General features: G+C 38.3%; 1 protein-coding gene across 1 annotated transcript; it reads right to left on the bottom strand.

Moving 5' to 3' along the window:
* Positions 1 to 10,488: 10,488 nt before the first annotated feature.
* ort (glycine receptor ora transientless) lies at positions 10,489 to 40,186 on the bottom strand. Its single transcript, XM_090369063.1, has 8 exons — positions 40,058 to 40,186; positions 36,063 to 36,154; positions 24,824 to 24,891; positions 22,947 to 23,173; positions 22,718 to 22,800; positions 21,487 to 21,621; positions 16,642 to 17,009; positions 10,489 to 10,733 (listed from the first exon to the last, which is right to left on the bottom strand). Exons 1-8 carry the CDS (start codon positions 40,138 to 40,140, stop codon positions 10,566 to 10,568), a joined length of 1,224 nt encoding a protein of 407 aa, XP_090225189.1. The 5' UTR covers positions 40,141 to 40,186; the 3' UTR covers positions 10,489 to 10,565.
* Between the last annotated feature and the right edge of the window lie 25,284 nt (positions 40,187 to 65,470).

Raw genomic sequence — 65,470 nt, 5'->3', positions numbered from 1 at the left:
ATGGAACGAAGGGTTGCTCTTACGAAGAAAGGCTTAAGTTTTGCAAATTACAGTGTCTGGAGACTAGGCACCTGCGAGGTGATCTGATAGAGGTGTATAAAGCCTTGAATGGTTTGAGCATGCTCAATGCTGATGGGATTCTTCCTCTTGCTCAGAATAATCACCTGAGAGGGCATAAATTCAAATTGAGGAAAGACAGACGTAGGATAAATGTGCGGAAGTTTTCCTTTATCCAGTGGGTGGTTGGAACATATTTCCATCTTTTGTTGTGGAAGTTGATAGCCTAAATAAATCTAAGGCTGAGCTGGACAGGTATTTGGAACACACGGAGGGGTGAAATGGGAGCGTTTTTTTTTTTTTTTTTTTGCTGATGATGCATAAGCTTGCTTTCTTGCATCATATGCCTCTGCTAATAAATTAAAAAAAAATAGAAATCTCACTGTATCTTTATGCAAGCTGACATTTTACTAAAGCCCATTTCTGGAGGTCACCGCCATTAAAAAAAAAAAAAAAAAATTTGCCCTTTCCGGATTACTGGGATTTTCTGTTAGTGCAATTAATTATAAACGGGTAGTGTCTCAGTGTTGAAAGAGTACAATATTAAGCCATTTCGCTACGAAACATTCCGAATATGGTGCCAGTTTAACTCCGGATGCGAGAAAGTAAACTGCTGATGGATTGATTCAAAATTTATCTAGACAACAAAATGTGTTTACGTGGCTAACTAAGGAACAGGAAGCTATTGTAGAGGCAAGTTTTGTTATTTCTCATATAATTTCAAAAAGCAACGAGCCTTTTTGTGATGGAGACTATATTAAAGAATGTGACCGAAGCTTGTGGAATTATGTCCTGACATTAAACACAAATTTGAGAATAAGTTTATCTCAGAGAACCGTAGTAAGAAGAATTGAATGTATCGATACAAATTTGAATGAGCAATTATCAGTATTAGAATCCATAACATGGTACTCGACAGCTCTCGACGAATAACGACCACGTATTAATTTTCATACGTGGATGTACCTCTAATTTTGAAATTATTGAAGAGCTTCTTTCAATGGAATCTCTTAAAGACCAAACAACGGGAGCTGATATATTTGAAAAAGTTGAAAAATGCTTGACAAGATATAATTTACAATGGAACAAAATAGTAAGCGTAACAACTGACGGAACACAAAGTTTGACGTAAAAATGTTGGAGCGTTAAAGAAAATTCAGGATAAAATTTGTGAAAATTATCCCAATTATAATTTAGTTACAATTCATTGTATTATACATCAACAAGTATTGTGTTAAAAGTTGAACACATCACATCTTGTATTATTAAACTAGTAAATTTAATACGATCGAGGGGGTCTGAAACACAGACAATTTGTTAATTTTCTTCAAGATATTGAATCCGAGTACACAGATATTCCTTATCATAGCCAAATTCGATGGCTTAGCTTAGGAAAGTTCTTCGGCGAGTATGGGATCTTAAAGATGACATCGTTCTATTTTTAAAACTGAAAAATATGAGGGACTGATAAATTAACTGATAACTGGATTTGTGATTTTGCGTTTACCCTGGACATCGTGACACACTTAAATACTTTCAACACCATGTTACAAGGGAAAAATTTATACGCCCATGATATGGTAAAAAGTTTGAATGGATTTCAATTAAAACTCCAGTTGTTCCTTCGACATTTATTGATTAACAAGGTAGCCCACTTTCCAACCATGAAGTTGCTGAAGATTTCAGAAAGTAAATTTGAAAAATATTGTGAAATTATCAATGTTTTGAATGACCACTTTTCACGAAGATTTGGCGACTTCCGAAAAATTGAGACAAGTTTGGCAATAGTGCGCGACCCATTTTCGATAGAAATTGATAGTGCATCGAGTGAACTACAGCTTCAGAATATAGATCTGCAGTGTGATACCGATTTAAGCGAATTGCACCGTCGTGAGGAAATCTGTAAATTTTACAATACTCTTAATTCGGACAAATTCGACGAACTTAAAGATTTTGCCCAAAAAATGTTGGTTATTTTTGGATCAACCTACATATTTGAACAAACATTTTCCATCATGAATCTAAATAAAGATTCTTTATGATCAAGCATCACCGATGAACATTTACAAGCAGTTTTAAGTATCTCAACTACAAAATTAACACCCGAAATTAAAAGATGTAAAACAGTTCCATTCATCTAATTAAATTCTTAGTTGTTAGAGAATTTTATGTTATATTTCTTCTTCATGATAACAAATAATATATATCTCAAAATAGTATTTAACGTGCGGTCCGTCTTCTTTTTGAATTCCTATTGTGTCCCGGTAAATCGAGACTCTGCTGTACTTCTAAGCAATGAAAATGATTGTATTTCACTTAATGACAACAATTTGGCCAAATGCCAATGCATGCCCTTATACAATTGGAAAATAGCGAACTATACTTAATCTTAACGTGTTACCTACATATTCTTTTGTCATTTTTCTGTTCCTGGTATCAACTGAGATTTCAGTGGATGGGTCCTTGATTTAATTGTGCTAATAAGAACTACACTGAAGCACTACTTTATCGGAGTTGAAAAACATCTATTTTATATCAATCCATGCAAGGCTCATCAAATGTGCAGCAGCTGTTGACTTGATGGCAAGATGAATTGCATAAAGTGACAGCTCTTCATCTGTCAGATTAGTTATTAGACTCAGAATTGATGACAGTAGGACCATGTGTTGCCTTGGCATAAAATTTGTGATGTTGATGCACCCCCCCCCCAAGTAGCTGTGAATTAATGTCATTGTCAGCTTCCTTGTAGGAAGTGGTTGTGATGCATTTTGTGTCTTCAAAATGCACCATTAAACACCTGATTCTAAAAATATTTCTATTCATGTCATGGAGGACCTGAGTGGATATATATTTTTTTTAACTGAGTTGCTACTTTGTTCTGCTTTTACTCTCTACATCAACTTCCAAATGTGTACAGATCCCAAGTAGAAACTTATATGGATTTATGGGTAGTTTTTTTTTTGTTAGTTGTTGGCGCATCGGCTTCTGTGGCCATAATGCACCACCCAAAGTTTTTGCATTTTACTCTGGTCCAAGCCCGAGGCTAGATTCGAACACGCGACCTTTGCGTTGCCAGTCAGGCACTTTACCCACCTGGCTAGCCCGGTCAGCATTTATGGGTGTGAATATTCCCTAATAGTAGTTTTATCTGCGAAACCAAGACATTTCAAAAATTGGGTTGGTGAATGACTGCCATAAGGAAGGCCCATTATCAAAGGTTTGGCAGTGGCCACTCATTTCTTAATGGCAGGAGGTACACCAGTTCAATCCAGTGATGGCTGCGTTATTGATAATGCACAAATGTGAATGATGATGTTTGGAGATGCTTCAGTGCTGTTCAAAGTGCGATGAGCCTGCCCCATTTAAAAGACATCTTAAATGTTACTCATATTGTAAACACAACAGCTTGTCATTGATAAGTTTGGACCACATGAATTTATTCCCCCTATCTTAATTTGGCAAAATGTACTTCTTCATAAGTAGTCAATACTTGAGTTTACAAAATTTATAAGTCACTACAAAATTAATGCCTGCTTTTTTATTTTTAATACGCAGCTATTCTTATTGTACAGTAAAATGTATAAGTATATCCTTTCTATTTATATCAGTGCATCGCTTTCTCACAGGTGTTATTGCTAGCCTATAGAAGTCATCAAATGCATGCCTTCATGAATGTCGAATGTACCAACGAACAGTCGTGGAAGTAGTCATGTTAGATGAATGCTGGCAGGAAGGACTTGGAAAAAATTACAAGACGTTACTTTTGGAGTCGCCATTTTATGAGTTCATGAAACCGTTAGGTGACGTAAGCAATATTTTGTCACTGCTGTGTGTTGTCTTACGCAAGGCGGCCCCTAAATGTTAGTTTATCTCCGCCATGGTTCTCTGTGATGATACACAAGACTATACAATGGCCAGAAATTAGTGTAGTGTTATGTTTGCGTAGTATGCGTGTTGTTAGCTGTTTTTGCTACCAGGAAGGCTGCTTCCCAGTATCCGTCCACGTCACGAGGAGGCGGGCCCAACTATACACGTACTAAACTAAATGTAATATTTCAAGCACCCATAGGAGTAAGCGCGAGTCTTATGGGTGCAGCAGTCTCCTATAATCACGTACAGTGGTGATTACCACAAAGAATCCTGCATCTGCTGCAGAAAGTGTAACAGCAATGGATGCCAGCAGTTCCCTTGCCCAAATCTGGGTACAAGCAGTTTAAAATCCCGTCTCTAATAAACTGGAGACCAGCGAATCCTGCCCCCTAAGGGGCTAGCAAAAAAAAAAAAAAATATATATATATAGATTTATTTATTTATTTTGTCACTGCTATTTATGCTTTAAACTTATTATTGTTAACAGCTACAAAACAGCAAACAACGTGCCTGAGGGTGCAGCTACAAAGCATTATTACACAGCTTCAAAGCAGAAGCTTGGAGTATACATTTCCCAAAGTAAAGAGAAAAGTAAATGTACATAAGAAGACTAGTGAATTCAAATGTACAGATAAAATAAAACTAAATAAAAGTAGGCCTCATCCGTCCTATTTAAGTGAACAGGCAGGAGTAAGGCAGAGCACTGGTATTTCTTCACACACATTACAGAGTCTTAGAACTTGCAAGAAGAATCCATTTTAAGTCAGGTAACGGATGAGGTTAGCAATTTCAGTTGCATCTTGAAGTGTCCGGGGTTGTCAAATATCTCCATATTTGCTTTGTTCATTGATCTTGCAGTCCTGTTGTAGAAGTTGTAGTGTCCATAATTTGTTCTCGCATAGGATGGTTTTAGCAGTGGATGGTTTCTTAACACTGTTGTCGGAGCGTTGAAATTTATTTGTGAGACGAGATGAGGGCAATTTAACAGCTGGTTAAGGAGTAAGTCGGCTTTATCTCTTTTTTCCAGCGTTTCGAGTCCAAAGAATACACACCACTCTTGGTAGGATTTCTCATTTTATTCAAGGCTGCTTTTAAAGCAGACGTACTGGATTGCTCTCTTTTGAATATTTTCAATTTCTAATTTTTGGTAAGCAACATGTGGGGACCAGACCTGTGAGGCAAATTCTAGGGCTGGCCTAACATAGATTTTGTAAAGAAAGATGAAAAGTGCCAACTGATTGAAGTCTCGGTTAATTCTTTTCAGGAAACCTAGTTGTTTGCTAGCTGCCTTCACAATGTTAGAGACATGGATATCAAAGGAAAATAATTCTTTAATAAAGATACCTAAATTTTTAGCTCTACTAACTTTTTTGATTGCCTTGTTGTTGATACAATAAGAAAAATTAAGTTTGTTTTTCTTGTGTGCATTAGCAAAGCTCATCAGCTCACACTTGTTTTCATTGACTGCCATTTTGTTCTCCTTCAGCCACTGAATAACTCGTTGAAGAGCTTCGTTTAGGATGATGCAGTCATTGGTACTGCGAATTGCTTTATAGATTTTTATGTCGCTGCAAATATTTTGATTTGGCAGTCTCCAAGGGTGCTTGGCAGGTCGTTGATGTAGATAAGAAATAATAGCGGGCCTAAGGATGAACCCTGTGGGATACCGATTTCAGGACTGAAACGATATGAGGTTTTACCTTCCAAGTAGTTTTCACGTAAAATTTTGTATGAGCAGTAACTGCTTTGTTTTGTGTCCTTGTGCCAGTGTAGTGATTTCGCCACTCATTTAGAAAAGTCTCGGTTCAATCCTGTCGTGGACTAGAAGAATTTATGAAGGCTGAAGGAGTAGGGATTTTCCTGTAAATTATTGAGTTTTTTAGATCGCACAGCATGCAAATAGGCCCTTGGAGAAGCACTTCTACGCCTATGATAGACAATGGTACAGTATTTGAGGAAGGAATAAACATTTTATTTTATGAAAATAGTAGGAAGAAGACTGCTCATTGGAACATACACGATTCTCTCTTAATTAATGAAAACACGTGTGCAGTGTGTTGGGAGCTTAAAAAAAAAAAAAGGACACAGTAACATAAAAATTAAATATCTAAATTTATTTTCTAAAGTATTCACAGATATTTACATATTTCATGGTTAAGATGAAGTTTTTAACAGGCAGATGAATTATTTCTTTTCTCTCAATTCAATAATTAGATTTAATTACGATATTATAAAGGTGCAGATGACAGAAACCTTACTTTTGAAAGCTAATTATGCTAATAAAGCGACCTGGGAACTTGGATATCAATAAATCCTAAAATTTTCAGTAAAATAGTGAATATTAAAATTTTAAGTGCTATTCCTAAAATTAATTGTACCAACCCAGATATTTTCCGTTTGATAATTAACCAAATCTTTCCAATTACATCAAATCCTAGAAAAACAATAGATCATGCCATGGTTACCCAAGTGTCTCCCAGCTGCTAATCGTTTTCTGATACAAGTGATAGTCAAAAATAAATAACAAGATCACACACTTATGAATATAATTTGTGAGTCACATTAAAAGTACACAGTACTCTGTAAATCTTATTTCTGGAAAGTAGCTTAGTTTAAAAGTTGGCTTAAGCCCGCTATGATCTTTTCTTAGATATCATTTGGAATGCAATCAATTTTGCCCAAGTTTGATCATTTTAGAGCGCTTTATGTACACGACGTGAGTAAGCACTAAATCCGTTGCTTCTTCCACACCAGTATCCATTGGTGACAAACAATTTAAAACAGAGATTCATTAGACATGTTTATTATTTCACTAACCACTGTTGCAGCACACAATACCATTAAAATAGATAACCCACATTCTGTACATATATAAAATACTTCTAGAATTCAATACACAGCTTCCATTGTCCATCAGTCTTACATCCACAGCTAAACGATGGTGATCAACGTGGTCCCTTGCTGTTTGGAATTGAAGGCATTTATGATTTTATACTGTGTCGTACTGGTTTTTTGATTTTTGCTTTTTTTTTGTGTGCGCGCGAAATTTATATATTATATATAGTAGGCCCAATGGAGTACTTTCTTTTAGCTTGCATTATTATTGTTGTTTCTGCAGTAGATGATGTACGAAGGCCAGGATTTGAAAATAGGTACAACAGGCATAATATACCGAAATGTTGGGACAATCTAGTTTTTAAAATAATATTTACTTGTAGGTCTGCCATTATATTTATACATTTAACTATTTTTTCGATGCCCGTTTGGCAGAAATCATATTTATGAGGTATATTTCTAAGTATAATAATAACAAAATATGTATGTTAAAGTTTTTTTGATGATTCTTGAATCAAGGAACTTGCCACTCATTTAGAGAGGTCTGTGTACGAGTCCCATCAGACTGGAGGTCACTTCAATCGGGGTTATAATTAATCGATCTCAGGTGCAGGGAATAGGATTTTCCCCTGTGATTTGATCCTCGTTTTTCAGCCCGCACAACACACCCGACAGTAAATCGTCTGGTCATCTGCAGAGGAACTCTGGTTTCTACATTGAATAAAAGAATCCCTGAGCTCGAAATTTATGATTCTTTTTTAGTTTTTTTGAAGGACTTTTGCTACAGTTTGCCATATCAGTGGTTCTATCATTCAAACGCTACAATTAATTATGAATTAGCAGCATCTTCGAAAATATAAAAAGTTAAGCCTTTATTCGAAAATTACCATCTTAACTTTTTTTTTAAATTTTACAAACGGCATTCTTCGAGCTTTATCTTGCGATGTAAATCTCAATTCAGAACTGCTTATTGGCCCAATTCCTTTAGTGGTTCACCAACAGAACAGAAATCTTTTCTTTTTATTCAATACTATCTATCCCACATTAATAAAACATCTCGTGTCTTTAAAAAATTCGGGTCCTCGCTTTGATTACAGTTAGTTTGACCATCGGTGCCATAAGCTCTTAAAAATTATTATCACAGTCCTAAATGTAAATATTACAAACAAGATGCAGTACATCACTCGTATTAAAATATGTCTAATTGAAAGAAAATTATTTAGAAGACTAAATTGAAATCTTCAGTCACATCATACATAATTGACTAGTTGAATTCTGCTTACTACAATGCCAATAATTATTAAATAGCATTAATATAATTTATTTTGTATTAGTGAAAGAGAGCACCGGTAACGTGAGCCGGGGCAATAACTACACAGTATAATTAGCTGAGAATATTGAGATTTTTGTATTGTGATGGAGAGTTTTCACCTGGAAACGGAGTTACAGGTGACTTCACGTTCGATCTAAATCCATCTTAAAAAATATATATTTTTCCTTCTCTCTCTTCTCTATAAGTTCACTTTTAGACCATCCTGCGATTGTATTTAAGAAAACTGGAATGTTTCATGGTATTTTATGATCATTCGCTTCTTTCGATGCAACTTCGAATAATCTGTATTCGTTGTTTACTTGGAATGTCATGTAATAACGAATTCAAGTGGTGGCCCCTGGGTCAAAAACCCATGTGCACTAACACAATCATCAAATTTTTATAGTCTTATTAATTTTGAAGACAAAATTAACTCAATACAAATTATATAAAAATTGAACTCAATTGGTTAATTAGGTTCATCGAAATGAAATACAAAATTTGGTCTTTAGACTCTCGCCAGTGAATGACCACTCCTGTCATCCACTGGCTCGAGTTTCTGTCCCTCCCTACCAATCTTGTTTACTTGAATACAGGATTTCTATCGATAAAAGAATGCCGGTATTTTAAAATTTAAGTATATATCAGTATTATTAAGGACACAGTTTTCTCCGTACACGTAATATAGACTCCAGTGAGAGAACCTAGCTCCAAATTTGACCATTCTTCCATCAGGATGTTTGTCAATTGCTGTATTCGAAAATAGGCAGCCAGGGTAGATGTTGGAAATCTTGGGAATGTGCCTCGAACCACTCGGATGGAATTTTTACACGTTGGATCATTGCAGAGAAAAGATTGGCCGATAACCAAGATATTCACTGGAGGTAACACGACCTAATGGTGCAGATCCAGTCCCAGAATACCTCATACAATGATACCACCTCCAGCCGGTTGAGTGGTGTATACTAGGTCCACGCTACACTTTCACCCTACCGTCGGTGCAAAAGAGTATAAATCGAGAATCGTCAGACCACATGATCTTTTCCCACTGTTTTACGGTCGAATCTTGATTTTGTAAAGAAAGAATTGGCTTTCATATGAGCATCAGGTAATCCATGTAGGATTAAATCCGAGATTCTTCAACTCCTGACGTATACTTCAATTGGAATGGATCTTTATTTACCTAAATTGAATTTGCAGTCAATTCGCTGCACTTTCTATTCTGATGCATAAATGCTTTAAATTCATGGGATGGTTGTTTTCGACACGCTAGCTCCTGGTAATACTTCAACGATAACACCCTTCTGAAACTAAAAGATCACCTGGCTTTCACATGATAGGATCGAACAAGAAGCCTAGGAAAGCGTATTTATCAGATCAGATCATGGTATGTGATGATGGATGAAAAGTAGGTACGTCACTATGACCGAAACAGATGAGCAAACGAAAACATTACTCTTCACCAATCCCGGCAAAATTGCCGAGGTTCATTTGTCTGCCAACGAAGTTATATTTCCTCTAAAGGTATCATCCGATGTTCCAGTACTATAGAAACCTTGTGAAAGTTAGAGGCTATCCAAAGGTCCTAGCCAACAAAGCTGCCTTCATAGTGGATTTTGCAATTAGGTGTGACTTTGAATATCTTATAGCATCCAACTTATTCTTTCGACCTAAAACTTTTCCCCAAGAAGTCCCTAAACTTTTTCCATCTGCCCTAAAATGACAAAACAATTACGGGGACACTTATTTCAGCCCGATGAAAATAAGTCATCAGTGAAGTGGAAGCCTGGTTTTCTGTTCAAAGTGGAGTTTTATTCAAGAGGTCTGAAAAAACTTATCCGCAGATGGGAAAAATATGTAACTCTAGAAGGTAACTACATAGAGAAGGATGAAATTGCCAGCCAAGTTTCAAATCCCTAATTCAAATATTTGTAGGCAAGGGAAAGTACTACCACCCCTCGTCAGTCTCAATTTTTTTGTCTGTCAGTTTTGTAGCGTTCAGTGAATACTCTATTTAAATTTGTAATACCAACATTCTTTCATGAAACCCTATATTTAGGACCTAAACCACCAATATGTCTGAATAAAAAAAACTTTTAGATTTCCATGAAGCTAAATACATAAACCTTTCGTGATTATTAATATTAATTCACGAATTATAAGATGTTCGTAAGAGAAGCAAATGTTACAAAATGTTTTAAATCGTGAACAGTACAACATTAAAGCACCATGAAAAAAGACTTTTTCTAATTTAGCATTAAAAAATGGAAATAATTAATAAAAGTAAAAAAATATATAAATTTCAATTGATGATTACCCACTTAGATGATTCTGCAATTCTATTCAAACAATCAAATATGATACAAAAAAGAAAATTCTAAGAATTTATCCTTCATATCCGGTGATTCCTTCTTTCTGTTTTCCACAAGACTTGATTCGTATTTGTTTCCAGTTGTTTACCTCGAGGGTTTCATGCCTAAGCTGTGTGCTGTCACACATAAAGAACGTAATACACCCAGTACGAGATGTTTAAAATCACAAAACTAACTGGAAAAAGGATGCGGGAGACACGATCAATCATGGTTGCCCTTCGACGTCTCTTTTGTGCTGGAGATAATCCCGGGAGTTTCGCATGAAGGTTAAATATTGTGACACTTTCCTACGGTCCAGAAAAAGAAACAGAAAGAAAAACAGTTCTGGTTTAAAAGTAGATTACAAAATAAGACAGATGTCAGATATAAATTAAAGAAAAAATATGCAACAGATGTTACCATGGGAATTGAATTGCTCAGATTTTCTGGTCTTTTCTTGTTTTATAGAATGCAGGATACTTGATTTGAAATAAACTTCAGTCAAAACAAAAATTGTAATATGTAATGGCTGCTTTTTGTATTCACTTTTTTCTTTAATTGAATGCATCTAATTAAAACACAATACCTTGCAAACAAATGAATAAAATCCTTCTATACAATGTTATACACAGGGTGGTTATAAAGATCGAAGCTATTTAAAAAAAAAAACTGTAAAAGGAAGGATCGTAGAAAAAAATTTTACAGTGAGGCATAAAATTTAATGGATTTTTTCCTTTGGAAAATCAAAAAAAAAATTATGTCCAGTGTTCACCACCAGAGCGCTAAGATTTACCTTTTAAGACCCAACAGCTTTTGTATGAAAAGGGGAAGTATCCTTTGACATTATTGTGCTGTACTGTTGAAAAGGTTAAACCCAACAGATGTGACAGCAAGACAGTTTTCAATAAGCCCTTTTTATGAAATTAACCCCAGGGTTATTACCGTTTTCAGCCATTTTCAAGCGCTCAAGCATCTAGCATAACTTTTGGCGAGAAGTGCTATGAGTGCCTTTGGCACTCATAGCAATCTTGAACATTTTCTTGTGAACAGTGTGGTCGAAGGCGAACATTTGATATAATAAGTATCCTGGCATGCAAATTCCGATTATCCAATAGAAATCGATCTACCACCTTACAGAGCGCACATTATGCAAACTATTCATGCGTATAAAAACACGGGTTGCGACCACATCACTTCCATTCTCGTGTTTTGGCTTGCTCAGTGTGATAGCCACATCTGCAGTACTCAGGATGGCACGCTATCATCATTTAGATCATTCTTTGAGACGACGGGCCGTTGGACGACTTGAAGCCGGGAAAGCAAAGGTGGCACATTGACTTAATGTGTCACGCAGTATCGTCTCGGAATTATTGGAGCAGTTTCAAGCGACAGGAACCATTACAAGACGAGTTGGCCAAGGTTGCTCGAGGGCTACGTCAACCAGAACAGACCGCTATCTGTCTCTTGAGGTGGCTGAGACACAGGTGAAAACATTTTCAACCGAACTGTGTTAAGAAGTCTCAATTTAAGTGGACTCTACCCAAGGAAGACAATAGTTTGTGTTCCATTAACTACACACAAATACAGAGCTCGTCGAAACTAGTGCCATGAACATGTGACTTGGAGCGCTGACAAATGGGGTACAGTTATGTTCTCTGATGCATCCCGTTTTAGCCTACAAAAGATTCTAGATTTTATTTCATCTGGAGACAACAAGGAATGCGATACCATCCCTCCAAAATCAGAGAAAGGGAGACTTATGGTGGAGGCGGTGTTCTCGTGTGGGATGAAATAATGTTCAACTGTCTCACCTCTCTTCATGTTTTTGATAAGAGCACCGTAACTACGCAGAGATACCGAGAACAAATCTTCGAACCCTATGTGCAACTTTTTAGGGGCGGTCGGCCCAGATTTTCTTTTCATGCACGACACATCACTGCACATTGGTTGATTGGTTTGAAATTTTACTGCCGCATTAGCAGCAGTGGCTATCATGCGCCAAGAAAAAGGTACCACTGCACGTAGGGCTCAAGTGGTGGAGGAATATCTTGAAACTGAAGATATCCAATGCTTGAAGTGGCCAGCACAATGGTCTTGTTTATACTCCGGCACGACCACCAGGTCAGTAGAGTTTACAATAAATCAATCAATACAAATGTTAATCGTATTTAGCAGTCACGGACTCGAACCCCGGTCCACTCAAAGAGCTTGTGCTACCGCACTCGCGTTCATGCCCACTCGGCTACGTCAGGCCCCACGGACTTAAATCGAACATGAGTGGGACGCCTTTGGGCGTCGCATTGCACACCGACAGCCAACTCCTCGGTCACTTGGTGAGCTAAGGTCTGCCCTGGTGGAAGAACGGGATTTTTGGCAGAGAATCTTATGGACATCCTTATATCGAGCATTATTCACCGCTGTCAGGCCTGTGTAGCCGTTGGAGGGGATCATACGCCGTACTGATGTCATGTGACTATATTTTTGAGCACTTGTATCGACTTCTGTAATGTGACTTTTTGGTAATTCTTATACATCTCCTGTAAATGTCCTTTATACCCGTCTGAAGTTTCTCGCTGTCTCTACATTCCATCGTTATTCAATGGTACACCACCATACCAAATTTTGTCCCGCTTCATCGCAAGCTGCACGAGTTACACTACTTGTTCTGTTAATTTTGTTGATCAGTGTAGTATGCATATGGCTTCTGGAACCTTTGATTGTGCCTTGGAGCAATGCCAGGAAAGCTCTTTGTGTTTACAAACGCAGACATTCCTATGAATTCACGTGGATGCATTAAATTCTTATTGGCAGATAAGCGCAGACGCGTTTATTTTTTTTCCAATGGGTGCTTAATAAAGTGGAAACAGAACCATCTTGGTTGACAACTCTGAACCATCTTGGATTTTTCATTAAATCGGGTAGAGAACACTCACAGGATGTCATATTTGGCTCTCAAGTCATCCACATCACTTTCAGAAGACCCTCTCTATTCTCCAAACACTTTCGAAGCGGTTTAAATAGTGTCATTCCTTCTCTGGAAATTGGGTGAAATAATGAGCAAAATTAACGAATTACAGGTTACTCTCAGACTTTTTGTGGTTCTTCCTGTGCCACTTTTTCCCTGAACTCATTTAATACTATCCACTGGAGAAGTGGTACAATAAGCACCACGAAGCATCTGAGAATAATCTCTAATTTTTTAAAGAAATTAAAAGCAGATTTCACTCCAAGCAGATTTAAAACAGTAATGGAATTTTCTATAGATTTTTGATGATGGAAATTTCTGTAACCGTGCTTTATATTAAAAAGGTATATCACATTTAAATAGTGTATATATATAATATAAAACTGTAATTTAAAATATTGATCAGATATTGATCAGAAATATTTAATCAGTTGCTTTAGATTTTTCCTTTTAGAGGTTTATTGTTTCTTTTTCATCCACACTGTGTGCAAGGTGTTGTATAAGCTGGTGGTGGGTCAATAATGTTTTGGGGATGTTTTACTTGAAAACCAACCAGATTAAGTCAGGCTGACTATACAAATATTCTGGATGATGAAATTGTATCTTTTGAACACTTGGGGAGCACTTATGGTTTCGATACTCCTGTATTCCAGGATAACTCTTTGGTTAAGAGGACCTTTAAGGTGCGAGGATCACGAAGGAATGGTAGTGCTTTTAAGTCATCGGATTTAAATCCTATAGAGAACGTATGGAATTATCTTTAATGGAAAATGAAAATACCACAGTAGGTCATTTTGAAATTGTTTTCAGAATGACCTAATACTGATATAAACTATTTAAACGGTCTAGTTGAATCTCCACCAAGGACAATTCGTGAAGTGATCCTTCTAAAGAAGAGGGATTATACATTATTGATTGAAAAATTACACAGGTGGCTAATTTAACGATCAATATGTCGTTATGTTGGCCCACATGATGTAATTTTTTAGTGCATTTTTAAATCAATTCATATCCATCTCAGGGTATAATTTATCGTCGCATTTTATATGAAAATTTTTAGCGTTCTAACGATCGGTTTGTCTGCTTTGTGTTGCAAAAAGCTGCAATTTTACTGATGGAAATTGTGCAATGTCTGTCTAAACTGTTTAAATCAGCACCTGGTGAAAAACCCACGCAATAAACGTAAAAAAAAATCCAATCCTCTAAATCTTACCACTGGCACGTGGTAGTTGTATTAGGGTTTCCGGAGCATCAGAGATTAAGTCCATATTGCTCCGTATATATTGTCTGTAAATTGCATATGTTCTGTGGTCGATTTTCTGGATGAAAAACCCGATTTCCGGACGCAAAACCATGCTACACTTTCCCCAAGACCAACTAACTCAGCCACGTTGTGAAAAAAGGCCCATAAAAATTCTTCACATCATCAACACGACTCGAACTCGGGTCTTTCCCACCCGGTGTGGAAAGGCCTGCGATTCTACCAACTGTACTATCCACGAGGGCCGTGTAACTCTCCTATTGCAAACTAAACAGTGGTGCGCTGTTGTACAGCAAAATCTTCAATGCGAAGTTCGCTTACAGAAGTGGAGGCAGAGTAAACTTAAAACAATTTATACCTTTACGAAATTCTTAGATTTTATTACAAAAAATTGTCATATTATGGCCACCTGAGAATTAGCTCATCTACCAGTGTGTATTATGCCATAAATTGCGGGTGTTCTCTAGTCGGTTTGCCTCAGACCGACTAACGTAAGCAGAGAGTGAAAAAGTCTATAAAATTCCCTCAGGTTATTAACAGGATTCGAACCCGAGCCTTTTCCATCCAGTATGGATAGGACGGTGGTTATAACCACTGCGCTACACGCGAAGATCAGATTTAAATGTTTTGTATGCTGCAGACTTTCTTTTTGTGAAATAAATTGAAGAGAATGTACAATCCTAGAATTTGAAAACGATTTGAAGTACAGTAGGACAGAAATTAATGTCAAAACACATAAAGATTTGACCTCTGTAACGGGCATTTATTATTCGTCTAGCCCAAATGTGCGTGGCAGCTGATTTACCAGATTATAAACAAATAATGCACAGTAGTACGTTCTTCTAATGCTAGGAAAGGTCTAAAACGTTTACAGAGCGTGGTGTAATCATCTACAATGATTGATAATACGATTTCGGAAGAACGTAAAGCAGATAAATTTAATTTGAACACGCTCTTACTGATCAGAAAGATAAGTGTGCACAGGAAATCGGGTGGAATTACAGCAGTCAACGATGGGCAGAAGTAACTGCTGCGAAGGATGATCGAATTTACTATTAAGATGAGGAATATTTGATCAAACCGAAGAGTTAAAGAGGCACGAAAATGGGAGTGGAATTTTTATGAAAAGAAGAATACAAGTCATTACGAACTGAACCACCGACTCTTAATAATATTAATGCTTTTTTAAAAAATGTTCTTCGAAGGATTTAAGAACACGATGCTTTTACACATAGTTGGGTTCTGTGAGGCAATAAATTTCAGAGGATTGTACAAGAAATTACAATTAATTTAACTGGGCATAGACGCTTCTCATGCGTCTATGCCCAGCTACTCCTCTTGTTTAAAGATCTCATAATTCCAAAAAGAATAGGTAGATGTGTATTCATGTATAGTATCTTATGTAGGATGGCACCTGAACTTCAGTTCAACTCTGCCTTGGTACGCTGTAATGAACACAGAACTCTGTGAAAGGACAGAAATTTGTAATTTTATGTTTGTGCAGTGTGTGTTGTCAGCATTAGCATTAGTAGTGTGGCATATGATGCAAGAAAGGAAGCTTATACAGTATCAGCCAAAACCTAATAGTATTACATGATGCAGGATGTTAAAGTAATAAGATCCACAGAGAAAACTAGAAAATCACAGTCTGAGGAATTGGGTAAGCAAACGAGAGAGAGAGATAAGAGGATTTATGGAGTCCGCGTTTTTTCCTTTTCTTTTTTACTAAATAAAGAACACTCAGTAGGTTTGATAAAAGATCTATGGAATGGAATGTATTTTGAGAGATGGAAGACAGGAGAGAAGAAAAGAAAAACATACAAACGCATACGATTTAAACTTACGTATGGTACAAACAGACGATAAGATAAACGGGCAATATTTCTTTAACTCTAAAACTGTTCACAATTTATTTTCGAATTTTTAAGATTATTAAATTGTTTTTGAACAACATCCAGTCCCTGTTAGGGGCTGATTACCTCGAGCTCACCTTGATGGAGAATGCGGACACTTTGTCGTTCTTTTTATCCGGATTGTCTGGCTCTTCCAGGACTACGTTGACGACGGCATACTCCATGAGAGACAGAAAGACAAAAACAGTACAAGAAGACATGAAAATGTCGATTGCTTTGATGTACGACACTGGAGGAAGGGATGCTTGACTCTTAGCGTGTTGTGTAGACAGGGTCAGAAGACTGGTGACTCCGAGAGTTACTCTAGCGGGAACAGCCTCGGGTTTGATCCAGAACGACACCCAGGACATGATCACTATGAGGCAGGTTGGGATGTACGTGTGGAACAGGTAGTATCCTAGTCGGCGTTTTAGCGTGAATATCACTTGCAGACAGGTGAAGTTACCTGAAAGACAGAAAGAGGGTGCTCAGAATCGAAGTTATTGTGCAGAAATTCTAAGTTGTGGTAAGTTGTTTAACATACATTGAGCTCAATCTAATTAGACTAACAGTCTAATCGCGATTTCCACAGTAAAAAATCTAACGATGTTTGGAAAATTTAATAATGATTCCATTTACATTTCTATGGTTCTTCTTAAATAAATCTCCCTCTGGCTCTTTGCCACAGGAAATTTTATTTGCAGTTTAGCATATAAATATTTGCAATAGATATTCGAACTACAAACTTGTAATTTTTTATAAGTGTTCGTTATTCCGTCTAAGAAAAAGATTAACCTCTCAAGTTTGTATTTTTAATATTTTCAAATTATTTTGTGATGTTGTCTTTCAAATGATAAGCAGCCTGAGGGCAAAAAGAGCTTTTGCTAAGTCCGAAGTTAAATCTGCCAGCATAGAATCTGTGTGGTGTCAGTTAGCTGTGGTGTCTTTGCTGGAAGCAAAGGAACAATGAGAATTGGAGTAATCTACAAACCAGAAGGTTGTTAAGAATACGACGAGAGTCTATACATGCAGATGGAATGGGCAAGCAAGCGTAAATGTCTTATTATGGGTGACTTTAATTTTCTCCAGATTGATTGGAATAAGTGCGTGAGAAACTTACCATGGAGAAAAACTTTTAAAGTGCTGGATTCAGCGAAAAATTTCAACATAGTCTGTTTATATTTTACCGAAGCATTTGAATCGGTCCCTCATGAGAGGCTCAGTTTGGTGTAACATCAGTAGTGGGGGTTCCTCAAGGATCGCTTTTTGGACCACTGTTGTTTCTCATTGTCATAAATGAGATCGACGAAAGGATAGAAGGCATGATATCAACATTTGCATATGACGTAAAGATTGGCAGAGTCGTTAATGATCAGTGCCAAGCAGTGCTCCTTCAGGATGACTTGAACAGGCTTCAAAGATGGTCACAGAAGTGGTAGCTATGTTTTAATGCTGCTAAATGCAAGGTCTTGGGCAATAGCAACTCCCAAATAAATTATGCACTAGGTGGGGTTGGATTAAAAACAGTGGAGGAAAGGGATCTGGGAGTTACAATACGATTAGATATGAAGTTTTCTGAACAGTGTAAACAGGCAGCCAGGAAAGTCTATGGTGTTCTATCGATTATTTATCGAACATTGTCCTGTAGAAATAGGGAGGTCATAATCCCACTGTATAAGGCAAGTGTAAGACTACATTTGGAATACTGTGTTCAAGTATGGAGACCTCATCTGAAAAAAAAAGACATTGAACTTCTTGAAAGGCTTCAAAGACGTGCATCTAGCATTGTGATATCAGTAAAAGAGAAACCATACGAGGAAAGACTCCGAGCATGTCAGCTGCAGAGCTTGGCAACCAGGCACCTCAGAGATGACCTTATTGAGGTTTACAAGGCCCTGAGAGGGATTATTGAAATGAATGAAAGTGAAATTCTCACTGATATAAACAATTCCCAGACTAGGAATCTTAAATTCAAATCATAAGAGTTGAGGTTTAGATTAGATCGTAGGAAGCTTTCTTTTATCCAGCGATTCGTTGATTACTGGAACAAGTTGCCCTCGCAGGTAGTTGAGACTGTCATTTTGAATAAATTTAAAGAACAACTGGATAGTTACCTGTGTGAATTTATATTTTCTTATCTACTTGTTTTTTTTTTGCTAGTGCAACCAAAGCTTCCTTGCAATATATGGTGATACTATTACTTTGTTTATTGGAGGCTTGAATTGGTGAAAACTATGTTTGGTGTACAGAGCAAAGTTCCAGGGACTCCCAATTCACTTGGATTGTAAGCAACCTTTTTATGAACAGGACACAGATCATTTAAGGAAAAACTCAACTCTAGGGATATCGAGTTACATCCCTTCTGCCATTGTGGAGATGAGGAATCCTGGGCCCATGTTATGTATGAGTGCCCTTTCTATGAAAATCACCGGTCACAACTGTTTACAGAAATGTGAGGAACTCCCCGCAACAGGAGAAAGATCTACTGAATGACGAGGATGCATACGAAGGGGTATCAAAAAGTTCGTACCCTGACCTAGATAAAAGATCAGTAGGAGGGTGCCGTTTTTAATATAAGTTGTCTACATATTCAATAGCTAACATATGAAATTTAATTCTCGTAGGTGATCGTACACCAGAGGTGGAGCCGGGAATATGAGGAAGGACGCGATGATTGACAAAGTGGAGTATCGAGCAGTGATCAAGTTCCTGCATTTGCAGGGCGAGAAAGCTCAGGAAATTGATGATGAAATGAAAGCTGTGTATGGGCAGAATTGTCCATCCTATGACACTGTAAAAAAGTGGAAACGGGAGTTCCAGTGCGGTCGTACAAGTGTCTTTGACAAGCCAAGAGAAGGAAGGCCATCAACATCTACAGACAGTGTGACGGTTGCAAAGGTTCAGTAGCTGGTGCTGAGTGACAGACGTGTGACAATTCATTTCATCGCAAATGCAGTGAGAATTGGTTATGGGTCTGCCCACAGCATTTTACATGACCATCTGCACATATCTAAGGTCTCCGCACGATGGGTTCCAAGATTGCTGACGCCTTTGCATGTCGAATGCAATGTTCTCTCCAACTGTTGGATTTGTGTAATGCGGATGTTGAGAACTTTTTTGATCGGTTGATGACAAATGACGAATGCTGGGGGTACTAGTATAATCTGGAGACTAAAGTCATATCAAAGCAGTGGAAGCACAAGTTATCAATGAAGTGGAATCGTGGTTTCAGGCAAAAAATGCTGACTTCTATAATCAAGGCATTAAACAACTGATCCACAGATGGGAGAAATGTGTTACAATACATGGAGAGTACATAGAAAAGGATTAAAGTTCCTGTGAAGTTTCACCTTTCTAGGACTATTATTTATAGGTAAGGTTACGAACATTTTGATACCCCCTCGTATATTGCATTCACTCGATTTGTCCAGGCTGTCTTCACCACAAGGCGTGCCAAACTCACCGCTGCTAGAACAGTCCAGAATACTTCCAACTCCCTGCTAACCCCTTCGGGGGAAGTATAAATGAAAATCCCTGCTAAGGATACTATGCTGGGAACCCTTCATGGGTAGAATGCATGCTGGCACCCACTTTAGGGTGCGGAATCAACATACAGAGTGCTTGGCAAATGGCGTTCGCACTGGGGCACCTGCTCCTAGGACTTTTAATCTCTTTTCCTACCCCACACTTCGCCTAAATCCATGGTGGACTGTCATCACTATTAGTCCACCTTTCTTTCACCCCAGAGTCTGACCTCCTCCTCTCTTATTCCCCGTGAACTCTCTTCAACAAAAAGTTTTTTTTATATTGTGACCTCTGCCAGGAAGCTCAGGCGATCCTGGTGATTCTCTTTTAGCCCTCGTGGGTAGCACAGTTGGTAGAATCGCTGTATTCCCCACAGTGGGTGAAAAAGACCTGGGTTCGAGCACATTCGATGACGGAGGAACTTTTTTCACAACGTGGCTGGGTTGTCAGTCTCAAGAGAGGGTAGCGTGGTGTGGTTTTTTCTCCCAGAAACTCGGGTTTTTCGTCCAGCAAACAGAAATTCGACCACAGAACATACACAATTTACAGACCGTACGCACAGAGCAATATGGCCTTAGTCCCTGATGCTCCTACTATAACAATATTCTCTTTTAAATTGGATTGTAAATGAATTTCAGTTTTAACTAAGCTAATTATACTTTTCGGAAGTCATTTTGTGTATCATGTTGAGCAGCTTAAAAGTTTTGTAATAACCTGTGCTGAGCCACGGGCTGAACCATAAAATTTCCCAGGCGTAAAAAACTTAGGGGTTCCGAGGATTTGATTATAGGCTCGAGCTACCAAAATCTCAGCTGAATGAACATTGCGGAAGTTACATTAAAATTTTATGCACACTTTCACTTTCTGCTTCAAATAACATAATTTACATTCTGCATTTATATGTATTTATTAATGTATGCACTTGCATTTAAAGTTGAGTAGTTCGATAATTATAGTTTATTTAAAAATTTAAGTTCACAGTGCTTTAAGTTTCACGCGTAATTGATTTCTTTAATTAAAATTTTCGTTTTCAGTAGTTAATAGAAGTGGAAAGTAAATAACTAATTGACTTATTGCTAGTTATTCACTCAATGTTTGGTAATACCTGTTTACCTCCTGGATTTTTAATAAAATTTAAAATACGCGAATTTCACAGATTTTTTATGATTTAATAAAATGAACAAGTACCTCAAATCATAGTACGCGGTCAGTACTTTCGTAATATACTTTACTAATTAATTTCTTCTGGAGTTTTAATAACAGCTGAAATACAATTGCATATTTCACATTTCTGCTCTTATTTATATAATATTTAGAATTTACGATTTCTATATTTAGTAAACTGACAACAAAAAAGCGACCTCCTCAAAAAGCAACGACTTCTATGTGCAAACTCTGCACACGAAACTCAAACTTACCTGTGGAATATACTTGAGTGCAGTCACCCCTTTCGGTCTTTACTAAGTCCAATTGAGGAAGTTCGATGTTGTCAGCTACTGCTAGTGGAACTTCGTCTTCCCAGTCGAATATCAAATCATCGGTTGTATGAGACACTATTGAAGAAATGGAAGATCATGTTAGTTGGTTTTATATTATCTTTTGATAAGGAAAACTTCATTAGGGGACTAAAGATTGAGTTATTGATGAAGTATGAGGTAATATGAGTACATTACACTAGGTGGTTACTTTGGTATGACCACTCAACTAATAATATGTCTGACTTTGCCTGCTGGTGAAATTGCTAACAGTAGCTCAGGCCAGCTAACGTTAAGAATGATAATTAATACTTATACCTCTTAACAGTCTGATTCGAAACCTAAAGATGGCTGATGGAGACAAATTTTATTTAAACACGTTTTATAGTGGCGAAATTAGCTGAAGCTAACGTACACTGCCCTACCATTAATATCTGGACTTCCTCATCGTTGATAATTGGTCACGTCCTACTCAAGCACCAGGTGTCAGACACAACTATAAATATGCTCGTAGGCCTTCGAAGAGGCCTTCGAAGAGACCTTCGTATGGGCCTTCCCCAATGTGCTGCATTGGAGAAGGCCCATACCTGTATCAGCAGGACAGCGTTGCATGGGCCAGCAGAGATCCCTGACCTGAATGCTATAGAGAACCTCTGGGATGAATTGGACCGTCGGGTTCATGTGAGTAGAGACTGCCCAAAAAACAGAGCTGAGGTGGTCGCCGGTTTGAAGGGTGAATAGTGGAAAACATCGAAGGACAGTTTCAAAAAACTAGTGGAGAGTGTTCCACAGAGACTAGAGGCTGTCATAAAGGTTAAAGGTTTTAGCATATATTATTAGTTTTCCTGTAAATAAAAGTTATTTGTGAATACGCAGATGTTTGGTATTAATAGCAAGGCAATATACATCATTAGGTAGTCTGGTTAGCCAATAAATACACAGACTCGTGAAGAATTACAATTTATCTTTGCCCATCATCTTTGGATTCTACAGACGATGGTAACCAACCAGCACAACTGTTGAAAGCTTGCAAAATGTCCCGTAAAAGATCCTCAAAGCTTTATATATCACGAACAACTCAAAGAGATGAGAAACATTTAAATAATGGCTCTTATTGAACACCATAGATTTAAGAGATTTAGGATGTACCTTATTGTAAGAAACATATACTTACGGCTCTCCATCTGTAGGGAACACTGTTGAGTGTCGTGAGGATAGGTGGCAAAATTCATTGCGCATGACAGGATAAGGGTAAGCCTACGGTTGAGAAAACGATTAACTGAGTGCATTACGTGGAATTATTTTCAAGTAATTATTACGTTGAATTAGAATAATTATAAATTTCGGCTTTCTAATAATGAATGACTCTTAAGTGCCAATTTAAAGATTCCAGGCTCACTTACTTGACCATATAAAGGATCTTTTTATCTTTGTATAGCCACACATAGTGGTTGGGGATCGTCATTGTCTGGAATGTCACTTGCTTAGCATTCTTGAAAAATGAATCGGGCCTCCACATGCTTCTTAGCCAATCCACTTCTAGCAAGCGGTATTCCGAAGTCATGTTCTCAGGGAGGCGTAACCTATGGTCCTTCCATGTCTGGGCAAAAAATATATCGGCAGCATAGGTCTGTTAAACAAAATCAAAACTGGTTCAACCTCGGAAGGTAAGGATGTCTCTATTATATGATTTTAGAATAAAACTCTGAAGTTCTTCAAGTTCTTTGAAAAAAGATTGTAATAGTATAATTTTGTATAATTCATACTACACTGAATTAGATTTGCATTAACAATCCCCTTTCCCCTGTTATAAAATATCCACATGGACTATGCGCTGGACATTAGCTCCTATAGGCTATGGCAATTGATGGCCGTCACTGGTACCCATACTCACTGAGCGATACAAGAAATTGTGCCTTGCATGGGCACGTCAGCACCAACACTAAACCACCGACATTCTGTGGAATGGTCTGACGAATTCCGTTTCCAACTCTGTCATGCTGGGAAAAGCAAATTGAGGCCGTAGCACTTGGATCATGGACTGTTTTCGTGGCATGCCCTGGGTCCTCTGATCACGGTTAATCAACAACTCGATGGGAACGCCTACCTTTCTATCGTCGCCGACCAAATACGCTCCTTCATGATGACATGTATCCAGACAACTGCAGCGTATATCAACAAGACAACGCGCCTTGCAATAAGGCCCATGCAACCAAATGATCCCAACACAACTAAGCATGTCTGGGACCAACTGGAAAAGGACATTCGATACTACGACCATCCACCTGAAAATGTGCGGACATTACTGGACACATTGTGCAACTAATGGATAGCATTACCACAGGATACCCTTCCACGTCTTGTTGGAGTCCATGTCAAGACATATAAGGATTTGAATTAAGGGCAAAAGGTGGGTCCACGAGGTATTTGCTATTAATGCAAAGCCAACTCAGTGTAAATGCTTAAGAATAAACATTTTATTAAATTCCTCCAGTTATCGTAAAAATATTTAAATTAATTATTTAAATATCAAAATTAAATAAAGATACAGTTTAAAAATAATAAGCAATAGGAAATATAAGTATTTATTTAATTTCCATCTAAAGCTCTTACAAAAAAAGCATTAATTATTTTTATTTTGTTGCGTGCTGTACTTCATAGGATCAGACTTTAATAAAATAACTAAACACAATTTTAATATATGCAAATTAATTAAAAATACATAAACTAGAAGTGACAAAAAATGTGGATGGAATTCTAAGTATAATAGAAAAAAAACAACAAAAAAAAAAAAAACAGTAATTGGAATCCGATGATTAAATTGAATTCGAATTCATTTCGCTCCGGCCCTGATTAATTATCATTACAAAGAAATGCATTGTTATTACGACGCCAGTTTTAAAAGTTTCTTTAAGGATTAATAATTCACTGCTATGTAGGGTTTACTTTTCATGGGAAAGAGTAAATGTTCTCCAGGAGGGCATTTATTGGACAACATTTAGAATTTTGTATGGTCACGCGAGTGAATACTTTAGAATTTTCATTTTTACCAGAGAAAACTGTTTCTGCCTTCAGTTAATGGCGTGCAAAGTATCCAGGCAAATAACTGCCTGCCATTATTTGTTTACACAACCACAAAGTCTTTATACACAGAGTAATTTATCTTTGGCCATAAACTACTTTCTGTTTATGTCTACAAACTGGTTCACGTAATATCACCCATTCAAGCTAATCTAATGCACTATCAACTATTCATGAATAGATCTTGCAAGCATCTTACCATAGAGCCTTCATTGATTGAATCTAGTCCCATTACTGTTACATGGAAGTTTACTACGGTTGGATGGCCTGAAAAAAGAGAATATATTAAATTAAATGAATGGTATGAAAACAGGAGAGAAATAATATCGACAAAAGCTGAATAACCCGGAAAGTATATCAGCCATTGTTTTGATTATCATATTAATATTAAATGATTTTGAGAAAGAAAATTCCTGGTTATTATTTCTGGGTGGATATTATTTTATAATTTATTCAGTGATAAAAAAGTTTTATTATTACTGTCTGAAAATAAATATTTTCAGTTTATTTTATTTTTACCCAATATTGTTTTTAATGTCTGTATATTCTTAACTGATATAAGTTAAGAATGCGCAGACACTAAAAGATTATCAAAAATCATTTCATTATTAATGAAATATTCTAGATTTAAATATTTCAATGAGAATTAAACAATTAACTCATGTTTTCTCTATGGAATAATCCCTTTAGCTGCTGAAAAGCTTGTTGTTCTGTTTGCTGGACGAAAAACCTGAGTTTCCGGGAGGAAAAAACCATACTACCCTCGCCTGAGATTGATTAACTTAGCCACGTTGTGAAAAAGGCCCATAATAATTCCTCCTGTCATTGATGGGACTCGAATTGAGGTTTTTTCCACCCGGCATGGTGAGGACAGCGATCCTACCAACTGTGCTACCCACGAGGGCATATGTTCTGTTTTTGTCCGAAATTTCGTGATAAAGGGTAAAAGGGTTTCGAGTTCTTTTAACAGGTTAATTAAAAATATATATTCGAAAGTAATATCGTGTTTAAACCACTACTCTTTTGTAAAAAAACAATTTGATACCTGGGATTGCTCTTCCTATGTTTAAAGGTTTCAATTGCTATCGCCCTCGCGGTTAGCACAATTGGTAGAATCGCTGCCCTCTCCATCCTGGATGTGAAAGATCTGAGTTCGAATCCCGTCCATGACCGGAGGGCTTTTTATAGGCCTTTTCACAATGTGGCTGAGTTCGTTGGTCTCAGGCTAGGGTAGCATGGTTTGCCTTCCCGAAAAGTTCGGGTTTTCTTCCAGCAAACAGCAAATCGAACACACCTAGACGCAATATGGCCTAAGTTGCTGATGCGCCTAAAACCCTACAACAAACAAACAAACATTTTGTCCGAAATATTTTATTTTATAAGATCATTGAGATACGTAGTCTAACAGTTAGTTGAACAGTGGATTAGCAATCCCACATAACTGTACTTTTTACACTATACTTAATAGAGAATAGTCTATTGAATCAATTGCTCTGAACAGATCAGTATAAATCACATGAATCCAGTTCCTCCTGTCAAGTTCATTTAAGATAAATTTCCAGAGAGAGAATCCAGGTTGGTTGTAACAAATCCTCTAGAGCGGAATCCATGTAATTCAGTTTCTGGTACGGCAACAGCGTGTTATGAATTACGGTGTCCAATGTTTTTGATACTGTGTTTAACAAAATTATGGTATAATAGTGTTTTGCTTCTAGGTTGGACTCATGTTTGTGATAAGGAGAAATGAAGTCTTTTTTAAAGATGTACTGGGTATATTCCTTCTGGTAACGATTTAGTAAATACAATAGATGGAAAATTAAAGTTTTCAATGTGTGCTTCCAAAATATTAATGGGACATCGTCTGGTCTTCTAGAGTGATCACGTTTTGATTTATTCATCGGCCTTGTTATATCATTTTCATTTTTTATTATTAAACCAGATTCCTTAGGGTGATTTACAATACAGTTGGTAGAATTGTGTCCACTCCACATCAGGTGGAAAAGAGAGAGTTTGAGTCCTCATTGTCTACCAGAATTAATAAGATGCAAATAAGTCAGATATTTCCTCAGAAGTTGTGGCCGTTGTTTCTATAAACGATTATTGGTAAATGAGTTAAAAATTTACGCTCTCATAGCCTTTACGTTGTTCCACAAAGTGCTCATCTTATTCGTTTTTAAGAAATTGTTAATTAGGGTGAAGGAAAATTTTTTTTCGCGCAAGTCTTTCATAACTGTTTGTTAATAAGTTCAAAAGTTTAGAGGGAGTTTTTTCTTTTCCCTTTAAGGTAATTTCGAGTTCCGCATAAAACCAAATTGGGTATTGGAAGGTCTGGAGGTTTCTTTAATGGTATATTTTCATCTAGTATCTTGTTAATTATATAAAACAAACAAGCAATAATATCATCTAATGTAATATCCTCATAAATTATCGTCCCAGATACATTGCAATAAGCCTTTGTGGGTACAGTTGGTAGAATTGTGTCCACCCCACACCAGGTGGAAAAGACCTGAGTTTGAGTCCCGTCGATGATGGGAGGAATTTTTATGGACCTTTTTCAAAACGTGGCTGAGTTATTCGATCTCAGGAAAGGGTAGCATGGTTTCTCTCTCCTGTAAAATTGAGTTTTTCATCCAATAAACAGAAAATCGACCTCAGAACACAAGCAATTTATGACAATATACAAGGAGCGATATGGTCTTAGCTGCTGATGCTCCTAAAACTCCACTACAACAACTCTCAAGTAACGATATACAACACCACTGGGATAAAATTGCATTTATTTTCTCCCAGATAGTCTTATGGTAATTTTTTGACTTTGCGGTGTTTTTATGAGTTGAAGTTAGGTTATGTGCAATATTTTTCACAGACGTATTCCAAAGGCCTCCTTAAAATAATTACATGTATAATCTTCTGCTATTTTTAGATCCATCCATGATAGGTTAATAAATACAAGAATCTTCAACAGAAACATCAATTGAAAACTGGTGTTTCTGTTGAAGGTTTTTTATTTTCTCTTTGTGAGGGGTTGCATTTACTGGCGAGATATTTGATTTATTATCGAGAAAGGGAGGTGAATTTTAAATTACCTGAGAGTAAGTGGATTTTACAGAAGATTGGTTATGGAGTCGATCTTAGCTTCGTAATTTAACAGATTTCATGCTGAGAGTTTAGGAAGGGAAAAGGAAAGTTGTTGACGAAGAGTCGTTGGCTGTTTTTGTACTTTTTTTTAAGATTATCAACGAGAGATTCAGTTGTAGTTTTTGTCAACGCTTCAGATATTTTGGAATCCAATAATAAGGAACTGACATTTGACCAGTTATTTATTATCACCTCTGGATTATCGACAAAGGGCATCCTCATTAACTAGACTGGTCGGATCCTTTTTAACAGGCATTTATGTGTTAGAGGTTTCCTTTAGATTTGTTTTATTTTAATTAAAGAATCTGCTGACCACTCGATTTTCTTAATTCAACGTTTGGTAACTTAATAGACGTTGTATCAAAGGATACGGTGATAGTTTTGTGAATCAGTTGTTGTGGTTCACTTGAACTATCTTGTTTGAGTAATATATTTTAAACCATATTTTAAATATAACATAAACTCATAACTTAATTTGAATAATTTTATAAATTTAGCTGTTAATTATAATTTTTGATTTGCTAATTAGCAAATCATTAGTTACCTTTACCAGATCGTCATTTAGGCTCAATATATGTTTTTTTAATGAGTTCAATTCCTTTCTAGTATGTCCATTAACGTTTTTGCAGATAATATTTTGAGAACAAATCTCCGAAATTCCTGGAATTCAAGGTTATCACTAGATCTGTAAGCAGCACTGGAATTCGTGAACGCAGTTTCTTTTTTAATCTCAAGTAGGGGTGTTCAGGTCGTACTTCACCTTCCTGTTTTCCAATGATTGATATTCTGAATCCTGTAGAGCATCATTATTCTGAAAACATTTAGAGGATTTATTTTGACAAAGAGGGGGTTTGTATCTGGATTTCCCTAATTGTAATAGTTTGCTGAAATATTTCACCTGAGAGCAGGATTCACAATTCAATCAGACATTCTCGACTGGATTCGTATCGGGAGAATTGGGTGGCTATGGTAAATGTTGATAATCTTGGGAATGTTTCTTGAATCATTCTGATGCAATTTTTGAACAGTGGATAGTTACATTGTCGTCTTGAAAGAATTCATCGCCAACCAGACAAAAAACGAAACACTGCAGGGTGAAGTTGGTCTGATGCGACAGAAAGATATCCATTAGAGATAACACGATCTTTTAATAGTATGAGCGACCAAGCTGTACCAGCAGAACGTACCCTATATCATGAGACCACCTCCAGGTGGACACGAGACATGGCTTCATGAGGTTTGGGCTACACTTTCATTGGTGCAAAAAAAGTGTAAATCAAGGCTCGTCAGACCACATGGCCTTCTATTATTCCACAATATAGTCTTGGCGTTGGCCGTACCACTGCAGAATCTTTTGATTTTTTACAGAAAGAGGCGGCTTTCATATAGGCAATCTTGGAAATCTAAGCAGAAGACTATCATATCTGTGATTCTTCAACTCCTGCACAAAGTTCGGCTGTAAAAGGATCTGTCTTTGCCTCGATTGAATTTTTCTGTTATTTACTGCCCACTGGCCCTTTTATTCAGACGCACAATTCGCTTTAAATCCTTGCAGTTTCATTCTTGGAGGCGCCTCCGTAGCCAGGTGGGCAGGAGTAGCAGTGCGTAGCACACGCTTCTTGATTAGACCGTGGGTTCGAGCCTGTGACCACTGGATGCGGAAAGGTCAGGGAATGACCACCGCATATTCCCGGAGTAATACGGCCTTAGTTGCTAATGCTCCTAAAAACCAAACAACAACAACATTCTTGGAGTACCGACTTTCTTCATTTTAGAGCTGCATTCTCTTTCGCCTTTCACTAATTGTATACTTTTGAGATGGTTGCTTTCGGTACACTCTTGATTTCCTTCGTTTTCTCAATGGTGGCTCTTGTTAAACGTGCTCCAACAATCACACCTTTCTGAAATTTGGAAAAATTACCTGTTTTTCCCCATGACTTAATCAACTAAGACTTCCCACGAAAGTGCAGTACTTATCTGATACCAAGAACTTGTGTTCCTACCATGAGACATCTTTCATTTGCATACCGTACATTTACTTATCTGTTGGTGCCAATTGTGAAAGGTTTCTAACTTTTATGATGGTGAGTGTAAATATTGCACTATAAAATATTACACTTATAATATTGCACTAAAACGTGTGCATCTGTGACTGTGCGTCACACTATACCCTCCACCCCCAAATATGACTTTATGGTTGGAGGCAAACCAGACGTGCTGGGTCTGCTATATTAATTTATTCGCTGTTGTACATAGAAAAAACAACTGCTTTAACTTAAAAATCTATGTTAAAAAATACTGCTAGCAGTAAAACTAACAGTAGGATATTTGTAAATGTTTTGAACTGATAATACTAGAATATATATGAATCTCTTGAAGTGGTGCAAATACACACTCTCCTTTGCACCACTCTGTGTGTGTGTAAATCAGAATTATTCAAAACAATAGGACGAAAGTGGCTGTAGTTTGTGGTAGCAGTCTTTCCGGTGTCCCACATAGTGAGGGGTAATTACTTTGGAAAAGGATTATTGATTTTTCTTATATGGCGTGAAACCAAAACATACATACATGCATACATACATATCCACATGTATGTGATTTATTTCTCTTTTCTAAGTAGAAAATTTAATGTAAGCAAATATATTTTCCAACATTGATGATATTAAGAACGAAAATGTTCGAAAAATGTTTCAAGAGCAGCATCATTATCGCATTTATGTATACTTAGTTGGTTAGTTGAAGAAACCAGAACACATTACCTAAATCATCCATTCCAAACCCGTTGAGAATTTAGCTAGCTGTTAGAGACGAAGATCAGTTGTTTGATATCGTTATTTAGACCACAGCGTAGAAGGCTTTTGACCTCTCCCTTGGTTATGATACGAACAACTTCGGGACTCGTTAAATTAATTCATCGTGAAACCTTGATGATTGAGATGCTATCCGATAATGCTGTGAACTGTACATATACAAAAACGTTCTTTTAGCTTCTGTGTCTGTTTTTATATTCTGCCACATAACTCAAGTTAATAAATGAGGTTACTTAAAGAGTTTATCGGCTCTTGAACAACACCAGATGCTTACAGCAGAGTGGGTTATAAAGGTACTCCGGAATTGTGTATTAGAACAGGTGCGGTGTTCCATAAATGAATTTATTATTGATGTCGGGTTTCTTACTTTGCTGTAATAGTTTCCATTTACCTAAATGAATTGGATTAAAAGCTGAATTACAAGCTCAATTAGTGGTTGAGAGGAACCTCGAATATTTATTATAAGGTGCAAATTTCTATGAGTTTTATTTCTCTCATGTTTGTCTCAGATTGTACCTTATTAAGAATTTGTTACTTGATTGCTGTAGCCAGCACATCTGGTTACAATATGAACTACTGTATATTCTAGAAGCTCGAGCTGCAATTGCAAAAAAATGGAGATCACAGGGTTGCTCAAGGCTACAATATCTGGAATTTATAAGAAGTGGTCGGAAGATTTGAAGGAGAGTTCCGATCTATTTCTGCACTGAGTTACTTGTGAGAAAAAGATTCTCGCAGAATAGATATCCCTAGAATTTTACGTAGGTTCGACAGGTCGAATCACCAATCTCTTTTAGAGAAATTAAGTGATATTTCAACTGAGATAAACTTAACTGCCTAGCCACTTTATTATGACTATTAGCTAATATGTGTTGGATCACCGTTGGCCGAATCACTCCTCCTACGTGACACGGCATGGAGTTAACAAGGTGTTGGAAGGGGACATGGAGGATTTTGGATTATTTATGTAACAAAATTGTCCTCAATTCTTGGAGTGGCATGGCCTGATTTTGCTGACGAACAGCCGTTCCATTTCATCCAGTACACGCGCAATGAGACTGAGATTCGGAGTTTGGGCAGATGAATTCTTTATGTATTGAACTTTTTTTCACTTGGATAAACAGGCACAGTCAACAACGTTGCTGATTGTGTCTGATCTACAACGATGTTAAGATAAATCCTGGTGGTCACGATGTCCTCCATTGGAATTAGGGGATCAAACGTTTTCTGAAAAATAAACATGTCCCACACCAAAGAATGGCATGATCCTGATTTGGTGCCTGTAATGTTTTTGCATTAAATGCAGACGTTAATTGTTCCTTTGTTTGGGGGAAATTACACTTCATAATCTGCTCCAGACGTTAACCACCTCACTCCTTCGCCTTACATTTTTGGTTTCAGCTTCGTCGACAACAGCAGCTGTCCTCCCTGCTGTATTACTCTCTAAGGGCCCATCGATAAGCATACCTCGTTGGAAATTCATGAGATCCATTTCCCATTACCGAGAAAATGATTTGGCCACTATTACAGGGCAAATAAATTTCGCACAGCTTTATAATGCTTTCCTGCACACTGCACACACATTGTGAAAAAGGCCCATAAAAATTCCTCATGTCATCCACCGGACTCGAACTCAGGAGTTTTTCCATCCGGTGTGGGGAGGACGGCGTTTTTATCAACTGTGCTTCCAGCGAGGGAACATGTTATGAAACACCCTATGTCTGATGCTTCAGCAAAGGAAAACGTTTGAGACTTTTACATTCCTGAACATCATCATTATAATATGATAAGTTCATTTACTGACCAGAAGACACTTCACTCAGAACTATCAGATTATAATTGTTTTTCGTATCTATGCTTTTTTGATGTTTATTACAGATAATACAGATTTGGTGTTTATGAAAGAGTCCAGTGCCATCTGGATATATGATCACCAAGTAGGACTAAACATAGCCCTAAACAATGCTGAGGAAGGATCTGGAGGTGAAGGTGTGTTCATTTAGGATGAGGGGACCCAGTGATGTCCACGAAAACATCCCACAAACCACTACCGTCAGACTGTTTATGTCCAACCGTGCAGTCTGGAAGTAGCTGTTCACCGTCGAATGCCCATTTGCATGATGGAACTGGTACCTTGATTTATCAGACCAGGCAACCGTTTCCAGTCATCAAATATCCAGGAACAGTACTCCCGTGCCCATTGCAGACGGAGGTGTCGATGATGGTCTGTCAACATGAACAAGTGACCTACTACGTAGGCCTGTCCTCAAGAGTGTCCACTGAATCGTGCGCTTGGAAACCTTTCCTTGTGCGCTCTATTTATAGTCTGCTATTATTGAAGGATCGTAAGCCACCTGTTTTTTCCAGACAGCACATGCCAATTGCCGTTCACCTCTACAACCAATCAGCGGCGGTCTTACCGTCCCAGCAAATTGGGGTTGTATGTTCTTCCTCGGACCATTCCACCCTACCTTCATCCTCGAACAGCTGACAGTAGTTGTTAAGATGCTGGCTCCGACGTAGTAGCTCAGCAAATCATTCCACGCTCAAACTCCCTCAGGTCCTTCCCTTTCCACATTGCATGGGCTTCGTGATGATGGACTGAGTCGTGGAGGGTGGTTATAATGTTTTGGCTCATGAGTATATATATAATGCCAACTTGTATATACAGAGAATTTCAAGCGATTTCGAAGATTTACAAAACTTTTATATTGTTTTCACATCCTGAATCGATCCTGAAAGTACTACTTACATGTTAACGAAACGCCCTGTGTAATAGTCCTCGTGGGTAGAATCGCCGTCTTCCCTACACCCTGTGGAAAAGACCTCTGTTCGAGTCCCGTTGACAACGTGAGAAATTCTTACGGGACTTTTTCACAACGTGGCGTTTCACAAGAGATGGAGTTAGTCTGTGTTACCATGCTACCCTCGCTTAACAAGGCAAGGGTAGCATGGTTTGTTGTCCCGGAAACTCGGGTTTTTTGTCCAGCAAACAGAAAATCGACCACAGAACATACGCAATTTACAGACAGTATACACGGAGAAATATGGTCTTGGTCGCTGATGCTCCTAAAATCCTACTACTACAACTACACCATCTCTGTATAATATATTTGCAGGAATTCTCCAGAGCCAAACATGATCAAAGTAAGATGGTCACATTGGTTTTGGAGAGTTTGACAACGTTGAATTAACCCAACGCAAAGAAAAGCTAAATATTTTATTTGGAGTTAGGACAAAAATCAACTTTTTTTCCCCAAAAGCGACTCGCACTCCTAAAAAAAAAGAATTGTTTATAAAAGCGGTCTATCCAGCGATTTTCGTTGGTCAGGGTTAGATTCAAACAGTTATAGTTTTACCTTTACACCAAGAGATGGAGCTACAGTATATTCCTTCCAAGTGAAAAGATCAAATTTATAAATATGGCCTTGTGCCAACATTTTTTTGCCTAGCGAAATTGCCTCGAGTTCACTGATTTAACTGGATACAACTCCATCGCTGTTTAATTATTAAAATGAGCCAATAGATGAATGAATTCGCATCATCAAAATTTCAGTGAATTAGTCCCAGCTACGTTTTAAACAAATTAATGTTTTAGATGGTAGAAGCGAATACCTTTTCAATTAAGATGAAATAGATAAGATCCACTTTCCTGGAGGAATTACATGACCAATGCAAGGTAAAAAAAAGCGAGCTACTAGACCATCACTTTGGTTATTTAAAATGAAGAAGTATTGCTTTCATTTTCTTTTCTTTAAATATAATTTTTAAGATCTTAGCGTAGTTTAAACTTTGCAGAGTTTCTTACATCCACAGTAAATGCATCATCTTATTTCTTAGAAAGCAACTACCTTGACGTGGAACTGTTTTGGATCAACTACTCGTAGATATTCTTACCGAGAACGAATCTATAATGTAGTTCGCAAAGTCTGCAAACCAAACCTTTGTCTGGTAACTTGACTGAGGTATTTAAATGCACAAACAAGGGGTCATAAGCCCTAAAGGGTAATCACAAACTATATATAAGCATATTGTTGTTGTAGAAGGATTTTAGGAGCATCGGCGACTAAGGCCATTTTACTCCAAAAATGTTGTTTGTAAATTGCATGTGTTTTGAGGTCGATTTTCTGTTTGATGGACTAAAAACCCTAGTTTCTGGGAGAAAAAACCATGCTATCCTCGCCTGAGACCGATTAACTGATGAAAAAGGCCCCTGAAAATTCCTCACGTCGTCGACGGGACTCAAACTCAGGTCTTTTCCATTCGGTATGGGAAGGACGGCGATCCTGCCAACTGTGCTCATAAATTGACTGCCAGAATCAACACCCACCTGTAGAAATGGAACTTCAACACTTGTAGAAATGGAATGCTTCTTGTAAATTTACGTGGTTGGATAGATATGATAAAACAGATAAAAAAGACGGATAGAAAGGTTACAGTAGGTATTTTAAAGGTGATGTTACATGACCTTTGCTTCCGTTTATCATTGTGCTGCTGCTAGAAATAATACTAATCCTAATATGAGATATTTCGGTAAAAACAAATAAACGTTAGTCCCCAATAAGACAATATAATTCCTTTTTTTAATCCTTCCCTTTTTGGGTTTCCTCATATTACCATTATTTAAGGTTCCTCGGATTTTTTATTTTTGTTGCTAATGATAAAAAAGTATTCTTTTAAATTCTTTGCTGGTATTCAAAAATTTGTTAGTACGTTAATCTTAAGAATCCTGTGTAAATGTTTTTGATTCGCATTCTAATTGAAGCAATCTGAAAAAAAGGGGAAAAAAGTGTAATATATGGAAATAAATACCGGATAGTCCAATGAATATTAGCCTAACTGCAAACAAACAAGTTTTTATGAGCAGTAAGAACTGTACTATTAAAAATATTCACAATGGGTTAGAAATCCAGCCTATTGTTCAGAGTAAAACTCTTTAGTTTAATGGTCTTAAATTAAATATTAAATGCCAAGAGTATGCTTAATGAATAGAGAACTGGAAATTTTGTCTCTGAGATTAATTATTCCATTTCATTTTGTTTTTGTTTTACAGGCTTTTAATGAAGTGCCTCTGACAGTAGTGTCGCCTATTAGAGGCCCTGAGGGGCTCGTGTTTCAACTTCATTTTAAAGAAGGCAAAGTGAACATTTGCCTGGGTTCTTAAATTTGCTACATCTGCCAATGTACCACATTTTACCGTACCATTTTGGGTCAAGGTGGCATAGGGAAGGATCATATTTTTGCTGGATGAAAAATCCTAGTTTCTGAAAGGAGAGGGAACACCATGCAGAAAAGAGTTCCAGTTCCATCCAGTCCAACTGTGGAAGGACAGATATGAACATTTCTCTTTATTAATAATATAGATAGGGAAGCGAAAAGTTGGGTTTCAATGAGTTCCATCAGGGAAGGAGAAGCAGATTCTATAATTCTATAATAGTAATTATCATATGGCAGGCTAAACAATTCTGTTTCTAAATATCTAATAAATACCTTCTTTTTTCGGTGGCTTCATTTTATCATACGTTCTTGGGTCTTCGGGTAGTAGATCAGCAAATGTCAGCCGACTTACATGTGATTCAGTGCTGTTTCACCATGAAAAAAAACAAAACAAACGAACGTCACAACTTACTTTGGTAGCCTGAATAACGAACAAAGTAGTTTAGTGAAACATGGTATAAGGATAGAAATCAACTGATGCCGGTCAATCAACTGGTGATGGTGATTATCAGGATGGTCATTATCATGAAATGCATTTGAAGAGTTATGGTTTGGTAAGAGAGCTATTTGCTACGTTAGTTAAAGCTTAATTAAAATCAATTACGAACAAAATCGGTATTATATAACGTTAGTTAAAGCTACACTAATTTCAAAAATTTAAGAAACACACCTGATTTGAAAAATGTATTTCCCACACTCCTGTATACTGTAGATATACAATGAATGGTGTATCACATACCCACCACTGACGTGGCATACCCTATGCAAATCGTATAACAAAATTCTATTCATGTATACATTGGATATCTCCTCTCCCTTCTCAAAGTGCTATCCGATGTATACATTGGATAACACTTTGAGAGGCGAATTCCACATGGACCTGCATTAGATTCCTTGCTCTTCGTAATATTTATGAATGATCCGCCTTTGTGCATCACTCGCACAGAAATGAAACTTCTCATTTATGCGGATGATATGAAACTATTCCGTCTAATTCTGTGATCAGCAGATTTCAAACTGCTGATCACAGAATCAATCGGTAAATCTTAAAATGCAATCTAAAATCTGTGGTTTTCCACAGACCTTAGATTGCGCTTTAAGATTTATCGATTGATAGAAGAAGGCCTGATGGAAGTAGCCTTACATTTCATCCACGACTTCACTCTTGACTAATGTGTTGTAGTGATTTTTTCACGCGAATTAATTTTAGTTCCTTTTTACCAATTTGCAATAAACATGAAAGCTGATCTATTTGCGAAGTTGGAATCGAATATTTCATTGGATTCCGATACGTTCTCTTATGGACCTTTTCGGAGTAATTTGATAGTCTAAAAATAGTTAACCCTAAATAGTTTTCCCTATGGGGAAATGTTTCCTAAATTGTCTTTTACACTGTCTCCTTAATTAAATTGCTCTCTTCTGTGTTCCCCCCTTTAATAACTATTAATAACTTTAATAACTATTATTTTTTAAAATTTTTAAATTAAAATTAATAAAATTTTAATACTTTTTAATAAAGATTATTTATTAAATTTTTAAAACTAAAATTTTAAAATAATTGCACACAGTTCATTCGTGTAGGCATATTTAACTTTCCTCTGCTAGTATGGAGTCTGACAGGCGCCACTTTTTAAAAAGTTTTATTATTTTTTTAAATCTTAAAAAGAAATAAATCAAATCCTCTCATGTGCCTTTCCCCACCAATTTTCTGTAACTATATGCTATATTTTCTGTTTTCATTTCGATACACTGAACTGCAAGACAAAATAGCTTTGTTTGACGTTTAATAGACGCCAAGTGAGCAAAAGTGTTTACTTTTAGGCAACTCCCATTCCCACGTGGTGCCTATGAGACTCCAGCGAACAGGTGTCTAATCGTGATACTTTGATTTCGCCCGCTAAACGCGAACAGCTGACAAAAATACAGACATTTACGTTGCATCTTCCAGACGCGATTTGAACATACGAATTTCAATCTGGGTGGTCAGTGACCTTGAAAATTAAAAAAATATATATATAATAATAATAAACAAATAAGATAAAAACTTTATTATTATTATTATTATTGGTTTCTATCATTTTTTGTTCGATATTTTTTAATTGAGTTTAATAAATCATTGAAGACTGAAACAAATAATTGTTTCAGTCTCCAAGAGGAGTCAGGGAGAATGCACTGCAGTTTGAGAAACTCTGGTGAAGACAGTTTTTTCTGACTGTCTTCAATAATCATTTCGCTTAAAGGAATCATAACTTCTAACCTTTGCACAAATAGATCGTGCGATCAGCTTACTTAACATCCTTAGTGAACTAGGTTTTCTTCTTCATCTTCATTCTTCGGAATAATCTTCCTTTTTATGTGATTCCTGAAAGTTACAGTGTATTGAATTCAGGTCCAATTTCCTCTCCTTTCCCAATCCTCAATCCATCGACGGTACGAGTGTACTATAGGGTTCAACAATCTAGGATCATTGAAAAGTAACCGCGCAAATGATGCCAAAGAGGATGTCAGTGAAAATAAGAACCAAGGTATACAAGACAGTGTAAAAGTAAATGGAATTATAATATTACTCGAAGTTTAATACTGGGAATTTTGAAAGAAAAACTATTAATCAAATTATTTAATTTAGTAATTATTAATAAATGAAAATTTAGAAATGTAATAAGAAATCTCATTAAATGCATGGAGATAACTAATATTTACTAGTATTTTAAACTATGACATTAAAAGAACCAGAATATTCAATAGAAACTGATGTATTATTGGAAATTGTAAGAGTGATATTCCTTTCCCATTGAATCCTAATCATGTGTTTATAGTCCTTAATCTTGCTTCTTTAGAGACTGTTCTAGTCCTGTGGAATGAACTGCATGTGAAGGAAGATACCTCGCGTATCTTAAACGATATTTTCGATACATCCCTCTAGAACGTATCAAGCAGGTCTGTATGGCCAAGAAAATACTAAGTTACAACTGTTCTGTGTTCAATGTACACATCAGCATAAAATGGTCAAACTGAACTATTTACTCTTATTGGTGACTGCCTTTTTTTTAAGATAATTTAGCCAACCTCTGCATATCTAGAAAACAATTTCCAAAACTGCATGTAGAAAAAAGGTCAGATTTCCAATCAAGAAGATTATCTTCTTATTGCACTTCTATTTCTTCAACACTAATAAGAATATATTTTGAACACGAAAAAATTCCACGGGTATCTATGATTAAAAAACGACTGATTTTTATTGCTTTTTTGAACTTTTTCTTTTGACAGGGGACCTACTATACACTCGAAGGACTGCATATAGGAACAAATAGACTTGTCACTTATCTACTTTCACCGGTATTTGCCCAGTAAACTTTGCTTTTTGAAATTTTTTCCAGTACCCGAAAACATAAATTATATTTCTGTGCACTGCACTTTTACAGCGATCCCTATACTAAATCTGTAGCAAATATAACGTAGAGAGCTTTTAAAATATTAAACAAGCTTCTCGAAGCAAAATGATGTCTGTATGTCCAAATATTACCAATTCCACTTTATAAAATTGCCTGTGATGCTCCCTAGCAAACTCTGATTGACAGCTACAAAACGCAAGCTCTTGGCTAACGCGCATGCTCAGGAAAACAAGTCGGGATCTTATTTTATTGTCTATATATTAAAGGCAATAAAATAAGAATTTATCCACAGCCTTCTGCATGTCAAGTAGACTCAGAAGTTCTAATTTGATTACAATTCATTTCTGATTTAGAAGAGAATTTAGTTTTTAAATCGTGCACTATATTGCCAATAACGGTAAACATAAATTAATCATGGCGCAGTATAAAAATAAAATGGTACTGTTTCTTGTTCCTATCGTCTGTTGTCACTTTGATGTCATTTAACCGAGACAGATTTAGGAGAAAAAAACTTACGTCATAGCCACAAAAATCCAGCATTATTAAATTTATAATAATATCCGATTTATTTAATACTTTTTAAGTTTTTATAATTATAATTTTGTATTTACTGCGAAATTTTTTTTTTAAATAGAACGGTGGCATAAATAAAAAATAATAATAAATAAATGACGTAAAAGAAGCAGAAGATCATAAAAGAAGAAAATTATAGAGGGCGTGCTAGTGCAGTACTTGGCCAATTTCTATCAGCTAATTCATCGAGAAATGGACGTTTCGTGGTTAAAATAACGTAAAAAAGAGGCTGGTTTTGAAATAATATTTAGAATATTATTAGATGCACATTTATTAATATTAGAGAATTAAAATAAATCTTACCTGATTATTAATCCGAGCAGGATGACCTTTGATAATGCCGTTCTGTTGATATTGTAGATAGGTCGGAGGTGATGAACATCCATATTCCGTAGGCAGCAAAGGCGAATGATAAAGAAACTACTACGCAAGGAAGAAACGAATTCAGGACGGGAAAGAGAGAGACAGAGAGAGAGGGAAGGGGAGAAGACTGATGTAGTTTGCCCGCTGCTGCCGCTAGAGTCGTTCTGTAAGAGAACGCAGAAAATATTAGCAAACGCCAAACGAGCGTGGTGTGCTTTGGCTCGCGCACGGAGAAGAAAGAGAGGGAGAAAGAGGAAGAGAGTAATTATATTAGAGTAGGTGAGCGATAATGTAAACAAGATCAACAATGTCTTTCATTAGACCTACTAACTGATAATTTTACAATTCAAAATTATGCGATTTTAATTGGTTTTTCAAGTAAGCTTAATTTTAGATTTCCAAAATATTTCCTGACCTTAAAATTCCTAAATAATTTTCAATACGCTTTAATACTCATTTCTGGAGGTGTTTATGTATAGAAACAATATCGTAGGAAATAGTGTGCCCTCATTTACCCCTTGCATATCGTCAAAATCGATGACCAGTACTTCCTGCACTGGTCATCGATTTTGACGATATGCAACATGCTCCACAAACAACAGTTTACGCAGTTCTGCAGGAAAGATGAGGGTAAAATACAGCTCACTGTGATAACCTGTTTCCTGCTCAATTCAAAACGTTTAACTTAACTTCTTCCATCAGTTTTGACCGATTACCACCCAGGACAAGAGAAGACTTTATAAAGATACATAGCTCAAGACTGGTGAAGGTATTCGTCTCATAAAAATCCGATTTAAATAAATATGTATCTATTAGTTCGATATTAATATTAATGCAATATATACACAATCCTCAATGGTGCACTAGTACAAAGTATTGTATTAGGGCATATCAAATTCAGAAATAGAATTTCATAGCACGTAGATGGCAGCACTGGTTTCGAGGAGTTTGTAAGTACTACACGTTGTTATTGGCAGTTGACATCCAGCTATTTGCATGCCAGGACATACTACATAACAATTGAGTTTATTGTTGTAATCACTAAATACAATAGCCACGTCCAACTTGTAAAATGGAAGTGGCTGGTGTATTGCTTCTGAATTTTGGTTGGTTGGTATAAGATTTTAGGCGCATCAGCAACTTAGGCCATATTACGCAGTATATAATATGTCTGTAAGTTGTGTGTTCTGTGGTCAATTTGCTGTTTGCTGAAAGAAAAACCCGAGTTTTCTGGAGAAAAACCATGCACCACTAGCCTTGAGCTCAACCAACTTGACCACATTGTCAAAAAAGGCCCATGAAAATTTCTTGCATCGTCATTGACTGGATTCGAACGCAGTTCTTTTCCACCCGGTATTGGGAAGACGGTAGTTAATCAACTGTGCTGCCTGCGAGGGCTTCGGGTTCTGATTGCACTGATCAAGCTTGAAATCTTGACACTTGTTGTTAGACACTTGCTGGATTCCGGTGATGTTTACATAAGTTTCCCTATTCCGAAGTTGGTGAAAATCAATCTCTGCGTATGATCAAGCCTGTTGTTTACTGGTTACATTCCGATTTAGGGTTAGTATAGGAGCTTTGTTGCTAGTCAGTCAGTCGTTTGTAACAATTTCCTTTGAAATCTCGTAGACAATTAGTGAAACACCTTTTAACTCGGTGTTTTAATTAGTTTGTTTCAGATCATGGGGAGGCAGGATGTAGGGTTTCTCTGTGAGGTAATTGGATTTTCCTCCTGCAAAACAATGAAGATTATAAAGAGAATTCAACTATGCTGGCTGGACTTTACTGTTTACTGCTTCTGTCCTTTGGCTATCATAATTGGCGGGAATCAAAAAGGAGTAGACTACACTATTAGCAGTTATACTCAGCAAACAAAGAAAACAAATAATCGAGCCGAATTGTAAAATACGATGAAGTCTATTTTTGTCCCCATTCTAATTTATCGTCTCTAGTCTATTAGCTATTTTATACTCCACAGCATATCACATAGGAGCCCTAGTGGGTAGTACAGTAGATAAAATCGCCGTCCTTCCCATACCATTTGGAAAAGCCCTGAGTTAGAATCCCGTCGATGAAGGGAGAAATTTTTATCGGTCTCTTTGCAACGTGGCTGAGTTATTTGGTCTCAGGCGAAAGTAGCATGGTTTTTTCTCCCGGAAACTCGGGTTTTCTGTCCAGCAAACACAAAATCGACCTTAGAACACCCGAAAATTACAGACAATAAACACGGAGCAACATGGCCTTAGTCGCCGATGCTCTTAAAGTGGATTCTTGAATAATGTTCACCAATATTATTAGTTGCGCATGGTGTCTTGACATCTCAGAATCAATGGTCGCCCAAAATGAGAAGGGAAACCGTTTCTCTCTATTTATTATTATAATACACTCTAGTTATAATCAGATATCTTTACTCGTGCATGTCCAATTTGAATTATCGAAAAATCTTCCAATCTCTTCAGAATCTCTAAGATATATAAAGTATTGTTCCGTATTTATCAAACGGGTAGTTACATACCGAATGATGGGAGTGAGTTCTGATTATATGCCATCCCAAAATTGCTAAAATTTTATTAAAATAGCATATATTTCAGTTATTATTATTATTGAAATTACAAAATACTTTTATTAATCAATCATTTTGTGGCTTAATCTTTAGAATTTAGTTAAGCATATGAATGCAATATTTCAGTGATCAAAGTATTTACCTGGATTTTCTAATAGAATTTGCTAACTCTAAAAGATTATGTTTTACTAATTCTATAAAATGGCTTTCACCTTCACAGCCAGTAACTCTTCCTTTCATTTACTGTGGTTCATGTGCAATTAAAAGTGACAGGGCGTGCATAAAGGTTCCTCTCAGCTGAACTCAATTATCTTCAAAACAGATAATCAATGTGTTTGTGTTGATGAAATAACTTGTCTTTATATTTAAACTTAGCAGAATTATCTTTCATGATTCAAAGCTTAAAACATTTCAAGAAGTTTCGTTTATTTCTTTCCCAGTAGCTGAGAAGTACGTCTTTGATCACAGATAGTAACCAATGCGAAAGTTTTATTCTAATTCTAAATTAAAGTTACAGAGACATTGAAGATGATGCACTAATATTTTAAATGTGATAAAATTTGTAATTATTTTAGATATGTCTAGGGTTAAATAACTTTTGGAAAAGTCTAGCGAAGTTCGATATAACAAAGTTTTTTTGTTTTTTTGTACACTCATTTACACTTAAGCTAGTAATGCAGCTGCTTTTAAAATAGGATAGTTTCTTGCTCTTATAATTTATTTATGGGACGGGAAAGAGTTTGCCGATGGTTGGGACTCGTTTATCTTAGCAAGCGAGATGCTAAATGAACTGCGTGCGAAGTACAGGAGAGGAGAAGGCGAAAGTGTCGAGGGATAACTGGTTTTAGATAATGGGCAAATGTACATGGCTCAGTGGTGGATGTCCTTCGCGGAAATGATCAAGTTGAATGAAGCAGGAAGAGCAAAAATCAAAAGCTGCAACCTGCACTCAACTCTCAGCGAGATACAAACCTCTAAAAGAATTTTATTTAAAGCTAGACACCATTAAAGTTAATTGGCTCGGTTAAAGAAACATAAAATTGTGTGCAGAAAACAGAAACTATTTATTCATTGTTTATTATTGACTGCTTACGTTTTAACCGGTAAGAGTTTGAATTATCTAAAAATATACTGAGCGGTCATTTTATTAGGTACAACTAATTTTCCATGAAATGGAGCATCCGTTCGGTAACAGTATAAAGTATTTGTGCCGCGCAATATAAAGCAGATACGTAGGGATGTGCATGGGTGCAATTCAGTGCAAGAATGGGAAAGATGAAAGATTTAATTGACGTTGAACGTGGTATTTGGCGCCAGTATGACCATCACGGAAACTCCTTCTGGGGTGCTTACGTACGACTGGGCCTCCGGTCTGTCATCTGAAAGAACCAGCCACCTAGACATTCCTCAGGCTCTAGCACATAAAAATCTAGCTTTCATCTGTATATAACAACCATAACATCTAATTAGTTATTAATTCAATATAAACAAAACAATAAATAATAAAGAGATTACATCAAAACTTGACCATTTAGCCTCGCGGTTGGGATTCGTCGAATCTGACCAATCCTGGTTCCTGCTGTATGCTGATGGAAAGCCTAGAATATGGTGAAATCAGCATGAGTCTATGGACCCATCCTATGTGAACAGTGAAGGTTGGTGGTGGGGGTTAATGGCGTGAGATGTTTTCGTGCTGGGCATTGGGTTATCCCCTGATACCAGGGGCGCAACATTTGAATGCCAATGTTATCTGGAAATTGTTTCCGACCCCGTGCATCCCTTTATAGCTGCAGGGTAGCCATTCGGCACATTCTTGTGGGATGAAACGGAATGATCTCTTCGGACTAAACCGCAGCTATCTAAATTAGTATTAGTAATGAGTATTATAATGGCTAAATGATGCAAGGAAGCACACGTGTTCAGCATCTGCCAATAACAAAATTAAAAAATTCTCTGTTGCTCATATTTTCCCCATCGCTAAGGAGCGGCTGTCCAATTCCACTTTGAATTTTACCAAATTCTACGCCTCGACCACCGTGTCAGAATCTAATGATATACAACACGTCTGTCCACAAGTAAACTTCATGAGATCCAGCCTCTTCTAAATTTACATTTGCGTCCCCTCGTTCGCCCTCGTGGGTAGCACAGTTGGTAAAATCGCCGTCCTCCCTACACGGGGTCGAAAAGTCCTGGGTTCGAGTCCCATCGATGACCTGAGGAATGTTTATGGAGTCTGAGTTAGTCGGTCTCAGGCGAGGGTATCATGGTTGTTACTCTCCGAAACTCGAGTTTTTCATCTAGTAAACAGAAAATCAACCACAGAACCCACGCAATTTACAGACACTATGTATGGAGTAATATGGACTTAGTCGCTAATGCTCCTAAAACCCAATAATAAAAACAACAACAACAACCATCCTCTCGTTCTTCTCTCTTTTACCAGGGATATTCATGTGTCATTGTGGCAGAACCCAGGGTTTCCCCCATTAGCCGCTCTTGTTCATCTTGTGTTGAAGCTTGCGCCAAACCGGCCATTTGTATGTAGTGTGTTGGATGTGTAAATATTATGATATGTTCTTTTGTAGTGTTGTCGGCCGGTACCTGGCTCTTGGCAGATGGGAAGCGGAAACACCTGATCACCATGTCCCACCCCAATCCCCGCCACGTGGAGGCGGCCAGGCTCTACTACCATCTTGCTTGTCTATACTAGAACAAAGTTCCAGGATAGACAAAAAAAAACAAGGAAAAGGAAAAGTGATACAGTGGGAATAGTCGAGGATGGATAAGGTAGGAAAGAATAGTACAGCGGGAAGTCAGAGTAAGGGACCCACCATAGTAAAGTGAAGTTAGGAGAAATTTAGCAAAGATCAAAGAAGAGAAAAAGGAGGCGAATACAGTTTTCAGTCATAGAGTAGCCACTTCTTGTGGCATAATCCTACTCTCTATTTAGGATCCTTTCTCCTTTACCAGTGAAAATATGCTCTTGGTTCATTTTATTGATTTCATTCAAGGCTTTAATATCTCTATCAAACCTGTACCCCCAAGATTTCTCGCTGCCACGCTTTGTAGTCTGCAATTTCTAAGCCGTTATGGAGATCGATTAGCGCTCCTCACAAATCTAGTTTATCTTCACTGAACCTTTTTAGAAGCACTAAAAGAAGCAATTTGGATTTTAGCGAGGCATTTGACTAAGTCCCTCGTGGGAGGTTACTCTATAATTTGGAACATTCTGGGATTATTGGAAAGACACTAATATGGATCGCAGGTGCTTCAGGGCAGAAGTGATAAAGGGCATTGAATTAATGGATATTATTCAGATTGGTGTAACGTCACAAGTGGGAGCCCCAAAGATTCTTGGACCACTGTTGCTTCTGATTTTCATAAACGATATAGACGATGGGATAAAGGGCGTGATGGCAAAGTCGGCAGAAGACATAAAGATTGGGACGGTCAGTAATGACCAGTGCCAAGCAGCACCCCTTCAGGATGAGTTGGGCAGGCTCCAAATGGTCAGAAAAGTGGCAGATATGTCTTAATTCAAAAGAAAATTCAAGGTCATTCGCTTAGGGAATAGGAATCCCAAAGTAACTTATAGCTTTGTGGGGTTGAATTAAAAACAGCAGAGGAAGAGAAGGATCTGGGAGTTACGATGCAGTCAGATATGAAGTTTGCTCAGCAGTGTAAGTAGGCAGCCAGGAAAGCCCATGGTGTCCTATTGATGATTTATCGAACGTTATTCTATAGCGATAGGCAGGTCATAAATCCACTATATAAAGAATTGTAATACCACATTTAGAATACTGTGTTCAAGTGTAGAGACCTCATCTGAAGAAAAGATTTGAGCTTCTTGGGAGGGTTCCAAAGACGGACAACTCATGTAGTGAAATCGGCAAAGGTCGACTGTAAAAGGAAAGACTCGATTGTGTTGGCTACAGAGCTTGGCAACCAGACACCCCAGAGGTGACCTGATTGAGGTTTATAAGGCTCTGAGAGGGATTAGTAAAATGAATGAAGGTGGAATTCTCATTGTTTATAAATAATTTCAGAACTATGGGCCATAAATTCAAATTACAGGGGAAGAGGTTTAGACTAGCTTGTACGAAGTTTTCTTTTAGCCAGCATGTAATTGATCACTGGAATAAGCTGCCTCCATAATTAGTTGAGGCTGATAGTTTGAAGGAAATTCAAATATCAACCGGACAGTTAACTACTGAGGAGGGAAGCTAATAATTTGTTTTTTCTTATCTACTTTTTACTTTTTTTAGGCCGGTGTAGCAAAAGTCTGTGGATTTCTTGCACTATATGGCTAATACTAATACCATGTGTTCCTTCAAGTGTGGACTTCAGAGCTGAACGCAAGGTTCTAAATGTGGTTTCTTCTTATTATTATATAACGAGACAATGACATTCTTTTCTCTATACTTGGAATGGTCCTATATATCATAGACAGGATACCATTTGCCTTCCTAGCCACATGCTGATACTACATGGAAAATTTCATGTCTGACTGAGTAATTAATCCCTGTATTTTTTGTCCTGAATCACTTTTAACACCACTCCTCAATATAATAATAATAATAATAATAATAATAATAATAATAAGATTCTTTATTAACATAAATTTTATACAATAGTGATTCCTTACACAGGAAGCCAGAGGAATCTTACAATTCGTTGTTTATACAAGTGATTTTGTTTTATAATAGAAAAAAATGAAATAAAATAATAATAATAATAACTAAATAATAATTAATAGATAAAAGCAAAGGTGATAATCAAAATGTAAAAGTGAAGTAGTAATTACAGCGAAAAAGGACTACAAGTTGAGAAGAACATGAAATGACATCGTCTAACTAAGATCGGCACTTACATAAATGTCCTTTACAAACAGCAAGATAGGACAAGATGCCATCGCGATATGCCTTGTCGATAGACCACAGGTCGATGTCGATGTTGAGCGAGTTGAGAGTGTCCACAGTCACATTAGGGAAGTGTCTCTTGAAAATCTGTAACCGCTGGAATCTTGAGCACAAGGAGGTTGGCGTTTTCCAGGCCAACCAACCGTGTTCCAGATATTGATGTGATCCTGCTTAGCTGAGCACAGATGAAGGAATGACTTTATTTTTAGCACATGGGCTCTGTGGACTATGGGCGTATATTGCAGGTTGCAGCAGAGAGTAGATTTAGATGTTGTGTAGATCTGGTGCGACCACGAGTTGGCCCACTTCAGCACCCAGAATTCGAGGCCCCATAGTTTCCTGAGGCTGGTGGGTGGTGCCGCCGACCAAACTTCCACGGCATAGGAGAGTACACTACAGAAGTAAGTTGCGAGATATTTCTTGATTATTGTGCGTTTTACACAGATCAATTTTATTCCCCAGAACGCTCTCAGGGCTTTGGAATACTGAGCTTGGATTTGTTTTTTATAGATGAGGTTGGCATCAAGGATTACTCCTAGGAATTTGACACTGTCTGTGGGAGTCAGAACATTTTCTGCCAATTCCGGAAGTAGATTAGATGCAGTATCAGCAGAAGTCCTCCGACTTGGCGTAAAGATGAGATAGTTTGACTTCTCTGGATTGACTGACAGGCCAAAAAGTTTGGCATACCTACAGAATGTATTTAGGTAGCTGTTTACAGATTCAGAGGAGGTTTGTCTTTCTTGTGAATCACCAACATGGCGTTTGCATGGCAAGTAGCATACTATATCATCAACATACGATAGGAAAGCTGGAATTTGATCCATTAGTGGAACTAATATTGCTGCAAATAGCAAGGCTGAGAGAGAACCACCTTGTGGGATCCCTACTTCGACGCTTTTAGTGACTGTAATGCCATCGCCTTTGAAGTGAAGCATTCTCCTAGATAGCAACTTATTGAGGATCTCGAGCATATTTCCGGATATCCCGTAGAATCTCTCAAGTAAGGCAAGAATGGGTGTTATTTGGACTGAGTCGAAAGCAGATTTCATATCCAGAAAAATGGTGTGAAGATCTTCGTTGTCATTCCAGGCGTGAAGTATTTTCTGTGATAATGACAGTAGTTAGGTTACGGTAGATCTATTAGGCATGGCATAACGGGTATGTTCTGGCCTATGGGCAAAGATTGCGAGTGCTACATCATTATAGATGCACTTCCCGAGGCATTTCAGGAAGGGAGAGGCAATTGATATTGGCCTGAAGTCAGCCGGTCTCTTCGCACGAGGCTTATTCGGAACTGCCACGACTCTGTATGATAACCAGCTTGAAGGCACCTGTGCAAATTTGAGTACTTTGTTGTAGAGTTGAGTGAGCTCTTTGCTGATGAAATGAGAAGCAATTTTTAGACTAAAATGAGGTATTGCGTCAATTCCCATGGTGGACTTGTCAGGTAGTGAATTTATTATTTTTATTAGCTGTTCTTCGTAAATTTCTGTATTACTAGAAGGTGAAGAAACGTTAAACGCTTCGTTCCAAGGAAATGCTTGGGGCGCACGGTGATCTCGCTTAAAACGCAGCACATGCTCACACCATTCCTGGACATCTAAAGATAAAGGGGTGCAAGTATGACTTGTGTCCCACTCACGTTTTCCCCTGGATAACCGGCCGTTCATGAAATTCTCAATAGCAAATTGTTTACTCTTCTGGAAATCCATCCTTGCTTTGTAAAATTTGGCGTATGACTCTCGTGAAGGCGACTTCTTATAGGAGGCATGGGCTGCCTGTTTTTCCCTAAAAGCCTTAGTCAGGAGGTCATTCCACCATGACTTTGAGTCGGGACTAAGGATGCAAGTTTTGGACATTGCAGACCTTGCAATGAATTCCATCCATCTCGAAAGCCAGTAGGCAGCCTCATTTATGTTAAGCTCAGCCAGCTAGTTCCATGGGTAAAGTTGGAAAAGGGTAGTTACTTTTCCAATGTTGATGTATTTTGGATTGTATACTCTCCTGACAGTGTTCGTAGTTTGTACCTGTGTACGTTCATCCTTAGGTGCCTGCAGAGATATCATAGCAGCAATCTGAACTTGATCGGACGGGAGGAAGTTCTCAGTTATGGTCAGGGTTTCTTTTACTGACCAGTTTGAGAAGATGCGCTGCAGGGTGGCATCGCCATGTGAGGGAGGAACATGAATAAGACGAATGCCCATTTCCGACATGCTCAATGACAGTGTGTCTAGGAGCTTCTTTGTGGCTGGCAGTGGAATGTTAAAGTCTCTGAGGATGATGAGCTTTTGCCGATGATTAATTGTGAATGTTTATGTTTATTTCCCTCCACCGGTTTCTGAGGATCTTGTCCTTAATCTGATAGCCATGCTGTCAGATTAAAGACAAGATCCTCAGAAACCGGTGGAGGGAAATAAACGGCACACACAGAGATCGACAAACCAGCAATTCGGTAGATTCCAAGAAGAGCTTCTATGTCACCTCCTGCATAAGTGGATGCCTTAATCAGGGGGAGTGAACTCCTTTGACATATTGCGACAGCGCCACCTCGTCTCCCAATTCTATTAGCAGCCAGCGTGCGATAGCCAAGATTTGAGGCGAAGGCGGCAATTTCCATTTCATCTCTGAGCCAGGTTTCAATCAGAATGACGAAGTCGTACTCTGCGCAGGAAAGCAAATCAAGTAGGCCATCTAGCTTGTTTTTGACACTCCTGATGTTTTGTAGGAAACATCGAACGTTTACTTCGGCAGAAGGTTGTACTGTGATGAGATTACTCTCGGAACAGTATTTGCTTTACATATAATAATTTGAAATCTCTTCCCGGAATCGATGTCGCGTTCAATGCGCCCTCTTACTGGATATTCTAACTGGAATGCGAACGGTCCGATGTTCGCTCGTCATCTCCACGTTAGACATCTACAAGTTGCACTCGCTCTCGGATATAATTTGGGAGACTCCGCTAGAGAGGACAGGTAGCTATGCTGATGTAGTTATGCATTGTTGTGGAATGGGGTTCGGGCTTGATAGGTTCTTGGCCTTTAGTGTCCCATAGTATGGCATTACCAACAGACCTCTAGGCCAGTATTCGGCATTGAGGTATTGATGGTAATTAGGCCCATAAATACAGGAATTATAAATATTGCACAACCGATCTAAATCCTTTTAAACCCTCGTGGGTAGCACAGTTGGTAGGATCGCCGTCCTCCCCACACTGGGTGGAAAAACCTTAGTTCGTGTCACGTCGATGACGTGGGGAATTTTTATGGGCCATTTATCACATCGCGGCTGAGTTACTCGGTCTCAGGTAAGGGTGACCTGGTTTTTTCTCCAGGAACTTCGGGGTTTTCGTTCAGCAAACAGAAAATCGGCCTCAACACATGCAATTAAACGGAGCATTATGGCTTTAGTCGCTGATGCTCCTAAAACCCTACTTCAACTGTAACAATTCAGTTTGAAGCAAAATGGCCTGGTTCTGTTCGTTAGTCACCCTTCTGCTTTTTAAATCATCAAAAAACTTTGATGATGGTTTGATGATGATAATCCATAGTCTTTCTCACTGCTGAAGTCAAATTCATTGATTTATAGTTACCCATTACGAGGTTCGTACTTATTTTGTGGACTGGGGACACATTAATCCACTGTAGGGCGATCACCCTGAAGTCTAACGATGATCTCGTTTCATCACTAATGGAATGATGATGCACTCTTATGATAATGTTTTAGTATCATAGGATTTTATCAGGATTTCTTTAGTACAACAGGATTTAACAGGACAACCTTTGCTCAGTAGTTGTTCCAATAGTGATATATTGCATCATTTAATTTATGCTAGTTTGATTCCTTTTCACTGATTCTTCCTGGTTTTAACAGTCATTAACTGCAAAAAATTATTGCTCTTATGACCTTTGTATTTTAGATCACGTATGGAACTCACCTGTTTTATTCTCTTCTTTTTTGTATTCAAACCAAAATAACCCTTTCTCCCTTTTCTATCTCTTTTTTCTGCTAATAACTTTCTATTCAGCTTTAGACTTTTTTTACATAATCGGTAGTTTTGTTACAAGTCAATAACTGTTTCATGTTTTTTTTTCCTTCTTTTGTTCAGTTAAATCCTTAATCTACCTTGTCGAGCAATTTGGCATCATCTTTCCTTAGAAAAACTTCTTCCCTGGATTAAATTTATTTGTAGCTTCCAGGATAAATCCCTTGAGTACTTTTCATAATGAACTCTTATCCAACAGTGCTCAAGAATTACTTCAATCAGTTATAATCCTTTTCTTGAGAATGATTTCCTCACCTTTTCCTTTGACTACAGAAATCTCTTGGGACACTACCCATTTTATGTTTACTTCAACCCGCTGTTGGTTACTGCAATGTCAAATACTGGATGCAGTTTTGTTCCTTGGTGAGGTTCAAGTCGAGGATTTTAGATTATATTTTCTTTGATATGCTGGATTAAATAATGGACATAGAAAGCCAGGAGCTATTCATGAAAATCTGCTTTCCAAGACTATGGGTTCCAGCTAGTAGTGCTGAAACTCAGTTGTTTGTTGGTAGATAGTCTTTCTGTAGGCCTTATTGGAGCATAGTTTTTCACAGTTAACCTGAAATCAGTTTATGGTTTCTATGGTATTTAGTGGGAACATTCTGTTTTAACTTTTCAAGGAGTTTAGATTAGAGCGAAGTGGCTTGATTTGTAGACTGCACAATTACCTCTGACTTCGTTGGTGCGAGATGATACCTGTAAGTACTGGCGCATCGTATCTTCATGTCAATAGCTTGGCCAACAGGGTATGAACATTTGTCCAAATGACAATAAACATCCAAAGTATCCACTCCATATTTGCATACAAAATGCCTCTGGAGACAGTGAAGGAGAATTTGAAAATTTTGTGTAGTCACCTGAGTATCCAATATTCTATGTTTAGGAAGGTTTTAACGTACTTTTCAGGAGCTGAGGACCAGATGACCGAAGCATATAAGGCAATCGGGGCAACGCACCTAATAATTTATTCCTTCACCAGTTCAGCATTTTGAACCACCCCAGCTAATTCTTGTCTTGAGCGCCAGATGGCGGCTAGTGTTTTCTTCCTGGTGGTAGTGAAATGCTCAGTGGGGATAACTTCCAGTGGAGATTTCTAGATCCTTGTGATGATCGACTGTTTGGATGACCCCTCAAATCAAGATACAAGGTAACACAATCAAGCTTACCACCGAATTAAAGCACCTTGGAGTCGTACTAGACAAAAACCTGAGCTTTACACCACATATAGTGCACTTACGGAAGAAAATTAGAGGATACTCCGCACTTTTTGCGCGAATCACACGCAAGGAATGGGGTTTGAGGCGGAAAACCCTCAGCCTCTACTATAAAGCTATTTTCCTGCCAGCGATTACATATGCTTCTGGAATATGGTATCGCAAGGCTACCACTGCAGTGAACCGGAAAAAATTGGAGACTACACAGCGACACATACTCTTAACCATCTCGAGAGCATGTAACACTGTAAGTACCCACGCACTCCAGGCTCTAACGGGATCCCTCCCTCTGGACCTGGAGATTGTTAAGCATGGGCTACTCTATCAACTGACCAAAGGCAGAACGGCAACATGCCTCGACTACACCATAGATCTGTCAAATGATCCCAAAGTAGAAAGGAACCGTCTCTCCGCTTACCTCCAACAAACTTGGCAGGCCCGCTGGGAGACCTCCAGCAAAGGTGCAATAACTAGAAAATTTCTACCCAACATACGGCTGGTATACCCGAATTATCCACCGTGGCTCTCACCAGGACTCTACACCACCTACCTGCTGACGGGACACGGGGCCATTAGAGACAAACTACAAGGATTTGGACTGAGTGATACACCGTTCTGCCTCTGTGGTGAACGTGAAACGTGGGAGCACCTAATGTACAGTTGCCCACTATATGAGGACCTCTATTGCAGGTTCATTACTAGAACACAGCTTAACCTCCGTAATCAAGAAGACCTCGCCATAACTGAAGTTGACACATACAAGGCATTCGCGCAGCTGGCCCAGGACCTCTTCACAAGGAGAAGGACGCTCCCACAGCCTCAACCACTGCAGTAAACAACCATGCCGTGCAGGCCAGCAGAATGTCTACACAACCACGGAAACCTTCCCAGATACTACCATGAAAGGGCTCAGAGAAATGATTGCAGCACATTGCTGCCACCTAGCCATATGGCGATCTGGGCTGGCAACCTTGACCAGCCTGCTTTCACTCCTATTCCTTGGCAGGGGGGGGAGATGGCTCGCTGTCTTCTCCTCCTCCTGCCATCCCCCTTTCCCTCTGGTGGGGCATGGGCATGCCCCACTGACTGTAGGGGCCATCTACCCTATCGGCCCCTTACTTCTCTTTCTCCCCCCCAGCCTTCAGTCTCCCTACCCTTCTCTTTGACTATTCACCGCGAAAGCCCCACGCATCCAAATTTAAATTAGCACCAAAATTATTGCCCGCCCCATTAGGCCTCTAGAACTTGTCATTTTAGCGTACAATCCCATGGTAATTTCGGGGAACAAACCCCACATACCAACTTAATAGCGATTTTGCAATTATACCACCGCGATTATCTATCTTTTTTTTTTTTTTTTTTTTTTTTTTTCTATAGGACCCAGCCGCTGAAATCCCAGGAAATTAGGCGGCGGGACCTGCCAGAGTATAATAAATTTCAAGGTACACCTGGCCAGCCTCCTCGTTGGCATAGTACGGACAACGTCGGGTCTCATCAGGGGCTCGACGGCCAATAGGCCAGAAGAACAATGGGCACAACATACTACACAACACATGATCCACACACTTTTAAATCTCTGGTCTTGACAGAGTACTGTCCCTCGATACAGCGAACACTCGCGGAGATGGGAGAAATTCCTGGTGCCGTTTGACCCTCAACATACTTTGTACTTTGTACTTTGTACTTTGTTTGGATGGGGTGGCCATTTAAGGGTATGGTGATTTTATGCATTTTATGCTTTCTGGAGAAGGACATTGGGCAGTTTTAAGAGGGTTAATTTCGAGCCCAATCGAGGCGAGGAAGTTGGCCAGATTAATTAACTGCCGCGTGGTTTGTAGAGCAACGTTATGCTCACTATCATTAGTGTTGGATGGGAAGAATATTTTCAGGTCGTTCGCATAGGTTAGGATGTTATTGCAGGTTGAGAAGAACAGGATCGAGGGCTGAAACGAATAGTGTCGCAGAGAGCACTCCTCCTTGGGGAACTCCGCTATTTACTGTGTAATTGACGCTAAAATCTTCATGCTTTAATATTATGATCTACTGTATCTGCGCGAGTAGCACCTTGGTATCGTCACCGTCGTCCCCACACTGTGTGGAAAGGGCCCGGTTCGAATCTAGTCGATGACGCAAGGAACTTTAATGGGCTTTTTTCACTCCATGGCTGAGTTAGTCGGTCTCAGGCGTAGATAGCAAGTTCCCCCCCCCCCCCCAGAACGTGGTTTTTTTCGTCCAGCAAAACAGGCAAATCGACTAGAGAACGCACTCAATTTTACAGACAGCAATACTGGTTAAGGTATTTAATTTACGGGTAACCCTAATATAATAATTTTTTTTAATGATCTACTGTGAGTAAATCTCGCAGTAGTCTGAGTAAGTTTCCTGTAATGCAACAGTGAGATTCCAGGAAGTGGAGGAGGGGTTGGATCGCTACCCTGTCATAAGCAGCTTTGATGTACAGGAATAGGATAGGATGTCCATCTGGCTTTTACTGTTCAGGGCTGTTTGATATTGGTATTGGTATAGTTATTTCTGGCGCAACGGCTAATTAGGCCATATTGCGCCTATAAACGAGATGAGGGTCGGGCTTTTTGGATCCTGCAACTTGTCTCTAGGATGTTTGTAATAGTAGACCTGTATTTCAATGACTGAGTGAAGATAGGATGGCTGTTGGCCAAAACATGATTATTTATTCGTTTGATTATGGATTTCTCAAAAATTTTAATAGGTTGCATCCTGTGGAGATAGGTCTGTAGTCTTTACAGGTTTTTGGTCTAGTGGTTTTAGGTATTGGTTTTGTGTAGCACGTTTTCCAGGCATTAGGGAGAATAGCTGGTGGCTGTTTCAATGATGCTATCGAAAGTATGCGACAGTAAGTCCACCAGGTAAAGGCTACTTATTTTAATAATGAAAAGAGAGAATTTATCTGGGCCTGTGGTGCACTTGTTTGGCAGGCCCCTGATGACCGCTGCTATTTCTCTATTAGAGATGGATAACTTCTCCGGGGGAGGGGTCCGATTGGCTATTGGGTTAAGAGGTTGACTTTAGCAAGGTGGTAAAAAACCATAATCTCTAAAGGTGTGGTCTGCCCATTCTTTGAAAGCCTCCCAAGTCGTGTGGAAGTGTTGTTTCGAGTTGTTAGGGATTCTCTTCCCTACTACAAGTTTCTCATAGATTATTTTATAATGGGCTTGTCGTCTTATCTTGTTGAATATGGCTCTTTTAATTTCGAAAAAAGTATAGGATTCTGGGTTCGCGTTTTTTGCCATTCTCGATAGGTTTTTTTCTTGTCATTGAAAGATGATTTCATTTGCTTGGAGAACCAGGGCCTGTTCCATTCACAAATTGTTATTTTTCTTGCTGTCCCTAATTGAGCGATGGTCCAAAGGTGATCTGCGATGCAGTCTATTGCATGAGATGGAGGTAGTTTGTAGATCGTGTTCCAGTTTATTGCGTTAAGCTTCTGAAAAATTATTTCTTCCTGGATGAATTTGGTGGAGAAGACGAATTTTGTGGTTGTTGCTTTTTTGTCTTTATCCTGGTTAATATTCTTAGGCGAGGGGCTAAATTCAAAGATAAGAGGGCAATGATCCGAGTTAAACCTTCCAAAATACTGCAGAAGGGTAGTTTTACTTATATTTAGGTAGATAAGATCCAGCTTTTGATCCTGTCTTGATGGGGTCTGCAGAGGGAAAATACCCAGTGATGAAAGAAGGATATCCAATTCTGTTTTTGCTTCTGCATAAAGTGGGAAGGGCATATTAAAGTCCCCTGTGATGATAGTGAGGAAGTTTTGTTTTTAATGCAGGGTCAACCAGTCGAATTGTTCCGTTCTCGATTCCTTGTTAAGGCCTGGGGGTAGACTTGGATGTTAAGAAGGTTATTGATTGGAAGACTTGGTTATTGCGACAAGTGACACGCCTTCAAAGTTGGAGCAGTCGCTGCTGATGGTATTTGTGTATTTGTGATGTGCAGGCTTTTGTGAAAAAAAGATAACCACACCACCCCCTCATTTATGGGTACGTTGATTTTAGGTAATGTGGTAGGCGTAGTTCCCGTTAAGGAGATAAAGTTGCTTTTCAGTGGTTAACCATGTCTCTGTTAGACAGATACATGTGAAGTCTTCGATTAGCAAGAAGTTCTGTAGTGTGTGCACTTTATTTGCTATACTCCGGATGTTTTGAACGAAGACAATAAGGGGTTCAGCGGAGCTCCGTCCTTGAGATACTTTACTTGGTTGCTATGCCATACGATTCCGTTTTCCTTGGGCGTAGTCGACAAAGTCGGCGTAGTCGCATAAGTGCCATGCCTGGTTTTAATTTGACAGATTTCGACGTAGATTACAGTTTTGTTCTTGATTAGGGCTTGTAGAGGGGCCACTGTTGTATTTGGGTCTAGTCTAGTGGCAAAGAGTCTCGCTTTTCCTGGTACTTCTTTTATGCACGATTTTGTCTGTTCCAATGATGAAATCATACTCAGTTTTTCGAGATTGACTTTCAGTTGGTTCCTTGGGGCGTCCACATAGTTTGGTCGGGCAGATCTGTTCTCCGTAAGTCGGAAGGAGCTTAGTGCCTTCTCTGTGCTAAATACCTGGGGTGAGGGGCGGCATTTGTGCCTTGTTTGTTGTTAACTGAGTTTACATAAAGTAGCCGTAGTTCTTTTCTATCTCCGATATCGCTTCTATGAAGGGCAGCAAGTGTCTGATTTTTTGCTCAGGGTGCGTATGCGCAGCAGGTGGAACCAGGTTTGGAGCATTAAATTTGGGGTAGTGGTCCCTCCATACGCTTCGGCAACCGAGTTGAAACTCCCTGCATTAAATGTTGTTGCATGTATATTATGGAGGTTGTGATCCCAGCGTACGATGTCATCATTCAGGGGGTAGCCAGTATTTGGCTGAGAAGGGCAAGGTATAGAGCACAGATGCCACGGTTTGGGAGTATAAGAGTCGTTTATCAGATCGACATCCGGACTGTCCAAGGGGGCCACGTGTTAGCTCCTTTTCCTCCAATAAGTGACTGTGAGGTCTTTTTCTCTTCTGTTGTTTTGTTCCTCCTCTTTTCGCCTGGGCAGTCCTTTCCTTTATGGCCTGATGCGTTGGAGGTGGTTGGTTATCTGTTTGTCGCATGCTTTGGCTGTTGGATATGTCCTCCTGGCTTATAATCTTAATTGGTTCTCATCGATAGTGGTATGCGTTAACAGGTGTACCATGGCTTATCAAGCCTGCCTTAACATGGCTGGTGCCACTGTCTGTTTTCGATAGGGTAAGTGTAAAGTGTAAAGTTTTCATAGGGTTTCATCGGGCTGTCAATTGTTTCTCAAGCATTCATTCTGTTTGTGTATTTTTTTTGCTAACATCTGCAGTTCGCTTTGCACTTTCTCCACCTGGATTATCTGATCCTTTAGCATTTCTTGATTGGTTAGAGCTATGTCAATGATATCCAATATGTGTTTTATGTGATTTTGCGTGTCAGCGATGTTTTGTTGGAATGTATTACTGAGGATTTTGTGATCTTCATGGATGGCGTGGAGCATCAATATGATTTTATCCTGATTATCACTTGCAGGTGAGTCGTGCCCAGTTTCAGCATGTGACGATGCGCTTATAGCTTCATTGTCGGGCAGTACTGCAGTTGCTCTTGTTTGTAAGTTACTCGCGCACGTGCCTGGCAATGTTGTTAGGATGTTGCAGTCAGTTGTTGAACAGTCAATGCATTCCCATTTTTCTTTATTTTGCAGCATTCTCTTAAATTGCTTGTATGGGGATGCGGTGCATTTTAGGCAAAAGTCAAACTGACCAGAGAACACGTAATTTACAAAAGAAACACACATGGATGGATAAGTTTATTTTTTCTGGAAATCATAACAAAAATCATCTTTAAATTAAATAAAAATATCACAAGTTATCTTTCACCACTTAGACTCAATGCATTTAATGCATTTTTACTGTCACTATTTTGAACTAGTCGCATTGAAAACTGAAGGTCTCCCATGATGGACTTTTTAAAACTTCATTCATTGGTCTAAATCCAGCAGGCCTTCTGTGATTCAGTAGGCATCCTAGATTATATAAAATATAACTAATATTAAAGGAGAAGAATTGTAATTGAAGTTTTTAGTTGAATGTAGAGTGCCTTATTTGCTAGTTTCGCATAATTTATTAATTACGCAGTTATTAATCTACATTCATACAAATCAATAAAAATTCAAATATTGGAGTAATTAATTTCATTGAGAAGAAACAGCTAAAAAAAACAGAATTCTGTCGAGGGCCTATAACAGGAAACTATTCATTAATAAGTTAAAAATATATTTAAAAGATTTTTACATTTATAATTAACGGAAGTCACTTTCATTTGCTTTTTGGCACTTGTGGCCAACTTATTCGGTACCTCATAAAAATGGAATTTTCTCCCAAAAATTCATGTTTTTCGCCATGCAAAAAGACTATAAAATGTATACAATTTACAGCCGTCATACGCTATGTAAAGTTTACTCTAAAAACACTCCATCAAACAATTTTTAAGATGGAATAGTCTCATATGGTGCTCTAGTCTCTCTCTTTTCTCTTTTAGTTCTTATGAAGAGCTGGAAGACTGTATCACGCACTTTCATAAAGATCGCATAAGAACAGCCCAAGATGACGTTACAAAATTGGTACCATACTTCCACATTGCATTGGGACTTCATATGTTCCAGGCATTTCAAGTATCCTTAACAAAACATCATCGCTGCGTGTTTGCCTTATTTTTACAAAGAGAAAATTCTTTCATATATTGTATGCATATCAGTCTATAAAAAGAACCAAAAAGCACACGAAAATTTCTGCTGACATCAGCTTTCACAGGTGAGCTATTTTGCGTTTTTATTTAGAGTAATGGACCCGCATCAGCAAAGAGAACATACACTGCATTGCCAAAAGTAACCGGATAACTGCATGCTTATAAAAGTACTTTTTATTGGTTATTTTATTGCGATGGGATTTGTACGAGGGGACTCAACGCTGTGCATTGAGTTCCTGATATTTGGTTTGTGCGTTGCAGGTCTTCCATAAATATTGAACTCTACGTAGTTTCCTACGTATCATCCTAAACAGCACCATGGCAACATATTCCCCATACCATGATACCACCTCTGGATGCTCGTGTACCTTAATACATCTATTACTTTCACTTTTATTAATTACAGAAAAAGAAAGAAGAAATAAAAATCGAACGCTCCTGAAAGGCAGTTCTCTTGTCTTCAGTACCTAACTTATGTTATCTAGTAACACTTCATCACTCTGATACTGGAGTAAATTTAATTAATTCATTGTTCATCTGGAAAACAGATCTTTCTGGCAGGCAGACAATAGAGGCAAACTCAATACGAAGATAAAGGCTTAAAATATGCATTTTGGGTTAATGTGAATACAAATGTATCTAAATTGGGACATTTGTTTCATGAAATTGAATGCTTCAATAAGCATTTCGATAAGTTGACATTGTAGAGGATGTCCACAAAAGTAAATCGGCGTGGAAGTTTATAAAAGTACACGTGAACGTGGACAATATATTAAAGCCTTCTCCTTATGAACGTTTTCCCTTTTTATTGGATTAATGTGTTGTAAGGACCCGTCCTTACATTAATTAATAAAATTTGTTAAACATTATGAGAATCTAACTGTAATACGAATAGTGGTTTTCTGGTAAAAACAACATGAGTTAAGAAGCACTGGAATTCAAAAATACCTTCCAGTCACTCCCTGTTTAGTTGTAGCTTGTTTGTATGGAAGTTCTTTGACGAGTCAGTGAAAGTAATATACCATGACAAATCCCCATTAAGACAGAAGCAGATGCACCATAGTAAGGGCCAAGAGTGTTTAAGCTGGCCCTCTTAAAAATTACAAGGTGAAACGCTATTAGAGGTGGGCGACGTCACCAGGTGTGCGCGCGTGAGGTCACGGGAGGAGCTGTGACGCTTCTCAGTTGACCGGAACTTCCGCCTCTCTTTCTGGATTGTTCTCGTATGTTCGAGGCCCACGGAAGTTGGGACACAAAGAGTAAAGAAGACCCGCCCACGGAAGAGGAGAGGAGACAAATGAGAACACAGGAAAAAGGATGTGCAGATCTCCTATTGGCCAGGAAGAAAATAGAGGGAATTTTGAGAGGGAGATTCTGAAAAGGTTTTCGTGGATTTCTGGAAATGTTTTCGTGAGATTCGGAAGAAGTTTTCGGAGGAGTCGGAAGAAGTTCTCGGAGCGGTCTGGAGGATGATTTGAAGGAGTTGGAGAACGATACAAAGCAGAGCAGTAGTCTAGTTTGGGTGATAGCTGCAGACCTGAGGTAGATGGAAGCAGTGATAGAAATTCTGCATATCCCGACAGCCCGTAGGAATGTTCACCTGTAAACATGGAAGCCGTAGTGAGGAAGAAGGAAGAATCACACCCTGAGAATTATATAGGCGAAGCCAGTCGAATGAGTGGTCGAACCATTGACCTACTCGAAAACCCCTCTATCCACGGAAGAAGAAATGCTGACCGGTAAAGAGTATGCGACACTGATTGATTCCAGCCGTGCAGTACCCGGTAGGGAAACACCATAATCACCGAGATCCCCAAATGAGCGCCCCCGCATTCCAGTACATGAATGACCGGTATGAAAGGAAGCCGAGCAGGGAGGAAAGTTCCAGGCCAAACACGTAAGTGCTAGAGAGTTTACCGAAATAGGTGTACTTAATTTATTAAGGAGAGGACTTTAGGATAAATAGACAAAAATAGTTAAGGAGGGAGGTTTAAGTAATGAATATATGAATAAAAGTGTAAGGTATTTAAGACGGACGTAGCCTATAATTTGAAGTGAAGCTCCTCATATATATGCTTGCTGGAAGGAGAGATTATAATAGATAACTGAGAATTGTTTAAAGTTGGGAAAGGTTTTTATAATATGTATGAAATTAAAGGTTGAAATTTCAATTTATTATGAGTTGATTTGTGGAGAGTATTTCTGATTTGAGTAGGGGCTAATTAATAAGTGATATATAAAGGTATGGAGGATTAACTGTTCTGAAAGGTAATGTTAAATTGAATTGATTGATATTTCCTGTTGACCTGATTACAGAAAGGGTGTCTGATTGAATAAATGAAATTTTCTTACAAATTGAGACACGAACTCTGAAGATTTTTGTGAGCCAGTTCATTGGCGGGTAGTTGTTGGTTTATTATACAGACTGTTCAGGAGAAGAGTGGGAAGAATCTATGTAAAGTGTATGACACGACCTATTGAAGTCCCTGTAAAGAACATGAAGAGACACCATGTCATAATGAATAATAATGTGTATTAGAATGGAATATCTGATGATGAAACAATTGAGTTTGAACAAGATATTTACACATATAAAGGTTAATGAATTAACAAGTCACCAGCCAAATATAGTTTGAATAACTGCTATTGCTAGTTTCTGTAGGATATGTTAATAAACATTGTTTTATTTCACATTCATGTGTTGGAGTCTGTCATTCCGAAACTCAGCCAATCCGGCGGAAAAATACCTAAATTAATTGGGGTCCCCTTTGAGTCTGGTAATCTTCTGAGAACAAACAAGTCAGATGCTAAGTGGGAGGATTGGACTACGGGGATATGCATATAAAAAAGGGGATAAATTACAATAATTAAAATATAAAGAAAATTAGGGCAACCAAGAAAAACAATAATACCCCCAGCCCCACAATTGGCGAGAACAACCCCCACAGTGTTTTTGAACACGATAAACGTTCAATGCGATTTTTTTTTAAAATGGAATTCTTTTTTTCCTTGTTTAATATGTGGGGTTATAAAATATTTCTTATAATTTATCTCCGGTTTACCATTTCTGTTGTTGTTAGGTGATTATCAATAGCTTTCTTAGAATTATGTATGGCGAATATGCCCTTTATACATTTTCTGTTGTTTTTTTTTATTAGTTCTATGGGCCAGAGTCAAGGATGGATTGATTGTGCGGACAAATGGACCCTCCATGATGCTCAAAAAAGGTCTTAATCTTTAGCTCTAGTCTTCATGGAACATTCTTCATCAACTGTTTTCGTAAATGCTCTCCAACATTTTCAGTCTTCACGGCAGCGACAGTTAAGCTCTATTTTTTGGATAGTTTCTCCTCACATGAACCCGACGATCCAATCATCCAGGTTCTCTATAGGATTGAGGGCAGAGTTCTGGTTTCGTCCAGCAAAACAGACAAATTGATCAAAGACCACCACACGCAATTAACGCACATAAGACACACAGCACGGAATATGAATTTAAATATTCGGGTGGCCTAATATAATGGTTTGATCACACTGAGCTGGCCAGTCCTACTTTTCGAAGCTCATATCCTCAGACCAATCCGTCACGAAGTATCAGTATGACATGGTTTGTTCTCTTGCTGATACAGATGTAAGCGTTCCCCTACGTGTTGTTACAATGTAGGTAACACATTATTGTCCAGGATGTCTAGGTATAACTTAGCATTCGTCGTTTTGTCCAAAATAACCAATCATCTAAGGCAAAGACGCTCCAGATTCTTTAATACATTGCTTCGACAAACTTCATTATCGGGAAGATAGAATCCGACAGGTTTGAGCATCTTCCACACCCAGACTGGCACATTATGTACTATGGCTTGTCACTCCAAAGCACAGCTTTCCATTGGTCTTTGGCTCAAGAATGGCGAACCTTACACCAAACTAGATGGGATCTGGCATCAGTCGGAGTGATTATTGGTTTGTGAGCGGCTACACGACCGTGGAAATCCATATCATGCAGCATCCTGTGCACTGTGCTGGTGCTGACATGTGACCTACACGTCACACTGAGTGCCTGTGTGCTTTGCAACAACGTCGACTTGAGTTCCCAAGCGGATGATCCTTTGCAGGACTCTCCTGTCACGTTCCGTCAGCGTTAGAGGTTTTTCGGGTTGTATTGTCAGGGTTTAAGCACCAGACAGTTGATGACAGATCTTTAGGTCTTCAATGCCTTTGAAATCACTTACAGATCGGCTGCTCATGTGGCAACATATTATTATTACGCTCTGGAAGTCTGTTAACTCCATCGACCGCCGTATTTTGCATTTACAGTCGTGCTATTGTCACCTCGAAGACCTATGAGCATACTTATAGTTAAGTCTGACATGTGGTGTTTGAGTAGGATATTTTCTGGAATAGTTGGCATACACGTAAAAATCTTCCCAGATATACAAGCAAGTGTTTCTTAAAGATATTTGCATTGATCTATATTACTTTACGCAAATACTGTGATATCTGTTTCAGTTCAAATTGTTATCATAGGATATGGCCGGCCCTTTTTGCGTATTTTATGCTGCTCATCGATAATAATTACCACCACGTGAACGAAGAATATCGTGTTTACAAAAATCTTCTCATGTCCGCCCACCACTTCAGACAATAATTAAATCCTCCCAAGATTGTCCAAGCTCATTTGAAGAATTTAATTAATCGGTTCACGATTGAGTTGATTTAGAATTCATATTCGGTATCGTTGAAAGCTTCCCTTTTCTTTGATGAGATTTTCAATATCGTTGAAGTTCTTTAATGATTTCAGTTCGTTCATTATTTTAGGAAGGGGGCCCAGCTCTTTGAAAATAGAAGCAAAGGAAAGCTTCAAGCCAACACATCTTTTATGAAAAATCGCCTTTAACATTTACCAACAGGGACGATGCACACGAAACAAATTCTTTAAGGAAATATGCTGATTGGCATTCTCTGATTTCTTTCCTTTAACTTCGCGTTGGCTTGCTCCACTTGAAAAAGAATTATGGCTTCTTTTCCAACAGGTTCGGTACTATTTTAATTATAAATGTAGCTCACTAAACTAAATCTATTGGTTTTAGGACGAGAAGGACATCAAGAGGGCCGTGTTACTCAATAATTTAGTGAGGTTTTCGACAGATAGGCGCAACATCAAACGATTTTCTATAAAATTTAAGTTCAAAGAGTAGGTGTTATTTTCTTCTTGATGAAGTGCTTTCCAGTTGTAACTATTCACGTTGTACATATTGATACGTTCTTTGTTATTCACGCCCATATAAGGTAATCTTATTTCGGATTATACACTAAGTGGCCATTTTATTAGCAACACCAAATCTTTTCGTGAACTGAAGTGTTTCTTCGGTAATAGCATTGTGTATTTGACCGTGAGCTCGTGCGTAGGGATGCGACATGTGTGCAACGAGGATAGGCAAGACGTTGAGTGACGTTGAATGTAATGTGCTAATTAGTGTCAGACTCGCCAGTGTAAGCATCTCGGAAACTGTAATCCTGCTGGGGTTTCATGCGTGGCTGAAACGGGTGTATCGAGATGGTCCAATATCCAAATCGAATCCAGCCAGTGGCAATCCTGTGGTCGGAAACAGCTCATTGATGCGAAAGGCCAATGGAGGCTGACGAGACTCGTGTAGGGTAACCGAAAAGCTACAGATACGTTGTCACGGATGGAGTGCCACGGCTAACGACCGAACCGGGTTCCATTCTTATCAGCACAAAATAAGGTGTAGTGGCTCAAGAACACCTGAGCAACAGAGGACTGAAAAAACGTTATCTGATCCAAGGAGTCCCACTTCCTGCTGTTTCATGCTGA

The sequence above is a fragment of the Mastigoproctus giganteus genome, chromosome 2 (assembly GCF_048544385.1).
Source record: "Mastigoproctus giganteus isolate SK-2022 chromosome 2, ASM4854438v1, whole genome shotgun sequence".
In the NCBI taxonomy this organism is placed as follows: Eukaryota; Metazoa; Arthropoda; class Arachnida; order Uropygi; family Thelyphonidae; genus Mastigoproctus; species Mastigoproctus giganteus.
Note: the sequence above shows the minus strand (reverse complement) of the source record. Positions and strands in the feature narration are given on the sequence as shown.

Coding starts and splice junctions, on each gene's coding strand:
- ort (XM_090369063.1), bottom strand. CDS start 40,140: ATGGATGTTCATCACCTCCGACCTATCTACAATATCAACAGAACGGCA. Junction 36,155..40,057: donor CTGCTCGGATTAATAATCAG/GTAAGATTTATT, acceptor ATGGTGAAACAG/CACTGAATCACATGTAAGTC. Junction 10,734..16,641: donor TGTCCGCATTCTCCATCAAG/GTGAGCTCGAGG, acceptor TCTGGACCGTAG/GAAAGTGTCACAATATTTAA.